Source organism: Megalops cyprinoides, chromosome 20 (assembly GCF_013368585.1).
Source record: "Megalops cyprinoides isolate fMegCyp1 chromosome 20, fMegCyp1.pri, whole genome shotgun sequence".
NCBI lineage: Eukaryota > Metazoa > Chordata > Actinopteri > Elopiformes > Megalopidae > Megalops > Megalops cyprinoides.
In genome coordinates, this window is record NC_050602.1 from 24,436,451 (window position 1) to 24,500,000 (window position 63,550).

The 63,550-nt window shown below is 44.3% G+C and overlaps 5 protein-coding genes across 12 annotated transcripts in view; 3 read left to right on the forward strand and 2 right to left on the reverse strand.

Moving 5' to 3' along the window:
* Nucleotides 1-5,281, forward strand: part of evi5a (ecotropic viral integration site 5a) — a 62,581-nt gene extending 57,300 nt beyond the window's left edge. For 6 of the 7 annotated variants that reach the window (XM_036553794.1, XM_036553795.1, XM_036553788.1 and 3 more), the window contains one exon: nucleotides 2,804-5,281. In XM_036553794.1, coding sequence (XP_036409687.1) covers nucleotides 2,804-3,100 — 297 coding nt within the window. In that variant the 3' untranslated portion in view covers nucleotides 3,101-5,281. Of the gene's footprint in view, nucleotides 1-2,275; nucleotides 2,286-2,803 lie in introns of all 7 variants that reach the window. The other variant, XM_036553793.1, reaches the window with a different exon arrangement.
* A 5,665-nt stretch (nucleotides 5,282-10,946) lies between these two features.
* Nucleotides 10,947-14,645, forward strand: gfi1aa (growth factor independent 1A transcription repressor a). The gene is made up of 6 exons (XM_036553796.1): nucleotides 10,947-11,058; nucleotides 11,526-11,726; nucleotides 12,175-12,569; nucleotides 13,200-13,337; nucleotides 13,493-13,658; nucleotides 14,364-14,645. The coding sequence occupies exons 1-6, from the start codon at nucleotides 10,947-10,949 to the stop codon at nucleotides 14,540-14,542; spliced, it is 1,191 nt and encodes a 396-aa protein (XP_036409689.1). The 3' UTR covers nucleotides 14,543-14,645.
* Nucleotides 14,646-18,871: 4,226 nt separating this feature from the next.
* On the reverse strand, nucleotides 18,872-36,027 carry rpap2 (RNA polymerase II associated protein 2). The gene is made up of 12 exons (XM_036554268.1): nucleotides 35,956-36,027; nucleotides 35,661-35,706; nucleotides 34,874-34,988; nucleotides 34,532-34,630; nucleotides 33,984-34,049; nucleotides 33,768-33,856; nucleotides 33,567-33,602; nucleotides 31,172-32,282; nucleotides 28,135-28,229; nucleotides 27,638-27,718; nucleotides 26,140-26,208; nucleotides 18,872-19,141 (listed from the first exon to the last, which is right to left on the reverse strand). The coding sequence occupies exons 1-12, from the start codon at nucleotides 36,005-36,007 to the stop codon at nucleotides 18,997-18,999; spliced, it is 2,004 nt and encodes a 667-aa protein (XP_036410161.1). The 5' UTR covers nucleotides 36,008-36,027; the 3' UTR covers nucleotides 18,872-18,996.
* A 92-nt stretch (nucleotides 36,028-36,119) lies between these two features.
* Nucleotides 36,120-45,486, forward strand: glmna (glomulin, FKBP associated protein a). Its single transcript, XM_036554530.1, has 19 exons — nucleotides 36,120-36,169; nucleotides 37,056-37,137; nucleotides 37,227-37,355; nucleotides 38,073-38,186; nucleotides 38,817-38,925; nucleotides 39,612-39,855; nucleotides 40,386-40,488; nucleotides 40,849-41,030; nucleotides 41,244-41,297; nucleotides 41,832-41,862; nucleotides 42,390-42,479; nucleotides 42,704-42,745; nucleotides 42,861-42,934; nucleotides 43,350-43,434; nucleotides 43,854-43,963; nucleotides 44,185-44,248; nucleotides 44,570-44,705; nucleotides 45,087-45,169; nucleotides 45,348-45,486. Exons 2-19 carry the CDS (start codon nucleotides 37,099-37,101, stop codon nucleotides 45,429-45,431), a joined length of 1,773 nt encoding a protein of 590 aa, XP_036410423.1. The 5' UTR covers nucleotides 36,120-36,169; nucleotides 37,056-37,098; the 3' UTR covers nucleotides 45,432-45,486.
* Nucleotides 45,487-49,333: 3,847 nt separating this feature from the next.
* Nucleotides 49,334-60,722, reverse strand: LOC118795881 (AP2-interacting clathrin-endocytosis protein-like). 2 transcript variants are annotated; one of them, XM_036554650.1, is made up of 7 exons: nucleotides 60,557-60,722; nucleotides 59,222-59,284; nucleotides 57,643-58,211; nucleotides 55,805-55,892; nucleotides 55,229-55,368; nucleotides 52,611-54,533; nucleotides 49,334-50,231 (listed from the first exon to the last, which is right to left on the reverse strand). In XM_036554650.1, exons 3-7 carry the CDS (start codon nucleotides 58,115-58,117, stop codon nucleotides 49,699-49,701), a joined length of 3,159 nt encoding a protein of 1,052 aa, XP_036410543.1. In that variant the 5' UTR covers nucleotides 58,118-58,211; nucleotides 59,222-59,284; nucleotides 60,557-60,722; the 3' UTR covers nucleotides 49,334-49,698. The 2 variants fall into 2 exon arrangements, with proteins under 2 accessions (XP_036410543.1, XP_036410544.1); XM_036554651.1 differs by having other exon boundaries at nucleotides 59,222-59,305.
* Between the last annotated feature and the right edge of the window lie 2,828 nt (nucleotides 60,723-63,550).

The following is a 63,550-nucleotide window of genomic DNA, read 5'->3' on the forward strand; positions in this document are numbered from 1 at the left end:
CTTGGTCCCCCCCACCCCATCCCACACTAGGAGTCCTTCACCCCATATGTTCCCCTCACTGGAGTATGTTTGACCCAGCCCCAAATTGGTACAGCACACCATGTCTCTCCTTTGAGGTCATCTTACTACACACTGACTCACAAAGTCTGCAATTACGCATTTTTTTTTTTTTTTTTTTGTGGAGGTTCCTTCAAAGCCAGCAGCTGTAGCCGGTAGCTCTGAAGGGAATTCTGTGACAGTTGGAGAAACTTTGAAACATGAATGTAAAAAAGAAAAACGGTTAAATAAGCCATGCAGAGCCATTTGTGCCGTCACTGAGTTGCTAGATTTTATAACCCTGCGTTTCTTTAAAGGCACATGTATGCGGTAATGAATTGAGAACACATGAAGCTGCTAACGTGAGTCCCTCCATTTACAATCTTAAGGAGATGCAGTCACACACTTGCTATCTGGTCAGTAGGATGCATCTTCTACAGACAGAAGAGTGTCGGTTTGAACTACAGAAATAGATTGGATGTCGAGAGGTGCAAGACTCAAGCGCGTACATTTATTTCTAAACTACCACAGCGCAGTGCAACAGGGCTCAAAATGTCAGAGGAAGAACGCGAAGAACCATCACTGCGTCTCTCTGCTGCTATTTCAATCACGTATTCTCTAAAGAGCAGCACCACTACCACCAGCCACAGGGACTGTGAGCAAAACCAGACTTTGACTAATCTCACAAAGATCAAGAAGTGATGACCTGTTATGTCCGTGAAGGCTCCTATACTTGGTTTCCTGTTCTGACTCACCAAAACCGGTGAGTTACAATTTGTCACGTTTACACTAGATTCGAGACTCTGTGCTCTTGACTTCTCTACTCAATACAACAGGCATACGTGTTGTTTACTTTACTCTGTGAAAAACTTCCTATCAACCTTGCAAATATCTGAAGCTGATTTTTTTTTTTGCAAATGCATCCTTTGATCTGGTTTTTGCATGCGTGATGGGGGGGTTGAGAGGTTGGATGCTTGCCCAAGGGGGGAGAGATTGAGAGGTTGGATGCTTGCCCAAGTCAAACTCAAACACTTAATGGTAAGTGTGTAAAGCAAACCAGTTGGACTGTTATGTTATTAGTTAAAACAAAACAATCACAAATATGACAAGTTCTTCCCACCTACTGTACATCCCTACAACAGGATCTCCCAGGGACTTTTCAGGGACTATTCAGGGCTAGATGCTCTCCAAACAAGCCAAAAAGTCTTGGCAATTAAGACTGATTTACAAAGCCCAAATTATGTCGTTATTTTGTGTGCCCTTGCGTCTACTGAGAACCATGTGCTAAGCTTCCTGCAGTGTGTATCTTTCTAGAGGGTGTAAACAAAAATAGAGACACGTGCTGTAATATTTGAGGTTTATTATTGTAACACAACAGAAGTTAAAAGGATGTATTCAGCCCAGCTTCAGTGCATTCAGTTAACGAGCGGAGCAGTTAAGAGCAGAAAGCCATCTGTCAGGAATCACAGGCTAAAGCTGTATGCACTCACATGCCCTTTGCTGTACCTGTTCTGCCACTCTGATAGTCATAATGCCGCTGCTTCCTTTTTGAATGAAACCAAATTTGACAGTGGTGCTTATAGCACATCTTCAGTGAACATTGAAAATATTTGAGAAAACTAAATGCATTTTGTATGATTACCTGAATTTAAAAAAAAAAATGTACATGTCTGCTATGGTTTTGATTTTGATGATCGTGCTCCTCTAGGCGAGAAGCCTTCATACATGCAGGATTTGAATGTGTTCTACTGCTGCACTAGATACTGCGTAACCTTTCGTTAAAACTAAAGGAGAAGAGTTTCTGGTGCGTTTCAGCGATCAGAGCAGGTGCTAATGTCTAGAACATCACATTTACATTACATTGTCATTTAGCAGACGTTTTTATCCAGGGCGACTTGCATAAGTTAGTTTTTAAATGTTATCCCTTTATATAGCTCGATATTTACTGAGACAATTGTGGGTTACGTACCTTGCCAAAGAGTACAACGGCAGTGCCCCAGCGTGGAATTGAACCAGCAACCTTACAGTTACAAGCCCCACTCCTTACCACTATGCTACACTGCTGCCAATAGCTGAGAATGACTTTGCATGAACATGGCAGGCCAGACTGTGATGCAGGACAGACAACCTCACAGCCTTCCCCATTTTGTTTAATGGGACGCGGTATGATATATCACCATTTCTCTAAACTGCCATTGTCACTGCCTCTCTCCCCCACATGTCTGTCCTGGTGACACAGTCTGTACCAGGTAAGAACTGGTACCAGGTAAAAGCTGGCCATGACTGGATGAATATTGCTTTTTCTGCCCATGTCCAGTCTGAGCTCTCTTTACTCTCACATCATTGAACACTGCACCAGGTTTTTATGGTCTTTGTGTTTGAGTTTTGGAGTTTACGAGTTTGAATGCGACGTTGACGTGCTACAGAATTTTAGCTTGCCTCTGCATTTGTTTGCTTGAATGAAGTCCATCGCATGCGTTTTCTGTTTTGAGGGAATGACCTGGAATTTTATCCTCCAATCTCAGTGTTTTTTGGTTTATTTATTTATATCGTTTGAAAACATTTAAGTTATTTCATTCTTTTGTCGTGATTCGATCTTGCTGTTGCGTGAACAAGCTGGAAGTACGGCCGCGCTGCATGCTGACGGTGACGCTGTGAAGACGTGTCGTTTACATGCCATGTCACTTGTGCGTCTTCATATTCCATTCCTTGGGGGACCGTGTGTCTGTTCTTCCTCTAAGGTTCGCCGATTCTCTCTTCTCCCCAGATCCGATGCCTGCGGGGCCAGAGAGCGGTGTCCAGCCAGCCCACTTTTGACGGCATCCACATCGTGAGTCACTACATGGGGGACGAGGAGCTGTACCAATCCTCGGATGAGGACACGAGCAAGGGTGACCCCTGCGACCTCCCGTCCCCCTACGAGCCACAGAGGAACTCCAGCCGAATCGTACTCCACTCTAACATGGTCGACACGGACAGCGATCCCGAGGAGGACGGCCTCCACCTCTCCGTTTCTACCGCCGACAGCCAGGCCCAGAAAAGCCGCAAGACCACCACTGTGTGACCGCCAGCAGGGCGGTGCTCTCACGCTTGAGAGCTAGAGGAGGATTTTTTATTCTCTATTCATCAGTGGGACTTTGGGGGGAGGGGGGGCACTTCTACTACAACAACAACAACAACATTTCCCTCCTCCAGATATGTGTACAACGTCATGGTGTGTACAACTTAATGGTGTGAGGAACTGTTCTTAAAACCGTGGAGAGTAGCTTGAGAGACGGCGTCGCACCTGTTTTTTTTTGTTTGTTTGTTTTATATTTGTGATTGCGTCTGCCTTACTTTTGCCAAAATCAGTCCGACGTACATATCATCACCAGTCCATGGACTCTGATGGAATTGGTGGGATAGAGAGACATGGGGGCTGGCAGTATTAATGTACAGGCCTCTTCTTTTCAAGACAGCAAGAGCCTCTACAGGCCCCATATGAACACTAAGGAAGACCGGGGTGAAGTCTAGGCTCCAGGGAACACATGCACACACCCTGTTCCAGGTACAACACCAAGAGAGAGACCTTGTGCAATAGCTTTTTGTTTTTTTGTTTTTGCTTGATGATGACAAAGTTTTACTGTGTGTATTTTTAAAAATATTTTACGTTCGCCTTTTTTTTTGGGCGATGCATAATTGTGTACAACAACAGTCCACCGCAAGCTAATTCACACAGCATGATAAATGTGTGAATTAAACAACGATCTAAAATGCTTTTAGGTAAAAGAAATCCTAAAAAAAAAAAAGGGACTGCGTGTAGTGGTCTTAGTGGAGTCATCCATATCATGCATTAAACTCAACATGAATTTGAGAAGTGTACGTCTTTTAGACACTTATTTGGCGCTTTGGTGTCAGCAGCCGAAACGGTCAATAGGGATCTGTATCTTTGTATATATTTAGTGTTCATTCATATTTTGTTCTGTATCAATATCATCACATATACTTGAAACCTTTTATATAATATTACAGATATTCTGCTTTTTATCATCTATTGTACAATTGAGTTTTAAAGGGACATTTCACTCCTTAATGCATTGTGATCTCATGCAAAAAGAGGTTAAAGCTTAGAGAAAAACGTTTTTTTTGTAAACAAATGTTATTTATGGAAATTTTCAACATTGTTGAATGGGGAGGCTAACAAGAAATTGTATGTAATGTATGTATGCAAACAAGTGTACATACAGCTCTGGAGATGACTGATGTACAGGCAAACACAGGCAAACTTATGAAATTATGATCAGTTTCATAGTTGCATATCATAGCACACTCAATTAGCTATGATCCCTTCTGAATCACAACAGCAGTCAGCTGGTGCCAGTTAATAAAAAAAGTACATGATCAAGTTTAAACACTCCTTCACTCTTAAGTGGCATTTTTGTGTGTTATTTTAATGCCCTTTTTTTCTCAATTCCACATTCTCAGCTCTTTGCAAATAGGACCTTCTTGCTACAGTCATACAGACATTTTAACAGTAAACCACATTCTGGTACACAGAGATATCCAGCAGGTAAAATGAGCACTGTGTGTGTTTCTGAAAAGTCTGCTTTTACGGATCCAATGATGACTTGTTATATGTACATATGATGCCTATTTGCACGTTACCTGTGACAGTCAAGGGAATATTTACTGTGATACAGTAGAAAGGGAGGTACAGTCAAATCATAAAATATATATATATAAAAATCCCAGATTAATACTATGTAGCCAGGATGGCCTGTTTTATTCCTTTATACATGTACATAATGTTTTTTTGTTTGTTTTTAAATGAAATGCAGGTATACATCGCTGATAACTGAAATGGCGTCTTCAGCTTCTCATTTGGGGAGGGTTTTCCATTTCCATGTTTTGACAGCTATAAAATGTGTTGATTTGAATTGTGCATGTGTCAGTACTCCTGACTTTCTCCCCCCAGTGCTTGACTGGCATTGCGTGAGACCCTGCCATAATGTACTTGGTGTACATTAAGAAATATCCTGTCCGTTGTAATGTATATAACATGCCTCCTGCCCAATTACACACAGCACCCCAATCTGGGCTCCTTGGGTTTGATTAAGCCTCACTGAATGAGTCTGAATGAAAACCTTAAGGGCAGCAGATCACGATGACTGAGCCACCGCTCGTAATTAGATCCTGAATCCATTCCGCAGATTCACTGTAACGGCTCTAGCACACCTGAATGTGGTTTGTAGTAACAACAGCGATGGAAGAATGGGGGGGGGGGGGGGGGGGGGGTGTGATGTGGAGGGTGTGGCCTGGACAGGCTGTGGCTCCTGACAGAAAACTCACCAGCAGCTGGAGAGAGAGAAACTTCTCTTTGATGCATTACCTGCCTGGTAACACTGGTAACACTACCAAATTGGACACATTTCAGAACTCATACTTAAAAGACACTATGTGTGTGTTGTTTAAAAATAAAATGTTCCTTATTTAATAAAACTGTTTTAGTGTCTGTATCTCTGTGATGTCTGGAATGATGCATGCCATCTATTATTAAGAGTAGAGTCTGTAGGGTGGACAGAGAAGGCCTAACGCACGGTGACGATTAGCACAGAATGCTACAGGATGAATCTGTCAAGCTGTGGGGGAATTTTCAAGACGTTTATAGGTTTCTAAATAACGAGCCATCAGTTTCCTTTCAGATAAATTTATGCCATTCATCAAGGTTATAATTATGCTACGTCAGATGAAAAAGATGTGTGAAAAAGGATTACAGAAATCCCCTACTTAAAAAAACCGTCCATAATTAAATGACCAAACCACTGTTTTCTGTCTGTGTATCTCCAACCGGACGCAAACAGCTTCCCTGACAGTAGCTCTTCCGATCAGCGTGAAGACCTATGGCAGCTGAGAGCAAATTTTGCCAGGACATATAACAATAAAAGTGCTGTTCATTTGCCTGATAGAATTTCATTCAGACATATTGTATTGTAATAGTATATGAAGCGGCGTACGAATCACCCCCCCTCCCCCAAACCCCAAAACCCGAACCAACTGGCGCTGTAAAGTTGCGCATCCCAAGACACATAATTTGTTCTTTTTTTTGTTGCGTCTTTGCTGCAGGCGCATAGGTTAAAAAGTGTCGTTGAGACACACGAAACTGCCCAAGAGGCTGCACCTAACTGTGTTACCTGGAGGCCTGGTGGCACAACATGATATTAAAGACAAATATAAAATCTTTACACATGCACGGGATCGGTTTAGCAATATGCTGGGAAGTGGTGTGTAGGTAAAGTCTTGGCTAAGAATAAATCTGGAATAATGTTTTAATTTTGGGAATATCGTTTAAAAAACACACAACCCCGCCTACTGGTCCAAATATAAAACCACCTGCGCCGAGAAGGAAATGAGAAAATAACCAAATCGAGCCCTTGAAGTTACGCCAGAGCTGTTAGTGGGAGTCTGACTGAGTAACAGATTCTTCCGGTATAGAATAATAGCCACAGTCTTTGCACACCTAAAATGAGCTGGTTGCGTTGGGCCACCAGGGATATTGATATTGTAAGCTAATGGTTTCAATATTAGCGGTAATTAAGATGTAAGTGAAGCACTGTATTCTTATGAAAACAAATATGAACGCAGATCACAATGCATGAGTGCTATTATATCGTCAGGTACATATATGAATTTACAATTTACATTTGACCGAATTTTCCCCACAATTAACCAACTCTGCATTTTTTGTTACTCTGAAGCCAATGGAGATATGAAGCAATAATTTTACCGTGCAAAATTAAATTACTCAGAAGCACTTTCTGGTGAGCACAGAATAACGGTAATGCATAACTCAGCCGTGTTCTAGCTCTTTTTATTAATTATACAACACGCCTGTAGAGTGCAGGGAAGAAGAAAACTGAGCAGGGATATGTAGCAGTTAGGCGTTAAAAAATGGAGATCGGATGATAAATCTGTGCGTTAAACACCGGGTGCTTTCTCTTTGAAATTTAAGAGATGACGTCTAAAAAAATTTCCACTGTTCATGATAGTATAATAAATCCACAGTCAAAGCAGCGGAAATTTGTTTTGATTTCGGAGACTTAAAAAAAAAAAACGACACAACCCTGGCGTCTCTCACGTTTGCTTATGAAACGTATTGCAGAAATTTAACGTTCAGGAAGTTCTCTAGCGGTGCTCTCATATTTAGGGGCCGAACTTGAGGAGCTACATACTCAGACAGGACAACGCAACACTAGGGAACACTTCATCCTACCTGTGCAGAAAAACTGAGATTAGAGTGGGCACTTGGCTCCACAGGTAAGCCTTAATTCCTTTGGAAGCTTTATATTCTGACAGCGTGTTACAATGTAATACGCTGTGGGTGTTCACTTGATGCCACGAATAAAGTAAAGCTATTTACGGTTACTAGCGCATTCCTCCACAGTTTTTAGAACACAAATTCGTGCCCAAAATACATTCCGCGGGTTTTTCCAACGGTTATAATTCAGTATCTTGATTTAATTCCATTTGAAGTCGTATCATCTGCACTAATTCTCCATTTTCGAGGTGTGCATAACTTTTGTGAACTCCGATAGTAATTCTGCGCTCAAAGCTCGAATTTGCAAAAACACTTCAGCTCTGACATTGATGCGTTCAGCTGCCAGCTTTTGGTCTAGTATTTGTCAGAGATGGGCCAAAGATTGTGATGATGTGAAACAGCTTACAATTAAAATACACGTGAGGGAAACGTTTAAATAGCCAAGCTACCTTGCAGTATACCTAGTCAGTACTGAAAACTGAATTTGACGAAATTGTTTCAATTATTTTCTAAATTGTGCATAACTCGAACATGCGATACAGGTGACTGCTAATTAATAAAATTTCCCTGTGTTCATCAGTTTTTAAAATTCTGAAAATATTTTAGAGGGAGGGAAAGAGCATGATGAAGTATCGTTGAGTCGCTGTGAGTATCCTGCATGTGTTTTGAGTGCGTTATCAAAAAGCCGTGTACTCGCAGGTGGTGTATCTCAGTGTTTTCCCATATTTATTGTAGCTGATTCTATGTTGCCTCCGGGCGACCTTGGATACAGGGCTTAACACTTCAGCAATGATTTCATTTGACATCAAGCACTGCTTTCAGATTTTGGGACGGGTAGGTCTGTCTGAGGATAAATTATAGAATAGTCTAAATTCTGGATAAAGGATAATACCCAATGGACTGGTCATGCGACGACTGTCAATTTTCATAATCTTATGTGATTGTATGATTCTTACCGCTGACGCGAAGTGGCTCAGTGCATCGTGCACGTGCACGGAAAAAGAGGTGATGTACATTCCCTTTAAAAAGAGCTTTGGGGTGCTTCCAGGACAGGACGCTTGCAATCGGACTGTCTTGTTCTTTGCGTTGCGTTTCCATGTGCACAGCCATATCTTCTCAACAAATCAACAGAGGGCACACGTTGCTGCCTCGAGTCTCGTCAGATATTAATTTCAAGAAACGTATCAAATGGCTTTGATATCCAGCGGAGCATTGGTGATTGACGGAGTGCCGTGTAAAAGGTTGTACTAAACCAAGTGAAAGTTCCATGTTTCATGAACATTTTTGACGATGTATGACAGTGGGTCATCAATTATCTCAGCATGTTACGACAAACATATGGCATAGCCTTAACTTCACTGAGAGATGTATTTTGAAGGAAATACTTAAAATTGTTTCAGCATTTAACGAAAAATGGGGAAACATATAAATGATTTTCCAGGCATGGTTTATAGTATGGTGTGTCCATGCCTTATACTATCGCTCCTTAGAAGAGAACAGAAGTTAATATTTTTTCCGGTTTAGGTCGAACAGGTATACTGAAAGGAACTCCGGTTCAGCGACTGCAGGATGAAAAGAGCGGCACGCGCCATCACCGGCCGTGTAAAGGAATAGCTCTGGTCCCCACTTGCAGTCTGTCGTGTCATGTGAATGCAAGCCTCTGTGTGCATAATTTGAGTGGATATTATCGGCGGCCAGTCTGCGTGAGCTGCGAACAAGGCAGCTCTGTTTACTTAGAGCGCATACGTAATCCAGGACGAAACTCGAGACTGCAGAGGTGGGACTATCGCATGTGGGCGCATGCGAGCGTCTCGTGTCCAATTTAGTTTACCTGAAATTATGTGCTTCTTCATGGAAACTCGTGAAGCCCACGCGATAAGCGCATCATAACGAAAAACTATATGTGAGACGTGACTGTATATGTTTTGTTTGCTAAATTCCCCTCACCTTTTTTGGGCGAGCCATCCTGAGTTTTATTGCAAATCCCAGAAGGACCGAAACATACTTACATCTGAGGTTATACGATTTTTACCATAAGACCATCTCATGTCATGAGCGAATATAAACGGTTCGTTTGTAAAACATAGCTATTCAGTTTTAATTATATGCAGGGTTTGGTTGTCGCAGTCTGCGTTACTGTTGCATAGCCGAGAGATTATGGCCTGCCATACGGAGTTCTTTGCATTGTTTTGCAGGTCGCTCAGGATAAGGACGCCTGTCACATGAACAAACATAGATGTTTCAGGCAAATGGTGCCTACATTTAAAAATACATTATGTTGAAACTGAACTGTAGCACAAGTGACACTTGTAAGTAGCACAAGTACATCCCTATAGAAGCATTTAGACATACTTCGACTAACGTGCTTTAGGCGCGTTTCGCTGAGCTGCCATCAATTCTTAGAAATTTATTGGTTCCTTACACTTACACTGTAGGACTGCCGACATACAAGTCACACATGCACAAAATGTTCTGATATTCAGAGGACGTTTTGAGCCGGTCGCTCAAAACAGTTTCTCTCAGCCTTGGCATTACCCCTGTGAAAAACGAAGATGTAACTGCCAAAAGCCTAGTAGTAATGAGAACGTTGTGGACAGAAATTAACAACTAATTGTACACATGATAATTAATTCTTAACTATTACCATGACGGTTTTAAATAAGAAAACAGAAATATCGAAGAAGCGAACTGATTATTCTGGTAGCCGTTGTTGTAACAAAGCCCTTGGAGACAGAGCTTCCATTTGTATATCATTTTACAAATTATAGTTAAAGCATAAAATTGTGTTAAGACTTTATATTCTGCATTACTTTCAGCTAATTTATTATTTATACCAACTAGCTACATATCAGCTAACCCTTAAATTAAATGAGCCCACTTTTATTTCACTCATTTAAAATTTGTGATTTAAATTCAGTAAATGAAGAACAGAAACTTTCATAATAGGATGAGGTCGAAAAACCTAACACTCATTAAAAAAAAAAATAAAAAGGGCCACAGCCACATTTAAGGGAGGGAAACATGAGTAAATGCCTGTAGATGCTACAGAGTTGTTGCCTAATTGGTGCGTGTGACCCCATCCCTACCACAATTATGATTATTATTAGTATTATTGTTTTTATACAGAGTAAGCATACCGCGCTGTAAGAGCCAATTGCGGTGATCACAATCACTCTTAGCAACAGCCCACCCCCCGCCACGCACACACACTCTTCTCTGCGAGTTTCCTCTCTTTACTGGTGCTGCCGGATTGAGTAACAAAGTGATAAAGCACTGTGTCACTTATCCAGATTGCCATCAGTGTAAATTCCCCCCTGGTAATACAGTCGGATCTCACGAACTGTCTCGCGTTTGTTTTTGGGAGGGACCAATCACAAGCCCCGAGGGCCTGTGGGATAGTTGCCTCTTCAGGCACCTGTCCTCATAACACCTGGTAAACGAAGAGAAGCTTTGCGCACGCCCAGTCTCCTGCCAGAAAATCCCTTATATTGGAGGTGCTATCAACCAATCTTCTTCAGATTTTTTTTTTCAGAGATAAAAACAGCGCTGCCGAGCTCCGTGGGACCAGCAGTCTCGAGTCCCCAGTGATTTTGGAAGTCGAGTGCAAGGAGTGAAAATGCCGAGGTCGTTCTTGGTGAAGAGCAAGCGCGCTCACAGCTATCACCAGCCCAGGTCCTTGGAGGATGACTACAGTGGACTCGATGCTGTTTTAACTCATATGTGTGCAGGTATGCAGTTTTTTTTATCATTATAAACTAAGACTGCCTATGTAGAGGTATATTTTGTTGAATTTTCCAAAGGCAACAGTGGGTACAATTTAATACAACTATGAAATACAACACTCATGTTTGGATTTAAATGTATGATGTTTTTTGGTTGGTAACGTATGTATCCTAGATGTGCACATTTCAAACGTTTTTTTTTTTTTCAACCAAAACTGTCTTCTGTAGGAAAACATTACAAATATTTAGATTGTAATGCATATTTACATGCCATGTGTTATATTTAAGATTAAACAGATACAATTAAAATTAAACGAAAATAATAGTGAATATGTACCGGTTCGCATAGATCAAATACTTTATTAAACTACTCATTTAGTATGTCTTCTGAATGCAATGATGTAGACAGGGCGATAGCAAATAAGCATTGAAATGGATCCCTTTCAACTTTGGTCCTCCATCCTTATAATCAGAAAGCCAAGCTCCAGAGGATTTGAGATGCCGCTCGGGGGCCCTGGCCGCCAATGCTCGCGGCAGGATTTCCCCGGAGTCCCCTATGGGAGACACCGCTGACCTCTCCTCCAAGTCACCACCCAGCTGCGAGGGCAGCGTATGCGGCCGGTCCTCGGACTATGAAGACTTCTGGAGGCCTCCGTCACCCTCTGCGTCACCAGGTAATCTTGTTTTTGCTTTTCATAAAAATAATATTTTTAATCTTAATAATCAGCAAAAATGTCGCTGACCCTAGGCGTTTGATGTAGCATACGAAATCATCGTTTATAGCGCACACGACTGTATGACACTGAGAGCCGCTTGTTTTCTGAACTTAAATTATTAAATATTATTAGGGGACAATGATATTTTCCATTAGTGTTGTACATGAGCACAGGTAAGACAACTTTCTTACTCCAACGAGGTTTACTTTCGTGGAGACTGCATTCCATAGGAAGACGTCTTGCATGGTAACTGGGGCAACAAAAACGCTAATGATAATTTAGCCTACAACTATTATTAATTGTAGTAAACAGCAGTAAGTTGTTAGAAGAATCGAAGTCCTTGTAGCTGATCTTCCATACTTATTTCCTTGGGAGAGCTCACATGATGTTTGTATTTTTCCAGCAGATTCGGAAAAGTCTTTCACACCCTCCGTGGATGAAACCCACCACCCCGCCATCCCCTTCCGACCGTATGCGTGGAGTAATTATTCGGGATCCGAGCTCAGGAATCTCGTCCAGCAGCAGTATCACCACCACCCGATAACCCTGGATCGCAGTCCATCGCTGGGCATCTACGGGGACAGAGGTACCGACGCTTCTCTCTTGACCGAGCGGGGCTCGGTGGCGGGACTTTACAGCGATTACTGTTCGGCAAGCGGTCTCTTCGAGAGGAGCAACGCCTCCGGGCTGTACTCGGACCACAGCCTGCACAGCAAGGTCCCAGAAATCAAGGCTGAGTCAGACCTGCTCTGCACCCGCCTCTTGCTGAACGGATCCTACAAGTGCATCAAGTGCAGTAAGGTACAGATAACACCGCCTATCAGCTTTAATGACCGCAATTAACTGTGCATTAACGATTTAATTCCAGTATAATTACGGGCTGGGAGACCCGTTCCACATTTTATCATATGTAAATGTCAGGGTTTCAGTCCATTTTGTCATAAAACATAAACTTAAACTAATAAACGTAAAATAAACCATTTTTTCGTTCATAAAATGACAATGCATAACATTTTTTGCTTAGCAGGCGGTCTCATGCTAAGTGACGCACATAGCAATTTTGTACGTTTTATCCGTTTATACACATGGATATTTACTGTAGCAGTGTCCAAGGATTACAGAAACAGTGCTTTGCTGGGGAAACTAGCCAGCAACATTTTGGGCCCAAGCCCTGCTTCTAAAACATCTCTACACTACACTGCTGCGCATGCAAATGGCACCAAAATAATAATAATAATAATAATAATAATAATAATAATAATACATAAAAAAGACACCAGCTCCTTTGTCGATGTGGCTAACGTGATTTCATCAGATGCCAGTCTTCATTGGATTGAGAATCAGTTAAATTGTTGGAAAGGCGGTATGCAATTTCCTGGCGACATCTATTCGGTCATTATGTTATTAAAAGCCACCTCTCTTTCCCTGTAGGTGTTCTCCACGCCGCACGGTCTGGAGGTGCACGTTCGCAGGTCTCACAGCGGGACCAGACCCTTCGCGTGCGAAATGTGTGGGAAAACCTTCGGGCACGCGGTCAGCCTGGAGCAGCATAAAGCCGTTCACTCTCAGGTAACCAGTGGGGGATGCTTTCCCACGAGAAGCCTTGCCTACAGATGCTTGCTTTCACAGAAATGTGTAATACATCCACACATCTGATAGTATTCCTGAGTTATTAATCACTACTGTATTATATTAACGCACTTTATCCCCCCCCCCCATTTTAGGAAAGGAGCTTTGACTGCAAAATCTGTGGTAAAACATTTAAAAGGTCGTCCACCCTGTCCACCCATCTGCTGATCCACTCTGACACCCGTCCTTACCCCTGTCAGTACTGCGGTAAAAGGTTTCACCAGAAGTCCGACATGAAGAAACACACCTTCATTCATACAGGTAAAGGTCGGCACGAGACAACAAGGACTACATACCCAGAAATCACGGGCTCATCATATAATGTATGTGGTGAAACGAAACGTAGTGTGAGAACCTTATGCATTCAGAGTGAAGGAGGCCCAAAAGGAACGGGGGATTTATATTGCGTATTTACGCAGTGACTGGGAGTAGGGGCATCACCGCGCTTTGGAGAATTTAAAGTAGATTAGTCCGATGTGCTTTAATACAGTTTCGATAGCTTTTTCCAAAGCATCTTATATTAAGTGTCAAAGTATATGCTACTTGGCAATGACATCGTCAGCTGTCTCTGTTGTCTAAAAGACTGAAATCCAATCCGCCTGGCTCTGCGTTTTATCCGGCCTCTGTTTATTAGTCTGGCTCTCCCGGAGATGATTTGATGGTGTGATCTTTAAGTAGCCTTGGTTTAAAACGTCGCCGAAATCAAAGTGACATCTTACTAATAGACAAAGCCTATAATTCCCAAGTACAATGCCCTCGAGAAAAGCCGACGCGAGATCCGAAAAAAGCCCTGCGATGATTTCTGAATGTGTCAAGCCCCAGTCAAACACAGATAGGAATATGATTAGCTATATAAGCAATCTTTAGATCTGGATTTAATAAGTGTGAAAATAATTTATGAAATTGTGAGATAATGTTATGACATTGGAACTGGTTGTAATTTGATGGTTCATATCTTTTTTTCAGGCGAGAAGCCGCATAAATGCCAGGTGTGCGGGAAAGCCTTCAGTCAGAGCTCCAATCTCATAACTCACAGCCGGAAGCACACGGGCTTCAAACCGTTCGGATGCGACCTCTGCGGCAAGGGGTTCCAGCGGAAAGTGGACTTAAGGAGACACAAAGAAACACAGCACGGACTGAAATGAAGAAACAATGCCAAGCGCGTGCGCGTGAAACAGTGGCGATAACGCATGACTTGTAGTCACACCAAACAATTAAAAAAAACTGTGCAGGTCTCACGGGCCAGATGCGGAGACGCAAAAAAGGGACAAACATTTAAATTCGGATAATTCAAAAAGATTCAATAAATTACTTGTCACTAGTGGACGTTCGTTGCTTTAATAATCAAGAGTTGTTTTTGGCTCGATTGGCAATGGGGGATTTGCTCCAGATTGCAGGCGTTAGAATCTCAAGAGAGCGTGTCGGGACCCAAAATATTGTTATATAAATATTCAGACAGGCAATATAACCATTGCGAAGAGGGACGCTGTATATCCAAAAACAGCAGCCCCCGGGAGGCGATGGCTTGGAAATAAAAATCACCGCTTTTTAAAAGAATGTCATTTTGTTTTCAGCTAAGAGCTACAGATGCTAGCAAAACAGACACTACAAAAGTAGCGGGCAGGATTATTGTTTATGTGAAAATACTGGAAGATGGTCAACAGCGATGGAGTACTTTTCAACGGTCTCTGTTATCTGTTGTTATTTTGTGTGACTGTCAATGCTTCATATTATATCCCACTAAAGGGATGTTTTCAGTTCCAAATTGTTCGTTTTTTAATTTAAGAATAGGTGTATTTATGACGTTTGCACTTTTGTATTCTAATGGATTTAATGGAGTTAGGCTACTTAAGAGACTATCAAGTGATATGTATGAGAAACGTTTTCACTATGAATAGGTGTGTAAAAATGATCAACATAATGTGTATAAAATATTCAAAATTACCTTCATTTTCTTACTATTATATTCTCCATGCCCTATTTGTTTACAAAAAGTACTTTATATATGTAAATTAATACATATTTATAATTCAGTATTTATACGTAAATTAATCACAATAGAAAAAAAAACACTGGTTATAATTTTTTTCAGATTACCAGTTGTAATGGTTGAGATAAAACTGAATTAATTGTGCATATAGAATATAATGTATTACAAAACTTGCATTTTAAACGTATATACTGTGTGGTTGTTAATCGAATGCCCTATACCAATTAATCACGACCTTCTATTTCAATATCTCAGTCTCTCATTTTCATCTTTTTAGTTTTTTTTTTTAATGAATGCAATTATGTTATGGATCTGGATTGTGGTACACTCAGGCAGCACACCCAATATGATGTAAACTGTAAGCACATAATCACTAGTCAATGTTTTTAAAGAGCTGATTAGCAATAAAACTTCGCTTTTCCGTTTTGCATCAGCCACAATTGCCGTCTTCCCATTACTGCCTATCTGCGTTTTGTAGAACTATAAAATTGTTCCGTATAAGACAAAACCCAATTTGTCTACCTGCAGTAAATGTTTTTTAAAAAATCCTTAAATCATTGTTAAATTGTCTTAAGCCTGTTCGCTATATTCCGAATCTCCTCTTCTCCAGCGTGGTTTTAGATTTGCACGGAGGGTAAGCTATTAAAAATGAATGTCAATTCCACCTCTAATTATTCATTAAGGTCATTTCTATTATAGCTATTGTTGATCGGGGTAATATACACCAAGGGAAGAGGAACTATGACCGCACACCTTTGTTTCGTATATCAATTTTTAATGTCACCCCTAGCAAGCCATTTGGTGCACCTCTCAAAGTACGGAACAGCACAAGGCCGCGGCTCTCTCATCTGGAAACGGAACCATGTAAAAGACAGCGAATTTTCCATCACGGATGTTTACTTTCTAAACGTACAGAGATATCAGTATAAACACACACGCAGCAGGCGATCAAAACGCACAAACTCCGTTTTCCGCAAAACGGAGAGCATTTGATAAAGTACCTGTAAGCGGAAACCCTCCCACAGTAAAACCAAAAACGGTTTAACTGATAATTACTCCAGTTGTTGCCTAAACGGGACAAAAAATGGCAACTGAAAAATATTTGACAAATATGGATGTGCAGAGACTGTAAATCAACTCGCCCATTTTAATAGGAGGTAAACCGAATGGTGCCATCATTTGCTAAAATCACTCACAAGGTGTAGGTTTTTCCGCCCACTCGCGCGTAGCATCTGGTCTAAACCAAACACTTCCAGACACCACGCTTTGTTAACCACAATTCCGCTCGAATTCCAGTCCTTCTGACAGCATGTAAAGGAAGTTCTGAGAAATAACGTCACTTTTATTACACCATATCCTAAACATTATTTATTGCACAGCGGTCTGTGATGTTTTTATTCTTGGTGGCAAACGAAAATGAGATGGATGGTTGTTTTAAGGAGGGGCAATGTTTGACTTCAGGAGCTTTTAACTTCTACGTACTGATTTACTGAGACCTATAGTTGGATTAGTTAGTGTTAGTAATATAAAGGGCCAAACATCAGTCGTTATCAAATGTGTTTATTGCCAATATCCACTTATATAGAAGTACATTAAACCCTGTATCGCTGTTTTGCTTCCTCAACAGAGGAGATAAAAAAGGCAATCATTGGCCATATTAAATGTTTATCTGTTTACTCCCAGTATCCACTTTTTACGTGAATTAAATCGTGTCTAAATGCATTTGCTTCAACAGAGGAGATGGCACTCGACGTGGAAAAGCGCCATGATGATAAATCGTTCATCCAATCGTTCTCTAGAGGGTAAAGTTTCTGGTGTTACATTGGTTCATCATTTTCGGCGTGCAGGCGGTAGCTTCAGCCGGAGAATCGAATTGTAACTCAGAACAAATCATTTAAAGCCGAGCGTTAAATTCATAATCCTCACCTGAGTTTCCACTGTCTCCTCCCCCCTGGGATGGCGAAGCACCTGCGGGGACAGCGTTTGGCTTCCGCCCCTCTCCGTCTGCGAGGTGTCACCCGTTCGCCGCCCTCCGCGCGCTGCCATCCCAGCAGCATTGAAACGGCTCGTGCTTGTACTTTCAACATGCGCGTGGCATCCTATTTTAAAGCAAACGCAGGGCTTACGGCGACAATGCCGTTGTGGATAGGTTTTCTTTCATGGCACATTCGAGAACATTAATCCTGTTATCACAAATCTTGAGTCAGCCCCCAGGGTAGGGGGCTGACTCAAAAAAAACTTAACATCGCTTCTTAATTCCATCCTAAATTCAGCCGAGAGGGAAATCAGAGCTCCTGTCTGTCCAAACAAAATCCTCTCCCTGATCACTGTTCACCTGTGCAGTTTTTCGTTAAAGACTGGCCGCAGTGCACGCCGGGTGGAGCGGTTGTAAGATTCGTTCTACACTGTCAAAGTGTAACTACGTATTCCTTCTTGTCATTTAAATTTATCTGTCTCTAACGACTTTCACATGAATTCACTTTAAAGTCTGATTAAAAGGAAACAGAAAGTTTGTCTAGCCCAAGACTCTCTACCTTCTAATTCAAAAATAAAAGACAACGACCCTTGGAAGCGTGATGTCATCAATGATGGGTGTGGTATCATCATTGAATCCTGGTATGGTCCAAAGTGAGGATTCTAGTAGGGCCTGTAGGCCCACACGTATTCCAGTACATTATAAAGAAAAAAATAAAGGAAGTACATTGGCCCAAGTTATGATAAAATGCCCTTTTCACTCATGTAGAAAACAAATAACTTTTATGTTTGTTTGGTTTGCCCACATAAAACATTTTCCTGTAAAAGGGCCTATTCCCCTAGGAACACAGACAAGTTTCTGTGTGCAAGAGTTTACCTGTGTTCAAATGCATGAGACTCAATCCCTTAGCCGTTACACCAACAACAAATGCTCAATGGGTAGGGCTAGATTATATGAAACATTCATCAGCAAACAAAAATGCATCAAGACGATTTGGGATGGAAGGGGTGGGAGGGTCATCATTGCCTTTTATGACTCCTCTTGGTTCATGAAACAACATACCTGAACAACTGTGAATACAGGTCTGATAAAGGGACCACAAATGCCTGGTTACAAAGACTAAGATTAGTAGTACTATTTAAGGTATATGAGAGAAAATAATTGAAGCTGCAGGAGGTTAACTTTTAGTTAATCCAGCCTTAGTGAGACTTCATGCCCCATCTGTCAAAACTGAAAAAATGACGAAATGTTTCTTTTAAAGAAAGATGACAAATGCTATTTTATTAAACTAAATTATTTATTTACATGCAGTTCCCATTTTTATACTTTCACTGATCAAGAAATTACACAGTCCTCATGCTCACCAGCACAAGTGCTAAAATTGTCCAGAGTAAGTAGTTCCAGACAGCTGAAAAATATGTCAAACAGTGTCTAACCATAGTTTCAAAAAAGACAAATATATTGCTATAAATTGGTAGTATAAATTGATTTATTCGGACATTGTGTGGGAGGTGAACGGGTCTGATTGCAACGACCCCCCACCCCCCCCAGGGATCCTGCCCCAGGTCAGGCTGGGGGGGCAGGTCTGTAAGAGCAGCATTTGGGGGGCGGGGTGTCTTCAGGAGGGCGGAGCCTCAGCTGGCCTGGCGTCTGAAGAGCTGTACGAGGCTCTGGAGGTCCTGGTCTTTCAGGCTCAGCTCTCTCATGAGTGTGGAGATGTACTCTGCCGAGCAGGGTCTCTCCAACGACTCCTGCAGCACCGGGGACACCTCCGACAACCTGGAACACGGATAGACGGACGGCTGCCGTGACAACAGACAACACAGAACTGTGGGTGTATTCAGTTTCAATTCAGTCAATTCAGAGAATGAACTGAAACTCAATTTATGAACCTACAATCGTCCATCATATCCTTTTGAGTTTTTCAACTAATTAACTGAATTTCAGTTCATGTACTGAATTGACTGAACTCAAATGGATCTGACCCCAAATCTACTTCCTAATCAGGTGCTTCACTGTGACTTCTGAATGAAGCTATACATATAGTGTCCCCCAGCTTATTCATAACTGTAACCAAAACATGATTTGACAGAAAAAAAAATGCAAATGTCTTATCATTTTACCACAAATATATGGAAAAGATACCACCAAAAATAGAGATTAAAAAAAAAAAAAAGCTGTTACACAAATTGTGACCCTTTGGCTGTGATTTTGGCGGCATCCAAAGTTAACATACACAACAGCAAAAAAACAAAAAAAAAAGAAAAGAAAAAACCCCAAAACGAAACTCGCTGCGCATTTGTATGACAGCCATCTGTTCCTTTTGTGCAACAAAACGGCTCCAAACTGTTCTGACCTATCAATCTGTTACTACTGTATGAAAAATCACAAACACACAGCTTTGACTGCGCATTCAAAGATAAGACAAACTCCACAGGCTACAATCCAGGATCCGTAACATCTGGCAAACAGTGCGATAAATGTGGGACCATTGTAGTAAGACCCTGAAGCGGTCAGCACACTGCACGCATGTCAGCCAGAGCACACTGCTTGTTTTTAATACACTAATGGTTGGATCTGACACAAAGAAAAGCTCGGCATTGTAAAGAGAGGATTTATTTGCGCAGGGAAGCAACAGGCAGCGACACTTTCAACACCGGACCACACAGCCCCACCTGCGATGCACGGATTACCGCTGCACACAGACAGGGCCGAGGCTACGGAGCGCTCAGCGGGACAAAAAGGATCACCACGGCCAGCTGTGCTTAAGGAGTCTGTTTTTGTTGTGTGTCTGCCTGTGGTTGCACTGTGCTGTTTTTTCAATGAGACTCCCTCCCCACTTCACAAAGCTTTCTAAGGCCTGGACTGCACCTTGTCTGATGGCAGCAGGGAAACTCCCGGAGCCAAGTTCTAAGAAAATGCTTATCGTGTGAAGAATAAGATACTATTTTAACAGCAAGGCACTGAGGCTGAGGTTTGATGTGCTGTCAGAGTATGCTCCTGACATGCCTCCTACTCTCAACTCTGAGCGATTTGACTGGTCCTGACAGTGACAGGTGCACCTAGTGACATGAGAAAAGCAAGTGAATGACCAGCGTAAAGAAATTACAGAAAGGTCGTACAGAAAAAATCTTTTAAAAGTAAAATTTTACTTGGGCAAAATTGTCAAAAGCACAACTGTGTTACATGCATGGGCCTACAAACTATTTAGCTGATTGATGAAACCGTGAATCCTCACCCAGTCGCCGGAGTAAGAACTGATTCACAACTGAAGTGAAATGAACTTGTAAGCTGGGAAAACGAAAGCTTTCTATCTGACAAATCTATCTATCTGCGACTGCTGTTCAACTGAGGGACGAGTGCTCTCGTGGACAAGGTCATCTGTGTACGGCGTATGTGGTGATCTGTAAAATTGGCTAAATACGATACTGTGAAGCTATTTGACAAAAGTCTACCACAAAAAACTTACATGTTGTGCATTTTTTACAATTATGATGGGGATGTATGCATTATAGAGAATGTCTAGGTCAGTGTGCAGGTTATATGCATAACTTAAGATGCATAGCATGCTCAAGAACAGCAGAATGTAGGAACTGGAAGGTCACCACACAGCTAGACAGTGACACAGAGCAGGAAATGGTGATTTCAATGGTGAGTCAGAGAGTCAATACTGCAGTAGCTCTCAGAACAAGGACTATGAATAAGATGAAGTTGCTAACACGCTGAGCTGCATTTAATTTTAGACTTTTTTTTTTTTTACAATTCGATTTCATTATCATTTTTACGTACAGTTTACATAAGATTTTAACTCAAGCATAACAAAGGTAACAGGGGTAAAAGGACAGGCTACAAAAATTCAAAGCGAAAACCTAAAAAAAGAATTTAAAGCCATTTTGTTTTTGTCCCAAAGAGTACATTTCAGCTGACTGATAAGAGAATAAAAGGCTCAGAGGGAAAAAGCAGCCAGTGTGTCAAATTCACCTAAATTCCCCAAATTCTCATCAACTCCCATAAATTCCCACGGAAAATTTCCCATTTTGAAAATTACCAGAATTTTGCAACCCTACAGGAAAAAAAAAATCATTAAACTGCTTAGATTTAGCTTCAGGTAAGACTGGAAGACATATAACGCCATTTATATGCACTGGTTCATGACCTAAGTATCACAACTGAGGCTCATATTTCATTTAATAAACAATAAAATAGTATGTGAAGATGATTCAAGTACATTTCTGTAAAAACTAACAATGCAAAAATGTCCCATAGGACCCATTAACCCATCCCCGTAAACACAAGTGACAATGTTCACACCTCTTTTGAAACAAAAGCAATGGAAAATATTGCTAGAGTAGTTATTAAGGTCTCCTTTAAGGCATTTCTCCCCCAGAGTGGCTGCCCTGTGAGAGCTTTCTGCTGCCTTAAAGAGCCAATCTGTGGGAGGAGAGAGGGGGTCACAAATAAGTACTGACCTGGTTTCTCCTAACTGCACATGATCTGAGAAATAAGAACAGTAATAACAATACTAACACCTCTTTAAACTTCCCTTTCGCTGAATAAACCAAGCATTTATAAGCAGCAAATGCAATGCAAGCCATATGAATAAATTTAAATTCGTATGTTTACTGGTAAATATTAATTAAAAATGAATGCAAGCACCTCTGCTTGCTGTACTGCACAAAGTGAGCAGGTGAGTGCACCAATCACAGAGTTGTTTAGACCTTGTCTTTGGGAAGCGGTGCATGTGAAACAAAACCTTAGGGGGGAGCCCTTTCGTAAAAATGCGTCTGTACCTGCCATTAAAGCCCCGGGTTTAATCATTTCTCATCATGCGGCCCTGTGTCTCCATGTCTTTTTCCACCCACCCCCCCATTAGAACCTGCTCTTCTGTTTCAGGCCTTAATTCATTATTCACCTGATCCGAACAAAAGACTGCAAAAAAGCCAACTGCACATCTGCCATCACACACAAGCAGACTGAGTCACAAATTATTCATGACTCCGGGAAGGAAAAAGAAAGAGGAACAATGATGATAATAATAATGGCAATAATAACAAGAGAAAGTCGGGGCTGAAAGAGTCAGGGGAAAGCTTCACACTCACAAAAGCGCGGGCCACTTTTCATCTTTGCGATGAGCTGTGAAATACGGCCTTTACAACCGCGTGAGCGCTTGAGGCTAAGATCTGGTCTGGCTCTGTGGGAACACGGCCAAGGAAGGAGCTGATCACTAAAACACGCGTGTGAGGAGAGCGTTTTCACACCAGCGGTAGAAAAATGGCCAAAGCGCAAAGCGCAGGATTACACCCTCTGCTACACCGACTTCTGGAGTCACAAGATCAGCAGTTTCCACGACTCCTTGCTGACACACACCACCACTGCATTACATTACATTCAGTTGTCCAGAGGAACTTCCAGCTTCCAACATGAAGTTGCGCGAACCTGACTACATAGCTTGGAAACTAAAGGAGATACCAAATACACACGCTACCATACTTCATAGTCACTAGATCATAGAAGCCATGACACATTGCAATACTTGCTATTTATGTGTAGTGATACAAGTAGCAGGTATATAATGTGTGCATCCAATGCAACAGGACAGATCCGGGGATTGATAAGTATGCTGACCAGGACAGGCTCAGTGGAAGTCATTAGTATCGGTAGAATCAGTCCTTCATCTAACTGCGAACAAGAACAGTCTGCAACTTAAAATCAGATTCCAGCAACAACTACTGCATACTCAAGTTCAACATAAACGACTGTCAGGATGTCATAAGGAAGACAAACCCAGCAAGCATGTAATATTCACACAATGCAAACTTTGTGAAACTTTGTGAATTCCCTGGGAGAACTCACTAGAAGACCTAGGAGGGAAACCTTCATAAAACGTACTCCAGTTGGTCTGGAACACTGGTGGGCAGGCGAGGGAGCCAAGCTATCTAACCGCCTACTTGCTATGGCAATTTGTACATAGCCTTGAGTGATAAATTTCAATAAAGATGAACCTGAGCATTACATTTTTCTATTCTTGCACATCACTAGTTTGTAAATGATTGAAATTAAGTGTTCAAAGCTGGGCACCCTGAGTTAAACACCAGTTGAGAATGAATTTGCACTGTGGTTAGATAGAACGGCTCCCTCATCAGTGAGAGTTTATGAAAGGCCCTTTCTCTGGGCAGAGAGAGCCGCTGTGAAGGCCTTCAGGTGGAGGTTTTCCCATGGATCACAGCAGCGGCAGCAGCGGCATCAGGAGCGCAGGGCAATCAGCGCCTGATAAGAGCCAGGGCTTTATTGACACAGACAGGAGCAGCTAGGGAACCGGGGGCTCGGCCTGCACCTCCATAAACCCAGGAGCCACACCTGCCGTCTGCTGCAGCTCAAACAGTGCGTCCCGACCCCTGACCCCCCCCCCCCCCCCCAGGGCCGTTAACACCCCCCCCCCCCCCCCCCCACACACACACACCCCGATGGGCTGGTCCCCGCACCGCCCGGGTCTCGCTGCTGTGCTTTACTCGGGTGCTGACGTGTTGTGATTAGAAACTTCCTGTACAGCCCCTCCCCCCATCTCACCCCCCCCCCCCCACCAACACTTTCTGTCAGTCATCTGCGCGCCATCGCTGGGTTTCTGTCGGCTTGCAGAAAACGAGGTGCGATGGTGATGCTTTTTTTTTTTTTTTTTTAATCTCAGAGAACAGACTTTCACACATAGACACAGCCACACAAGCAAACAGCTTTTTTGTGTGAAAATGAACGGTGCAGAAAATCTAGTGTGCACAAGTGAAAATAATACAAGCCCATTAATACGGCACTGTTGTGCAAACCTAAGCAAAACCCCCGTGAAAAATAAACAAAACTTAGAAATACTAAAGAAGAACACCGATGTTTACCCCAGGCTTCCTCTGACCTGTGATAAATCTTCTGTGGTGAATAAGTTTGCTCAGTGGGTGTACCCAGCCTTGAAAGCAATGGTTCCAGATTTCCTCAATCCGGCTCCCTAACAACTTTACACAGGACACGCGTCTCAGCTGTTCTGGAACCCATCTGTCCCACTCATGTGCACTGGGCACTGTTGTTGTCACACATGGAGACACTGCCCAGCCCTAAATTGTTGGTTTTGGGTGTATCCTCCTTCTTGGGAGACTATGAAGAGAGAAGGGCAAGTTCTGATTGTGCTTCAGTTGGGCCTGAACACAAGGAAGTGTTGGTAATTCTAATATTAGAAGGTTTGGACTCTCTTGTGCACAAACGCACCTTCAACAGTGCGGACCCGCACATCAAGAGCGTGTGGATCTCCTAGCAGTGCGTGATCCTACAGAACAGCATCATCTTCTGTGCAATGCTAGGACAACCTGTTTCAAAAAAGCAGGAACATATCTGCATGTCCTCTTTTTAACATGTCCAAAGATGTCTCCTTCTCCGGGTCCTGTAGTCGTCTGTATACAAAGACTTGGCTGATAGATCATACTGGATTCAGGTAGTTAAAATGCTTGATGAAATGTTTCACATTTTGGTGGTGGTGGAGGTGTCAAGCAACATGTAAAAAATGAACAGGTCAGGAGCATGAGATTCCACCGCACTTGTACATGATTCACAGGACGAAACTAATTTTTTACATGTATGACTAAGTCTGCCGAGCATTAAATACTTGCTTCACAACCCTCCAACATCAGCATCCTCCACCACAGTCTTACCGCTGCAAACAGTGTGAGACACGTGGGACAGATTTTAGCCGGCCGCTGAGATGTCGCGCTGCGATAGGCCGCTAGGCTCCCTACTGAACCAGGTCTGACAGCAGCTCCGTAACGTGTCGGAAAATTCATGAGATCCATTTCACAAAATCAACCAGCCCAGCAAACAGGCAAAACCAGGTGGGATGTTGCATTAGGCTAAAGGACAAAAGTGTGTCAAAAATACAAAATGTATTTGCGCTAACGATAAAGTGTAAAGTTGCTTTTTGCATACCAAATTAACTAAGGATCTCAGTAGCGTTCAGCAGGAAGAAACGGATGTGGTGCTAACCAGAGTTTGAGCCACACGCTGCTCAGACTATCTCTCAGTAGGGTGGACTGTTCCATGTTAGACTGTAATGGGGGGGAAGCACTTTGTAGGCTGGACCCCCAGCAGGTCAGTATGTCCTCCTCTGGTTCTAGAGGCTCAGCAGACCCATGCAACAGCAGGATCATGCAAGCCCCTGAAATCTGGGAGAACTCCAGATAATGTGGCCTAGACTGCCACTGGTGATTTCAGCCCTTCCCACTGTATGCGGGTTACAGGAATACAAACTGTTTGTGCTGTTGTGATTATTGTTATTGCTGGAGCTGATAAACATCACCCAGCGTGCTTGAAAGAGTCAGTCTGTGGCAGCAGGCGGTTCTGCAGCATGTTATTGCAGCTAAAAAATTTACCCTGAAATGCAGACATGGGTCAAAAATGCTCAAGCTGTGCAGACATTTTTCAGGGGCTTCAAACATGCAAAGATAGAGTAACCGATGACCAATACAGCTGAACAAAAAATACTTTCTCCTACTTACTACATTTTCATTGTTAACATTATTAATGTTACATCAGGTATGGAAGCTCAGACATGACTTATATATTATAATATTATACCATCTTCACAATGCAACTGATACCATTCTGATACAAAAGTAAACACCATATTTGAATTACTAATGGAAAAGAAAATTTATTGTATAATGTATACGTGTATGGTGATTGCATGATCTCTACGCGACCTCTGGAGATCTTTGCTTTGTGAATGAAAGAGAAGAGGTACTCACACTGACAGAAGAACCACGGCAATGAGAGTCCACTCTGGACCTTTGTGAATGATGTTAGAATTTGTGAACCTGTAAAAGTCAACAAGGGGAATTTCAGCACTGTAGAATTGACAGTCATCTCCAGAACATAATGTTACTGACTAATGATGACTAACCTCTTCATGATCGATGAGAACAGTATTTTTTCACAACTGTACAACCCTAATGTCATATAAAAGACCCTTAATACGGGAGCTGAATTTTTGGAATGAAAAAACATTGAGCACAGGCAATAAGCAGAATATAACCAATATATGATTACAAATGACACAAGGTTGAGGGTCAACAGTCTTTAAATTCCCAGTGCAGGTAAGTAATTACACATACTCAGATGGAGCTCACTCAACAAAATAACTGTGTCCTGATATATACAACAGCATTTGTTTTCAAGAGCAAAGCACAGATTGAGTGGGTCTGCAGAGTGTAGGAATAATTCCAGGAAACAGGTTCAATCTGAGTGCTTGAATGGTAAGGGGTGCTCTGCATTCAACCCGCAATATAACAACGGCACAGCATGCTGCTTCCTGTCTGTTAGGCCCAGCCAATCACAGACCGGCACTCTCTTCAGCTAGAACAGAGCCCGTCTCCGGCTGTCACACCTTAAACTCAAGTAAGAGCCACTGCTACAATAAATCTGTATTTATTACACTGCACTACTGCCTGCTGAAACATCAGCAGTTTATATTACACTTATCATTTAACAAGCTTGTTGGAACCTTTTTTCTATTGGTTACAAAGTATTTTAAAATTATTTAAAAGAAATGTGTTTAACCGGCCAAACCAAGCGCAAACCAACTTTTGTTCAGATGGATTCACTGTCCAGTATAATATTTTACCTTTCAATTTTATTTTCTCATATAAGCCTCTTAACCTGTTCGTTGAAAGCAATAACTTAGAACACCTAAAATGCCCACTAGCACAGAATGTCCTTACTTCTGATATGAACAATTCCGCTGAGCAGATATCATCTGAGAACAGAACTAATCTCATATGCCATGCCATGTATTTTACGGTGGCCAAATGAACACGTTGGCATGGTCCTGGCATGGACGGGGGGGGGGGGGGGGGGGGGGTGCCAGGGAGAACACTCAGTGGGTACTGTGAGCCCTTTAGTGGAAAAAAGTCATGGTTTACACCCTCTATGTTGAATAAGACACTGAAACACAATACGTAAGATTATATAGGCACTGACCTTGTTAACTGTCAAAACCTCCACTACACAGATTGTAGTCAAAATAAAAAAATATCCACATTTCAAAATGAAGCCTGAGGCCTTACTTCAAGGGAGTTTTTGGCCTGATGACTGCACGTGGTATAATTCACGTGAGCTATTGAGGGAATGATAACTTGCATGAGTAAAAGAAGTCTGAATCCTCCTTTTGTGTGCCTGTTTTTGCTGGGGGATTATGGGACTATCAGATCTGCACAGGAAGTGATGTAACAGTGACCCTGGACTTACCTGAATGTCCTGACCAGATTATTGAGGTCGGTGGAGATGTCACTCATGGTCAGCTTCAAGGGTCCTATGATATCTCTAAGGCTTGGAGTCCCAAAAAAAATCAAGACAACATTAGTCATTTCCACAACACCCGGCTTTCAATTTCAACAGCTCCAAAGAGTAGTACCTCTATCAGGTAGTCAGATTACAGATATAGACTTGTTTGCCTGCTGCCAGTCTCTATTAAAAATACATGGCAATGTGATACCAGTGACCTAAGACTTTAAACCATTATGAGGTAAGTAGTATGTTCTGTGGGATTTGCATAGAGTGATCCTATATAATACACCATCCTAAACAGGTCTAAACACAAGGTCCTCAAGATGCTAAAATCACAGCTCATTACGAGGGTGAGAACTACACTACTTGGTCTACTAGCTCTTGCACTGCATATAACTGGGTAAATTCTCTCTAGTTTTTCTATTTCTATGCCTGTAGTGCTGATTCTGCACATGTACCTTCTGTTGAGCTTATCCACAACAATGCGCTTCTGGATCAAGTGCTGGGCGTGTGAATCCACCAATGGGAGAGCAGCATCCTTGCCACCACAGCTCTGTGGGGAAAAAGCAGAGACCATGGTCTTAATGCAAAAAAAAGTAAAGAATGGCAGTGATTTGCACAGAGGTTTCACAAGACACGTGCTCAAAGCCTGGTAAAGGAGAGCTTTATGAGGGTACGCAGACATGCCCTTCTGACAAACGGGACACAACTTTGCGTACAGATTGCTTGTTCATTGAGGGAGAGGTAACATGATACGTGGCACAATTGGTAGTGAAGACCACCTGTTCAGAAGTCCTCTCCCACTATGGTCAAATGACCAGGTTCTTAAAAAGTGCGTGACCTCTCTGGTAGAGACCAGTACAGACGCCTTGAATCTCACACCCGGAGTGAGTCTCATACACATGAAGTAGAGTCTTACACACACACACACACACACAGAGGGAGTCACACACACTCAGAGAAGATTCTCATACACACCAAGCAGAGTCACACACACTCAGAGGGAATCTCATGCACTCAGAACGAGTCTCAAATGCTCCAAGCAGAGTCACACAAGCTCAGAGCGAGTCACACACACTCTGCGAAAGCCCCCTGCTATGGGACACTGTCTCACACCGCGATTTTCACACCGTATAATCTCACACTTCACCGTGGATATTTTCATTTCCAAATTTATGTTTATCACAATGCCACAGCGTCACTTCTTTGATGTTTTGTTAGCGGTGGCATCAGGATCTCAACTGATGACTCAATACGCAAGAAGCGTGCTCTCATACCTCTACCCCCAAGGCCTCAGACACAGAGAATCTTCCCATCACACCCCCCAAATCTAATAAATATATATACATGACTACAGATTTCAGCTGAAATAACCCGTCCAGCCAGAACCTACCAATGTTCTTGAGAGTAGCACTGACAGGTACCTAAAAATATATAAGCCACTCTAAGCATTTGATTATGCACATAAAGCTTTTATTAAACAGGGCCAGTGACTTAAAAAGTACTGTACTTCAGAGCAAGCTAAAATCTCTTTTTTCAATTGCTTTTTGCCCACTAAGCCCTACATTCATTTCACATGACATTTCTAAATTCTGCTGCTGATTTTTCAGAGGCGAGCCCTAGGCAGCCTTTAGGAAGGCCCTCCCAGCCTGCAGAGGTGTGTTAACTCAGGGTGGAGGGGGTGGTTAGGGGTTAGGTGCTCTGGGGCAGGTGCGGTCCCGTCACGGTTTGGGGGCAGAGAGGACAGGGCTTCAGGTTACCGTCGGTGTGACGTACGTCCCAGTGACCACAGCTCGATGACACTGTCACTGATCTCAGTCTACTCAGGTGTCTGTCTGGGGACAGCCGGTGAGCTGTCGCACTGGCAAGGAGCAATGAGGCATTGCCTAGTACCGCAGCAACTAATTTTTTTCTCATTTTCTACCATATAAAAAAGCACGTTATTCCAATCCTATCATAGCAACGACAGAGTGGCTCCCAAATGGCTCAGACAGCAAAAGCTCTCGTTTCAAGCAGAGCCCTAGAGCCCCAGCTTGAAACCGGCTGTTTCATTTACCTATAATAACCGGAGACCACGTCAGTGGAACAAACTGGCTTCGTTTCAAAAGTAAGGGTGGGGAGGTCAGCCAAGACTGCCTCACCACTCTGCTCTCTACACCCTTGGACTTACATGGCCACCTGTGTGTTATCCCAATAGCATTAGGACAATGCACCTATCCTGAGATGTTGTTTTCCCCCGTTGCATTATGGGACTTGCACAGTGAAAAATATTCATGGTGGGCGTGCGTGTGTGTCAGAAGATTGCATTTGCCTCATTCCAAGGTCCTGCATCAGTTCCGCAGTAATTGCTGCAACAGTGATGAGCTTAAATGCATATGAGTTACCCAGGACAATGCGCTTATCATCTGATAGCATTCACCTCCAGGTGCATTGTGGGACTTGCAGTGTGAAAAATATTTGTGGTGTGCATGCATGTGTGTCAGAGGACTACATGGGGCTCATCCTCATCCTCAGTATTTGGTGCAGAGTGACGATGAGCTTACATGCATAGCTGACAACTACTTAAGCTGGGTGAAAAAGGAAAAATGAAAAAAAATATAAATAACAAAAAACACTGACAATCTATCTTTCTACTGGATAAACATCATTTTAAAGAAAAAAAACCTGCTTTTGATTAGCTGAACACTAACTGCACTGACCTTTTAAGGAGTCCACTCAGGGTGGAGCGATTACAGCGTGCAGATTTGAGTATAATGTACTAACACAATGACAGCCTTATTGAATTATTTCAATGAAATGTGAAAACATCTTCACCTCTGTCCATGTGATACCATCCCCAAAAACCACAAGCACCTTCCTTCTCATATTGTGAAAAACAACGCCCCCTTGAGGGACTTCAGAACACGCTCAGAGTTTTCAAAAAGGTTAGACGGCTCAAAACATTATCTCCACTTAGAGAGAAAACATGTACAGTGTGAGCTTAAACACGTGCTGATAAATAAGATTTCGCACTTCCTGAGCTGATCTGAAGGATATGCTTCTCTGTCATTTTGACATCTGTGTGGGAGTGAAGGACGAGATCCGAATCTCACCAGTGAACAGTACCCTGTGATGTTTTATGGCAAGAGGAGGAAATCAGTTTGTCAGTACTCTCTGATCCTACTCCCAAAGTGTCTTTTCAGGATCAGAGCGCAGTACTTCACACCAGTATCTGTCCTAAATGAGTGTCAGCATTCCCCCATCATCTATGCTTTAAATGAGTGTCAGTGTTGATCCAGCATCTGTGCTCTAAATGAGTGTCGGTGTTCATCCAGCATCTGTGTTCTAAATGAGTGTCGGTGTTCCTCCAGCATCTGAAAGTTACGAGCCCTGCTCCTTACCAGTATGCTACATTGCCTCATATGACTGTCAGTGTTCCCCCAGTATCTGTGTTCTCGATGAACAGTCAGTGTTTCCCGAGTATCTGTGCTCTAGATGAATTTGAGTGTCACTCACCCCTGTGTCTCCGCCCTCCTCCTGGCCTGTCTCTGCCTCCTCGGGCAGCACGTATCGCCCCCTGTAGAACTCCTGCACCCTCAGTTTCAGCATCTCTGTCTCCTTGTGCAGGGTTTCGTAGTCTGGAACAGGGGCCGAGGGCCTCTCCTTCTCTCCTCCTGCCTGGACCGGGATCGCAGGCCTCTCCATGCTCTCCTCCAGGTCGTCCTCGTCCAGCTCCTCCTCCACCTCCTCCTCCTCTTCCTCACGGTGTCTGTAGCCGGGCCCGTACAGGAAGCGGAAAGTGTCCTCCGTCCTCCACTCCCTCAGGGTGTGGCTCAGAACCTCCAGCAGGGTGGTTTGGACCGTGGAGCCCGGCGCCTTTGGGCCCAGTTTTCCCAGCAGACTCCTCAGACCCGCTGCCCCCCTCTTGCTCATTCCGACCTGGGTGACGTCCAGACCCCCGTCCGGTGCGCTGGGGGTGGATGTGCTGTTAGCACTCGGCTGCCCTGTGCTCTTACCTGCAAGCGGAAGAACCACAGGGGTGTCTCTGCCCTCTATACTGCACCTGCTCAGAAGGTCTGTAGCTGCTTCAACAGCGCGTTGATCGGGTGTCTTGTCTCTAGCGGCTGCAGTTGGTCTGTTGCCGTCTTTGTCTCCCGGTGTGTTGTGCTCTTGTGGTCTGCCTTTGTCTTCATTTCCCTGCGCTTCGCGCTCTCGTAGTTTGTCTCCGTCTTCACCTCTCTCTGGTTTTCGCTGTTTTAGTCTGTCACTATCTTCATCTCTCAGTGCTTTGGACTCTTGTAGTCTGACTCCGTCTTCGCCTGCCTGTGCGTTTCGCTGTTGCGGTCTGTCTCTGCCTTCATGCCTGTCCCTCTCTGCTTTTATCTGTTGAGGCGTGTCTCCGCCCCTCTCCCTCTCTCCCCTGAGTTCCACGAACCCCACCCTGCGCCTGGGCCCCGCCCGCCCTCCTGACACCACGCTGGACACAAAGTCCTGCTCCAGGTCGCTGCTCTCGCTCCCGCTGTCAGATGAGCCCCTGGACCGCACCGGCTCCTCGCATCCGGGGTTCTCGATCTCCGACTTGCTGACTGGCCGGTCTGAGATCTTCACCTCCTCTCCTGAACTGCCGCTGGACACAAGCATGAGAGATGTGGTTAGACAAGTGTGAGGATGCACAATCACAGACCATCACAACTCAGCGCAGTGTCTAAAACCTTCAACCCTAAGATGAAAACTTACCTAAAGTGGACTGAACCTGAAACGTGCATTACCTACACAGAGTGTGACTTATTGACTTCCTACTTATACTCTAATTTCTCAAATTCCACGCGACCAGACAATTATAATTACAACCTATCTATGGCTCTCAAGTACAGTAGCTCCTCCAGGTTTTACGATGACCAGTGTTATTACACAGTAACAACATCTGTATTGTTATAAAAAAAAATGAATGATCTCTAAAACATACTGGTTGACAACAAAAATCAATGGTGAAAAATGACTTAAATCACTTTCTGCAGCAGGTCTGGGACAGGAACATAATGATTGCACTGATATAGTGCAACACTGCTGGCTGGCAGTGAGGGACTCTATCGGCAGTGTTGTGACATGGCAGTTGGACTGAAATTAACACTGTGCAATCAAAGCACCTGACAAATGGTTTTGCTCAGGAAGGGGAGCCAAAACAGAGGAAGTGGTTCTGCTGGGAACCGTTTCTGCCGGGAGGTTGTGGTCAGACAGTTAGCTGACGGGTTCAGAGTGTGCTGACGTTCCTGTAATCAAGGTGTAGTCCTGTAGTCATGCATCTGAGCCTCACCATTAACCAACCAGGCCATTCATTCTCTCTGTGGCCCCATCCGTACTGTATCCTGCTCTAAGATTTACGTTTTTCAAGGCAATGTGTGTTGTTAGAATGTTATCAATTCTAACTTCGCTTGAAAATTCGCATGAAAATGCCTGCCTAAACTGCAGATAGTGTTGTTCTTGTTATCTTCTGATCTACTGGTAATGAAGACAACACTGAGAAATATAAGCAGACATAAGCATACTGCTATTATATTTTATATGGGGCTACTGATCTTTAAAACAGTTTGCGTTTCATGGCTTGAATCCATCCCTGAACAGAAAACGCATGCAGAAAACGTATCCAGGCATTTTCAACTAATAAATTTTAATAATTTGAGCACCCACATAGAATTAGTATGACTGGAATTCATGAGACTCCAGCTCTCCAATTATGTAAACTTAAAACTTGAAAAAGAAATGTAACATGTGACAGAATACATTGCAAAAAACTGTATATGACCATTACACCTGAAACTTAATATGGCATTCACCTGTGATCGGAAACATTAATGTCACTACTATATCACAATTACTGCTCAACAAATAAAACAATGAAGTACACACATACCTCTCCCCCTCCTTCATCAGCTTAATATCAGGCGGCCTACATTTAAAATAAAGACGAACACATAAACAGGTGTTTAAACCAATATACAGATGCAGGTAACGCATAAAAATAATGTTTGAGAAGAGAATGAGGATTAAGCAGAAATGCATCTCTTTTGGTACATGATAAATCCTCATTATTTAAGGAAGCAGCTCACATTACCTCTCCTCCTCTCTTAGCCATAAGGGTGTTTTGGAAATCTGGACCTCGAAATATTTTGACGCTTTGTAGCAGAAATTACTGCAGAAGCACTGAAAAAGAATGAGATATTTATTCAGCATAAAAGAATAAACCACACTATAACATCATCACAATTACTCAGCATTATTGCATATAGAGATATAATTAATAAGGCTACAAAGTTTTCAAAAATCTTACCTTTCGTTCAGTGATATCATATACTTTATTGGTCTTGGTTGAAATTTTATACTGTTGCTTTGGTACCTATGAAAATAAGTGTTCAATGAAAGCAAATGTTCAGTATCAAAATTTGAAGAATAAAAGTAAATGAAGGATATTTTAACCATGTATAAGGTGGCAAATCCTTCAGAACAAATAATGAGTAACTCAATCCCTTCCTCAACATATTTCATGTCATTAAACAGTTTGCAATGAGAAAAGGAAACTGATTCAGGGAAGGAAACAGCACTCCCAATGCAGAGCAGTTTAAGCCATTCCAGTCTTTACAAGAAGCAGGTCAGTACGCTGAAAGAAAGTACCCTGTTGGTGGCTTCCCCTCAAAACACCCACTTCTAGTAAGACCTGGAGTGTCTCCAACTGTTAAACATTTAAAATGCCTTTTCCATTTCCACTGCCTATGAATTTGCAATATATTTTAAGCCTTCTCTTCAGACCTAGGTAGGTCTACAAATCAATAGGTGTGAATGTAATTTTTAAGTGAATATTTTGTTGTAATGAGGACTTACATTGGCCAGTTTGTTTCGACAAACAGGATAGCCACACAGTTTTACGATGGATCTTTCCTCTACTGTGTCTTTGTAGTTGGCAGGGGTAATGAACCGTGCCTACAAGGATTAGTTGGAAATATCGGTTAGTGATTATATTTAAAAAGAGATAAAAACATAACCATAGACTTTATCGATTTATTATCAACAGTAGTGATATTGTTCATCCACACTGTCAGTTTTTTTTTTCCATCGAAACATATCCCACTGAGAACTTTTGCTTCCAGCTTCCTCTATACATGACAACATTAGAAAAGGCATATTTCTGGCGATGCACTGCTACAGCTCACGCTCCAAACCTACACAGTCGATGAGGAAGTCATCAGCCACTTTATCCTCCAGGAGACGCTCCACAATGCGCAGGGCCCTCTGCTCCAGCTCAAGCTTCTGCCTCAGAGTCTCCTTCAAGGCCTCCCTTCTGTCAGTGTTAACGGGGAGAGACGACTTAGCGAAACGGAATAAGGCTCAGCTGATCAGAGTGCTGCTCTGTATGTACTACACACTCATGCAGAGTGTACCTGCCAAAAACAGTATCATTGGGTCTCTGTTGTACCAGTGTTTAAAGATCACCAGAACACCATGGCATAGCTAATGTGTTACCTCAGCAGGCAGATGTATGACAGTGTCAGGATGGTCATTATTACATACAATCATGTTAAAGGCAATATGATCTGTGTTTATAACATGATGCAATAAAGAATGGCAAATCTTCGTGTCTTCTGGGATCTGTCATCAAAACAAACAACCATGTAGGACTTTGTAGGACCATAGGGTAGCATGTATCAATTTACTCAATTCAATCAATAATCAGTAAAAATCAATAATCAATTTAAAACAGAATGTGGTTGCGACAGAGGTTTATTCTCGTTTGAGAGCAGGGATTTTAAAGATACTGACATCAGCAGCTGAAAGCTCCTGTCACACTGCAATCCATGACAGATTATCTGTACCTATGTAGCTCCCTCTGAGGGTTTATGATTACAGTGATGTTCGCCTATTTTGAGAGGGGTGACCAGCTAAGTAGATGAGCTGAGTAGACTCATTTCAAGAATAAAAACAGGTTCCACGGCAATACTAGGGATGTAAGTACCTTTTAGCTGTCTCGATGGCTGTCTGCTCTTTGACTGCCTTTCCACCTGTGAAAACCCAAAATCACAGCTATAACAATGAATCTTACAACTACTCTGCACAGAGTAGACAACAGTATCTCAAAAGGAACTTGGACAGTTCAGCTGACAGGCAAATTTCTTCATGACACTACACGACACCCAGCTAATACCAGCAGCTGTTTTACTTCATGCTTTCACTTTTCTCATGCTGAGATATATAAATATAGTCCAGACTTGTTGACTGTCATGGCCTAATAAAACTCTGACCGAACGGACCTTTTTTTCCACCTCTAGCGGAGCGGCTGCGTCGCTTCTGCCCGTCTTCCATGCTTGTTTCTCTAATGCTATAGCAAGATTCCAGAAGCTTTGGCACACTAGCAGTTTCCGCTAATTTCACCTTTAACCCCTGACGTAATAAGTCTACGGTAGAAAACGAGGGACAATTCAAGGAAACGCTGATGAACACGAGCTGCTGCTGTCACAGAAAGATGTAAGTAGCTGGCAGTCAAGCTGTCTAATTAGATACCCTCTAAGAATTCCTGCAATTTTAGTAGTAGACACATCTGCATGAGTGTTAGTTAGTTAGATAAGGAGAGATTTGGTTTTGCTAAAGGTCATTTTATTTAAATCACAACTGTTAACTAGCTGTTCCTCTGCAAACTAGCTAGCCTACGGTAGCTGGTCACTGTTATTTCAGGCTCAATGGGTTTGGGCGAGTTCACACCCTAGCAAATAATACAGCGACGTGTTCTTTCTGGACTTGAGCCCTCAGTCGTAGTTTTACTGCTAGTTAAACAGTAGGTCTGGGACAAATCCATATGTTCCTAGCTCCGAAAACAGTCCGCAAACGGTGTGTAGCTACAGAATATGTGCAATTTCAGACAGCTAGTCCAGTGAGCTGTTTTACACTGAACAGAAAGTAAATATTACCAGCTAATGTCACATAGGGTTACTTGCAGTACTGCTCTGTATTTTAGTTACTGATTACGATAATCAGCCATCACAACGATGGTTTATAATTATAGATATATTAATAATGTATTCCAGAAATTTCGTCCGAACGGTTTGGTATTGTTAGGACGAGTCAGTCCAGGGCAGTGCTCCGGTTAAATCCTATTATTCCAGTACATTAGCTGACAAGCAAGCTAAGAGGTTTACAGAAGACTGTGTAGCAACCTCTCATATAGGAGTCTAAGATATTGTATCAGCAGTTTGATTTGAACAGGTATAATCATTTCCTGACTCTAAAATTTAACAGTTTGAAATTATAATTGTTTATGTGCATATATGCACATGTACTGTATATGTGAATTATATGTCTTTATATGATTTAAAAATATATATCACATTAAATATTACCTACTCCACCCCCACAGGTATCGTTTGTGATTAGAGGACCTGAAGTGGAATAGACTAAGGATGGCTCTTGAGCAGCTGAATGAATTGGTCCAGAGATGTGTAAGTAACAAGAAAAAAAATACTGCCAGACTCTGTACCTGATCAAGAGTCTGGGAGAAATAAAGACTCTCTGTTGGTCTCCTCTTCAGCGGGATGTTGTCCAGGACGATGGTTTCAAACCAGAGGACTACGAGCTGTTCCTGAGTGCCGGACAGGCCTGCATTGAGCAGGGAGAAGGAGGGAAGCTGCTGGACATCGTCAAAGATGAGAAGAACATGGTAAATTGCTCTGCCAGTTCGGGAATGAACACAATGTCATTCCTTTTTCATTTTCCTTTAGCAGGTGACCCAATGAGTCAGCCCCTGCACACAAAATGAGCAAAGCAATATTATTCGTTATTAACAAAATTATCAGTTATCGAATTGCCCTGGATCTGTGAAGAGGGGATCAGTCTTTTTCTTCAAGAAGACGTGCTTCTTAAAATTCTAGGATTTTTAATATTGGAAAAGCAATATGATATTCTGTGAAAAATAAGCATTTGATCATTCACTGCACCCATACAAAAGTAATGTATTGATTTTAGCACAATCAAAATAGTGAAAATATGTAAATTATTATGAAACTGCTATATATTTTTTCTTTACATTAATATATTTTACATGCACTTGCAATATATTCTTGGGCTGAACAACGTATTTCCCTCAGTGTATTGTAGTATATTTCATTTTCATAGGGGTGAAAACTCATGACTAAAAAATTGGGGAAAGGCTGTTTAATGCTGACTCGTTTAAAATAGCTGATGTTATTGTGTTTAAGTAACAGGGATGGAAACAGCAGTTTGAGCCGGTCTAGGTTTGACTGGAAGCAGAGCAGGGTTGGTGTTACACCACCCTGCTTCTGGTGAGATCTGAAATGGCTCAGACTGCTGTGCACTGGGAATGGAACTTCCTTCCCTGAAGCCTTGCAGTATTCTGATGCAGTCTGTGTCCATGCAGGCTATTGTGAGGAGTATGGGCTGGAATCTGCTGGGACCTCTGGTGCAGGTTCTCCTGAAGAAGGAGGAGAAGAGTCTTCCTCACTGCCTGGCCATCCTCACACACATACTGGAGGTCAGTTTCCGTTAATGACAGATCTCCACCATGTTAGGGACAATGTGAATACCAATGTATCCATATTACAAGGTCATTACTGTATGGATTCATTACATGGGTATCCGCATGTTAGGAAAAATTCACAAGAAATTATTGCGGCAATGGCAAATAATTGACTTTGTTCTGCTGGAGATTGGAGTGGGAGAATCCCCTCTTCGCTCCTCTCTTGACATCCTGAGACTTGCATGGACGCCCGCGAGTTACTCAGCTAGCAGCAGTAAGATGTGTGTATCCTCCGGCAGTGTTTGCCTTCGGGTGCACTGTGAGAATTGTAGTGTGTAATGTAGGCTCACAGTGACGAGTGTGTTAGAGGATTGTATTAGTTTCACTTCAGTGCACCTGCACTAGTGCAGAGGTTGTGGCGGTGGAATGAGCCACGTATACGATTCGGCGATTCCAAAACAGAGTTACATAAAGGGGACGAAAATTAAAAAGGCAGGGGAAATTATGAATATTAACATCTGATAGTGGTGTCTCATTTTTGAACCAAGGACTACAAATTGTAAGCTAAACTGAAATGAGAGATGCCAAAGTACCAGGTCACTGGATTTTTATTAATGTTTTTAGTGGCTCTTTGTTTTTGGTCAGGTGTGCAGTGCCAAGGAGCTGCTGGTTGGCTTGTTGGAGCAGGTGGAGGAGGCCCGCATAGATGCCATTGCAGACACAATCTGTCTCCTTCTTACACCCCTACAGACAGGCAAGTGTTGTGACTGGATGTCACATGTGACAATCACAGAGAGGTCACGTGGTTCATTAGGCACCTCCATGTGATTGCCTTGTGATCCAACTTCTAGAGTGGTTTGTTGATCATTTTCAAATGTTTAATTTGTTCAGCTGATGGAAATATTAAATGGAAGTATATATTTAATGCTGGTCTATATGTTTGACAGTTACCTAGGTTAACAAAACTATAGCTTGATTGCAACTACCTATGTCCTCCTAGGTTGTTTTTTTAGATTGATAATGTTTCGCCAATCTTCAGAAACATTTAAAAGACCTGTAAGAGAGAATAGATCAGGAGTGCAGTTTTTTGCCACAGTCTCAGCGTGTACAGAAAGAGGAGGGGCCCAAAAATGTGACCTCACCTGTAACATACAACTCCTGTACCCAGAAGGCCTTGTAGCTTGTTTGCAGGCTTCAGTTTACAACATGCAGGTCCATTAAGCGTTATGGATACACTAATCTAATTACCTGTGTCCTCTATTAGGAAATCCAGATGATATAAAGAGCCGTGATTCTGCGCTGCACCTGCTCTGAAGTGGTGCTTATGATTGAGTAGTTAGTGCAGGGCTGGACCTACTTGTGACTTTGGCTCCCCCTGCTGTAGATAAATGGAACTTCACCCCACTGACAGCGCTGCCTCTGTTCCCTCTCACCTACCAGTGCTGCTGAAGTTGGGGGGGAAGAAGGCCTCGTCGGTGGGCATGGCGCTGTCCACCCTGCTGACCCAGATGTCCCGGCTGCCGGTGCCGTACACTGAGGAGCAGGAGGAGGAGGACGCCCATGGGCTGTGCCGCTGCTGCACGGCCCTGCTGGGGTTCGTGGGCCCCTTCGTGGAGGAGGTGGAGCGTGACCTGGCGAGCGCCTCCGCCCCGGACGACGAGCTGAGGGCGGAGCTCCTCAAGTTGTAGGTGACAGTGTGCCTGTGTGTTCCGTGTACCCTGATGCACGTGGTGTCACTCATTGTTTAGCTTTGTGTGTTTATTGCGCTGGTCTTTTGGAACGGATTGGAGGTTAGGACACTTTAACTGGAGTCTGCTGATGAAAAGGGCACATTTAAACTGTGGTGCCCAGAGCTCTGACCTGTTAGAAAAAATCGCAGTTTATTGATAAACAGTATGGGAGATGAGCCTCAGGATTGGAGATTTGAAGCTTAAGAAATTGTAAGATAATGAACTACTGTGGCTGCTGAACTGGCAATAAATAAACCTATAGAAATCCAGCCGCAGCACTGCGGTGACATGCATGATGTGAAATGTGAGCCAGCTTTGATTTTAGGGTAAATCAGAGGACGTAGTGCTTATAACACATGAGTCTCTGCCCAGGCTGTAGAATGGTGTTAGCAGTGGGATCGTGTTAGCAGGGCGTGTTAGCAGGGCGTGTTAGCAGTGCGTGTTAGCAATGGGATAGTGAGAGGAGTGTGTGCGCTTTTTGCAGCTGTATGAAGAGCCTGGGTGAGCCACTCCTGCAGGCACAGCTGAAGAACGTTCTGGAGACACACGAAAACTCCCCCCTCAGACACTTTGCCATGGAGGTCATGGTAAGGGTATGCCCTGCTGCGTCTGAACCCCATGCCAAGAGCATTAACACTGTACATTTTTAACTGTGCAAATCAAAACATTACTCGCATTACAACATGTTAGATTTTTATTTGTTGTTATCCCCTTTTTTGCCCATTTGTAATGCTCATGTCATGACTTTTTTCTTGTAGTTGTATCATAGAGGTGTTTCTGTTATTTACCTTGTTGTTTGTTTTACTTCAGTTTGTGGAAACCTTGGTTGAGCACATTCCCCTCATTACCAGACTTGAAGTTTAGGATTTTCCATGTTGGTGTTGTTCTGCCCAGTATAGATATCAATGTCCTGCACTGAGCTCCTGTATGTGTTTTCCTGACTTGAGGGCATCTTGTCACGGATCGGGGAGTCCCTCCCTGACCTCGTCTTCCGTCACCTGCTGAAAAAGAAGGAGGAACCGGGCTTCCTGGAGGAGGATGCCAGGTACCCCAAAGAGTCCCTGGCCTGCCTGGCTTACCTGCTTTTCGTCCAGCACATCTCCATGGAGAAGTTTCCTGCCACCTTCAGGTACAGAGAGGGGCCTTAAAGGTCATTAGGCTAATTTTTTAATACGTATTAACAATTTGTTAGTACATATGTATGTATATCTGTCACAGATTATATACATAGTTTTTAATGTTGAAATAAAGTACAGTCTGAGGATGTATTTGGTGGAGAACTTTTTTTTTCTCTGAGTAGCATTGGCTGGATTAAATATGTATGTTTTTTTGTTTGTTTCAGTCCTGTGTTTGTCCTTCATTGCAATATGGAGCACATCAACCTTTTCTTGAGCAAGTATGTAGCCCGTTTCCTTCCACACCATTTCCGTATGCACGTGTTTGTTCACGCTTTTGACTCTGAAAGTCAATTTTCAATCATACGTGATTCACCTGTTGCCGGGCAGAGGGTGTCCCATAAGTCTGTTTCTCCAGACGTGTTAAAACTGATTACTAAAGATAAACCGCACCTGTTACATTTGCTTTATTCCTATGTTACTTCATTACTCTTCAGTTTAAGATTCAGGAACATCTGAGTGGGTGCCGTTGCTTTCTGCACAGTCGGAGACACGGTGCCAGGTCCGATGATTCATGCTTTGTAGCGTGGGATTAGCGAGGCTGTAGGAGGCGTTCTTCCCGATCCTGTGTGGCTTTGCGCCTTGGTTTGGAGACCCTCTCTTTAATGAGCATCAGAGAGCCCGGTCTCATCCCACTGCACTCTGGGTGGAGGAACTGAAGGGGCTTCCTCTGAACCTGCTCACAGACGTATTCTTTTTCCCTAATAACTGTGAGAGTGAGACTGAAGTGATTTCTCTCGTGTTCCCATTGACAGGACAGAGGAGTCACGCCTGCTTAAGGGACTGGTAAGCCCATCCCACACAGCACGGAAAATGTGCCTATTTTAATTGCTTAAAATGCATATTTTTCATGCTTCGATTAGTTGCAGTGAGTGGGCTGGTATAATAGTTGACATACATGCCATTCGGCGTTACGGACGCACCCAGGACTGGGATTTGGAATGAACAAGCTGTAGTTTGCCTTATAATTGCCATTTAACGTGTGTCTGATTGGAGCTTGAAATTTATTTGATGCACATTTATTTTGAAAAATGTATTTATTTTGAACAATTTAATGATATGGAAATGAGTGTGATTTTTTTTTTTTTTTTTTGGACACACCAAAAGCGTACTAGGTGGATTGCCCTTACAAGACCAATTTATAAATGTTTATTAGGTCTAACAAAACACTTTCCTTGGCTTTCATTTTCTCATAACCCACCCACAGTACCTTGTGAAGACTCACCCAGTACAGTCAGGATGTATCAGCGTTTGTCTCGTGTTGTGCTGCTATAAGCTTATTGTGCTGTCTCTCCCCCTCTTCCCCTGGCTAGGACTTGTATGAGAAGAGTCTCGTGAGAGTGGAGGATAACAGCCTCCCAGTGGACCTGCTGGAACTGAAGGTTTTTTTCAGTGTCCCACAGGTGAGAAATGTGTAAAAATGACTGTTTCCTCATCTCATATTCTCATAATTTTGTAAAGTATTTGTAAATCATTTGTATGTCTATCGCTGAATATGCAGATAAAATATATACAGAGTTTAATACACGGATCTGTGCTATCCCCCAACATTATAAAGCAACATTCATCTTAAAATATCATGTAATCAGGGTTGTGATGAGATGTCTTTTTGTGTATTTAATTCCAGAACTTGGTGAAAGTAATGACTTTGTGTCCAATACAGCATTTGGTATGTACATCTTTTTTGGCTGAAATGGCTCTAACATTATCACATGGCTCACATTAAAGGTTTATTCAGGTCTGTTGTTGTTGTTGTTGTAATAACTGCTGTCTTCTTTTGGCAGAGAACAAAAGGGCTTGCCGTGTTCCAGCTGAGCATAGATAAATTTGACATGGAGGCCAAGTACAAATTTTTCAAGTGAGTGATTGTCTGGAGCCTGAATGGTTTTGTGCTTGCACTCCCTTGTCTGGGAGCGTTGTTAGCTTGGTCTGACAGTGTTGCGCATTTGACTTGGATGGGTACACTTCTGCTCTCTTGTGCCAGAAGTCGCTCAGAATAAGAGCATCTGCTAAATGTAATGTAATGTAATATAATTAGATGGCTAACACTGAACTTTGAGGTTGCCAGCTTCCATATATGACATCATTACTTACTTATATTAAATCAAATTGTACATATGAAATGTTATTTTTATTTATGTTATTTTTAATATTTTTGTGACAATTCCAGACCGGATGAAAAGGAGAAATGACTGATTAATTAGAGAATGTCATTGTCATGTAATTCAGGTCTTTTTGCTAATGCTGTAGATGTTGGATTTCTGTCATTGCAGGTGCATGTTGAAGACCAGTAACCACGCTGGAGTGGAAGGCTACATAATTAAGAACATCAGAAATCAAATCGATTTTGCACTGAAGGTGGGATACAATACTTTAAACACTGCCAGTGTTCATATTAGCAAGAGCAGATATATATTTTTAATAACTCTTGACACAACAGCACTCTGTTACCAACTAATTAATTTCCTTGGGTCTAAAATGAGTTATACAATACTAAAAAAAGAGAGAGTCTTCTGTAACTTCCTGAGATGTCAGAGCTGTTGGACTTATTTAAGGTTCTCTAAAGCCTTATACACATTGTTCACCGAGTGGAGTCTACGTGAAATTAAACCTTTTTCTATGAGAGAACCATTTTTTCACTGTCAATTCAGATTTTCCAAATTGCCAATGGACAGAGGTTATTTTCTTTATTAAACAATTGCATGTTTTTCAAAGATAATGTTGACGTGTTATAATTGATATAATTGAGCTTCTCAGTCTTTGTCCTCTCCCCCCAGCCAGGGAATGGGAACCCCTGGTTTTTGGGGACCCACCTGCTGCCCCTGCTGCGCCTGGTGCTTTGCCTGCCCCAGGGGCCTGAGACAGATCTCCTGCAGGGCCTGGACAGGTAAGCTTCCGCAGCTTCCAAATCTAATGTGATAGTATTATAATCCTGATTTTTTTTTGGCAGCTACCAACCTTGCAGTTGATTTTTAGTGTACTGCTTATCACTTTGGGCTACCATCTCTGTCAGTAGGGGGCAATGAAGTAGAGCACAGCTGTGTTGAGGTATTGTAGGTGAGCTAAAACTTACTCCTGCATGTTGGTGCTTCTTACTCTTTTCTCCAGAGTCATGGAGTCTCTCAACCTGCTGCGGTACCTGCTGATCAGGGACAAAGAGTGGGAGAACGAGGTGAGTGGCTTTGCACACCGGCTCACGCTGGCAGCCACAATTGTGAGCAGTGAAAGAGGATTGTGGGATTGTACCGGTGTTAGATCCTTCTGTAAACGCTGAATGTTACAGAGTTCAAACAACTTTAGGAAGAAATGTGGCATATAGCCTTCTATAACTTCCTGATGTGTCACCTCTGCTGGGCTGATTTAAGTCTGTTCTTGCAGTCTCATATACATTGTTCACTGCATGGCATCTACATGGGATTGAACCTTTTTGTGTGACTTTGAGAGGTGTAATTTTTCAGTCAGTTTTTCCAACTTGCCCATGGGGTTTCTCCAGACAGGGATATGGACCGAGCTCTACAAGATCGAGGACTACTACCTGAAGCCTCTGCGCGTAGGCCTCAACATGTCCAAGGCACACTACGAAGCTGAGCTGAAGAGCACCAAGGAGAACAGAAGGGTCAAAGCAAAGGGTGAGGTCATGCGTTCCATCCAATCACAAGCTGATTCACAGCTTCAGGATGTCAGCTGATCCAGAATGGAGTCTACACAGTCTTACTCCCTTTTCTCCTGCTGGATCCAGCTTCAGACACTGCCAGTGCTGTCCATCAGTTGATGACAGTCAGACATTATTGAGAAACGCTGTTTCTGTCTGGGTTACATCAGTGGTCAGAGTATTTCTCCAACATGGCACACAGTCATCTAATTGGTCATAACGAGTCAAAATTAAATTAAGCCTTTTGGCTTTTCTGCTGTGGCACTTCCTTTTTTCGCTGTCAAAACCAGCCTAGAGCACCCAGAAAACACTTTATATTTTGCTTTCTGGCCTGTTAATGAGTTTGTCACTCTCGCAGAATCCAAAGCAACCTCTCCTGTCTGCAACGTGACAGTAGGGACCGAGACGTTGCCCAACATGACACCTGAAATGCAGATTCAGGTGAGTCCCGCCTCGTCTCATCCTCTTACTTTTCGGCTGTTTCCTATTACGCTTGTCATTTACTGAATCTGCGTGAGCGTGCCCGGCGGGCGGAGACAGGCGGAAGGCTTTGGCAGCCTCCGGCTCGCGTGGTGCAGGGCTCTGACACCGATAACCCGAATTCAATCTGACGTCCCAGGTGCTGAACTCTGCGCTGTGCACGTTTGACCTGATCGAGAGCGTCCTGGTCCGCATCGAGGAAATCGTCGAGGTGAAGGCATGAGCCTGCAACCTGGAGGAAAACTGGGTCAATCATTGCATTAGTGTCACCCCCCCCCACCCCCCCCCCACCCCCGATCACCAGCGCTGTTTTACACCTTTTTTGTCATTCCACAACCCCTCCCACCCCCTCCTTCGGCTCTGTAGGATTATGTGTGAATGATAGAACGACAGTATTTATGAATAGAACTTAAAGCGGAGAACAGCCAGTGGCCCCCATACCTGCTGTCTTTCTCTAATGAAAGAGATGTTGTAACCTCAATCACTGCTTCGAGCAGCTGCTAAACTTGTTTTAAAACAAGGAGAACTGGTAATTGTTATATGTTATGCTCACACACATATGCATCTTGTAGGGTGAAACTGTAAAAAGATTTTATATTTTGTCCAGTTTTTAAATAAAAAAACTGCCTTTCTACCCATACTGTGCAAGTTTCTTTAGTGTTTCCTCAAGCTTTGGGCACCATATCTCGTATCACGATGACAAACACATACTCATTTTTTTAAATAAAATTAATGTAATGCATTATATTTACTTCCGTTTTGATATTAACAAGCCATATTAGTTCAGAGATCTGAATCAACAACATATTTGTTTATGTGGGTAATTACAAATGAAGTGGTAGCATGCTTACTAATTATGCTATGCACTAAACACATTATAGCTGATTTGCTTGTAAGTGCTGGGCTGGGTAATAACCAGCCATTTTACCAGGGTAAGAGTGGGAACCGCCCAGGCAGTGATGTGGGTCCTCCCTCCTGCATGCTGTCCATGCTGGGCTTGCTGGTGGCCTGTAGACAACGCCTGCCACCCAGTCACATACGCATCGCTACTGTTGCAGAGCATCATGGGAAAGGGGCTAGATCAGACGTGAAACCCCAACGATCTGTGAAGCATACAGTTAATGTGAAATCTGTATCTTGACCAAAAAAAAAAAAACAGTTTAACAAGTTAATGCTGTCAAAAAAATATTTCCTGCGAAAAATGCTAAGCAATGGAATCTGACAGCCAATTTATTCAACAAAGATATTCCAGATCAAATTCATCTGAGGCCAGCATTGAACCCAGCATGATTTTGCTTTATCATTCAGCAGTCATCCAATTACTATGCAGCATTTAGGGGAAATGTAGAATAAAGCCCAGAGATTTTCATCAGTTTACTGACAAAATCTGCTGGATTAATGCGACCTGAACAAATTTATGCATGTTCTTTTCAACATTTACAATGACAAAACACTGTACAATTTCCAATGACCAATCTTTTAAATTTATGTTTATTTTTATAGCCAAATTATGACAATGGGATCCTTTTGGCAGTCCCTCCAAGAAGTCCACTGTTTGCTGGGTGGGTGCATTGCCAAGACAAATGGCAATAAAAATACAATATGTTATTACATGGTTTTACCCAGTATCTTTGCTAAATTATGAACACAAGGACTCCTTGTTTCTGTGGAGTGTAACTAGCGGTGGAGAGAAACTTTCTGTGAACCTGCTTAAACCTTGAACACAGTTCTTTTCTGGAATGTGTATGATCAAATAAGGTGCCAGGATAAATGTATACATCAATAAGATTATTTCATAAAGATGACATGCGTGTAATTATGGAACAGGATCTATGATATCTGTTGAGATTATTTTAAGTCACACGGTTTTAAAGGAAGGCATCTTGATTCAGACCTAATCTGACAATCAGGATAAAAAGGCGTCTGAAAGTACACAGGTACCTGTGGAGCGACAGAGACGGTCACACACAGGGTAGTAAATATTTACAGGATGGATTATACTGATGTGGGTGTCATCTCTGGCCACATAAACCCTGAAAAAAAGAATCCCCTGAAAAGAAACTCCAAAGCAGAAGAAATCTGCCGCCATGCCTGTTAGAGGAGTGCAGTGACGCCCTGTTCCCTCGGCAGCTGGGAGGCTGATGGGATTGTTTTGGTAATATGGCACGGCAGCTCCTCATTTCCTGCCTGAAAAGCACCCAAAATAAACCTGGTCATGTGACACCCCCCCACCCCCCCACCCTTTCTCTTCCCCTGATGAGCCTCTGTTGGAGATGTTAGTGCCTGTAATTAAATACTCACTGGTAATACGAGAGAGAGGGTGGCAACGCACAGTGGTGCATCGGTTTGTGATGGGCCAGGATTTTGTGTTTAATGTTTTCTCGGCTTTTGCTTGTTCACCATTTGGGATCTACTTCCATGCTTTTATCTTTACCTGACTGGGGGGAAAGTGAGAACAAATACAGAGTCTGCAGAAGGGCTGAGGCAAGGGTGACATAAATCTATTTACATGCTGCTATTGATCTCCTGTTTTTAATTTTCTGATCAAGTGTGGATTTATTTCTCTCTTATTTTTTAATGACCCTTTCAATGAAAGAGGCTGTGTGTCTGTGTGTGTATATGTGAGTGAGGACATTGTGGTTATGGCACTGGAATGGAATATAAGAAAAACATAACATGCGCTACTTACAGTTGTGTTGCATCCTTAAAATATTTCCTATAATATTTTCTACAACTGATGAAGTCTCACCTTTTCCTGTAATTTACCTTGGAGATATTTCCTCATGATTGATTATGTGAAAACTAAGCAGGTCGCCAGCATTTTTTCTATTTTACACCACAATTTCCATTTATTTCAGGCAGCTTGAGGATTGAATTCCATCCTCTTCCCAGGTCTCTGAAAAATTGATATGAGATGGGGATTGGAACACTAGCACTGGCCACTGCGGCAGATGCTACACCCAGAAACATTAAATATCATAATCATAAAACATTTGAGTACATGTCTTGGAAATCCTGCAGTAACTATTGATCTTTTTTCTTGGTCGATTGCGCCAGCCAGTCCTGGGGACAACAGCCTAACAATAGTCTAGTCTGAGATTTAACTGAATGATTTTCTAATATGACAAAGTAGTAAGCCGACTCAAACATTTTTGAATATTAGTGATGTTATGCAATGATCAGTACCAATAACATTATTGTCTGGGTCCCAAATTATGCAAGTAAAATAACTCTGGGATTAAATTTAGTCAAGTTGTCAATTAGACATACTTAAATTAGACATACTTAAATTAATTCACAATGGGCAACATGCCTCTGTTCATCAAATAAATAAATAAACAAAGCTCCCAAGCAAATATCCCTAGATGATCACAGAAATTGAAAAAGTGAGGAGGATTTGAACACAGTCCTTTTTGTACTATTTCCCATTTTTTCTTCCATAATTAGAGTTACAATTCAGACCATTTAAAGTGGTATTGTTACTACAGGGTAGTGCTGGTCAATGTGAAGTCTTTTTTCCTTCAAATTCTGACCAGCCCTCGCAACCTAAATCTGTCAGTGTACCACTGAGGCACTGAACTGACTGGTGACAATGACAAGACCAGAGCCCATTTGGAACTGTTATTTTGTGCTTCCAGTTCTGGGGAACACATTGTATGGTGACTTTCATTCGGCAGAGCAATCCATTCATTTGAGTTTGAGTTTTTAATTGAATACTTAACTGGTTTATGCAGCTCATCAGTTATCTACTTATTAGTTGTCCTGTTAGTTATCTAATCTATTTAGTAATCTAATTTGAGAAGGAAATGATGTATAAGTGAGTTGACATGATACCTGACAAATTACACATAATATCATACATATATTTTAAATATATTGGACTGGCCTGCTGGAGCCAAGCAATGAGATCATGAATCGGCAGCCTGCATCATTTATTTGAGGTTGTCAGATTGAGACCGCTTCCTGGACTCTGCAGTCCACAGAAATGTACTACAAATGGCCCACATCCTCTCTCCCAGCTCTGACCTCATTGTGTCAGCTCCTATGAGCGCTGACCCCCGGGCTACATCGAGGTTTACCACGTGCAAGAATTCAACCGGAGTTTGGCTTGCAGAACCACAAATTTTATTTAGTCATAAATAGGACAATGAATGCAAACCAAACAGCTTGAACGGCATGTTTTCTATTTTCGCAGCAAAACACCATTGTCAAAGCTTCGTTATGGAGGGGACGGAGGGCAACATGAGAAAGAAACACGCCTGCCATTTTCTATGAAAGTCAAAGCAGCCACATCAAGTAAACCAGTAAACATACAAAAAATATTCACATGCGAAAACAGCCTAATCTGCAGTCCATCAAAAAAGCCTAGAATGTTCCTTGTACGGTAGGTAGTTAAACCGAGATGGTAGAAAAAAAGAGAAATGACTGTTTGCAATCGGAAGAGCTTTAGAGTTCAAAGGGATGGCCTCAGAGCCCCACCTACGCTCTCCTCAGTGGTGCGTTTCCAGTTCCACGATGGTCCACTCGCCCTGGGGCGAGGCGGCGTCCTCAGGGGAGTAGCTGGTGACGGTGATGCTGGGGGTGGAGTCCTCCAGCGGGGAGATCAGCTCAGCCCACCGCTTGAAGGGCTCCTGCTCGTGGGGCAGCCTCGCTTGCGCCTTGAGACAGTCGCGGGACAGCACCAGCGTCTGCTTGATGAGGTACTGCGCCAGGTTCAGGTCCTCAGGCACGCAGTTTATGATGCCGAGGCTGCTCTCCTGGTCCGAGAGCAGCTGCCGCAGCAGAATCCAGTCCCGCTCCGCGAACCGGCTGTTGTCATCGTAGCCGTCGTCCTCCCCGGCCTCGATTTCCATCTCCCCCGGCGGCTGCTCCCGGTGCACCGAAACGCACGTGTCTGCATCCGCGGCCCGCTCAAAGGCTGCTCCCGTGTCCTTCTCGTAAATGGGAGAGAGGGTTTTGGACGGGCGACGGTCATATGTGCAGGTTTGATCCAATCTGTCACAATCATCAGTTCCCAAGTCCCCTGGAAGCAATTGACAATACTGCACAATGTCAAAATGATTCAGATCCAGACAGCTGTAATTCCTTTTTCCCCCTTATTTTATACACAGTCAATTCTGTAGATGCAGTGGCCGTTTTGTCATGATTCACACAATAAAAGCGTCACCCTTAGTTCAGCTGTGTTCCCTTTTTTCTGTTTTTTGATTTCGATATGTAGGGCCAATGTCACGGTTCTGGTTCAAGTCTGCCGTCACTATCTGTGCAACTTGCTTGGCACCTGTTGTTTTAGCTTTGAGTAATTCGGTAGACTTTATCGTAACACTGTTTTCCCTCAAACCTCAGTTCCTAGAATGCATAGCTTCTGTTTTCTCAATTTGGCAAAAGTTTCTTGGTAATGAGCACACCCGCATATTGCAGCGTAAGAGAATGGACAGCTGCCCTAAAGGTCGTGAACACAGAGATGCTTTTCTGAGCTGGACTCTTTCAGCAAACGCTTTCATTCCGTCACCGAAAATCATGATGTTGTTACGCTCAGGCACTGATGATATGTTTTTGAGAAATCATTTACATTTTTTCTTTAAATGCATAAGTGTTAGTAAGTCCCATAGTCATTTTTTGATGTTTTTTTTTTTTTTTGAACATGCCCTGAAATAAAACTGTATTACAGTTTTAGTATATTTATAGCACAGGTGGGAGCACAGAGATAGTACAGTAGTTTAGACATTAATTCTCTTACATCAGTTAAACATCAGTTATGCATACATGTAGGTTTTTTGATAACTTTTACATCGATTTGATTGGGAAGAAGGGATTGAGGCTCATGCTGGCAAAAGGTTATATAGCAGGAGGTTTCACGTAATGCACTGTAAGCTGATGCAGGACTTAGTTATTGCAGAAGAATAAAAAAAAAAAAAACAAGCAAACCTTAACAGTGCTGCTATTTGTGACTACCAAATGAGCTTGACCAAAACAGAGACATAACAGAACAATGGAGGGTCTGTCTAAAAACACACCAAATACAGAAAGCTCTAAGTGCTACCAAAGCATATCGAAAGAACAAAAACAAAACCAAACCAAAAGAACTACAGCGTAACACAGCGAGATCTGATTTTGTATTGAGAGACGGGCGTCTCCTGGCTTGGGTTAACATGTCCTTGCAGAAACGAAATCAAGGGAAAATGATCAATAAAGGAAAGAACAGCAAGCACACGATAAACTATTTCGGCCAGCACATCAATGTTCTCAGGATCTGAAATAGGACAGGTGACAGAAAAGATAAAGAAGGCATGCAAGAGTCCCCTCTTCAGCAGATTGGGAAAAGAAGGGAACAGACTAAGCAAATCAGACAGACAAGTGAAACTGCTCTTAGGTCCTGCACACACATACTGTACGCACACAGACATACACTGTTCTCAGAGGCAAGGTAGTCCTAACTGCAGCTGTTGAAGAGTGGCCCATATGGTATAGAATGGTCAGCTAAGATTTTCAAGAAAAACCCAATAAAATCGGTTTGGTATATAGTGCCGCTGTACCCATAATGCACCGGGGCTGGTTCAGCAAAGTCACAGAGGATTTTGTCATTTGCAGAAACATGACAAAGTTGTGAGGAACAGCAAATAAAACTAAAACTGCAGCCAAAAAAGACTTCATTTCTATGGTCAGCTAATTTAATTAAAAGAGGCGAGCAAGCGTCATGGCGTCTGTGAAAGGAAAATATACGTAATTCCATAAATACTTCCTTTTCTATGTACATCAAAGTGCATTGGTAAGCCTTTTAAAACACTACCTCCCCACAAGGCAGATGGATTAAACTGGCCCATTGTGTAACACACAGATGAATTCCACATCATACAAGTAAACTTCACATGGAAATAAACATGGCATTCACCCTTTTCTTTGTAAACTACGATTTCGAGGGCATAGTGTGCCTACAAACAAAGGTAGTTTAGTTGTTCAAGATGATTATAGCTTTGTTTACTCTCTTTGCTTTTCTTAACCCACAAACATCAATTTTAGATAGGACATTAGAGGTACAAGTTCTCAGTAAAGTCCATACAACACAGCAGTCAAAAAATATCTGCCAGGTTGTGATGCATTTAAAATGATTTGGTTATCGTTCTCCATGAGATTTGACTGCATAACCAGTGGAAGAATTAGCTACTGATATTGAGGGTTTTTAGCATATTTCAAGAAAGGCAGGCATTTTTCAGTCCGTTTGGAGAAAATAGGGTATGATCTCAATACTGTGAGTGTGGACTGGAGTGGTCTCTTGACATGACAGGGTGTGTCTGAATGGCAAGACTAAGGATCATGCTGGAGATATATTGTGTGTGGATGAGTGTCACAAAAAAGTGCCCTGTTTTTGGATTTCACAGGGTCCAACTGTAAGATTATACGTTACCTGCAGGGGAAGGTGCGAGGTGGGCAGTGGGTACAGGAGAGCTCCCTGCCTGCTGACGCTCATGCAAGTCCAGGTGAAAGTCCTTCCTGTCGTCCACGGGTTCGGCCAGGGGCTTCCTCAGAGGCCCGCCTTCGGAGTATTGCTCGGTGTGCTGGAGGTCCAGGTGGCAGGGCCTCTCCTGAGGTCGTAGGTCACTAGTGTCGTGGTCGGGGAGCAGGTCGCCGGCCGTGACTGCGCTCGGCTCCTCCTGGATGCCCCTCCGGGTCAGGCCGTCCTTGGATTCCCCCTCCTCCCCCCACCCATCCATGTAGACGTCCTCCCTGCCCCCAGACACGGTTCCTTTGATTGGTGGGGCGTCGTTGAGCCAGTCTTGCTTTGCCTGGAGGTCATTGGGGGCACCGTCGAAGACCTCACTGGGCGTGGGGTGGTCGCTGGGTTGTTGCGGGGGGGTCTGCCCCCCCGCCTCCTCGGACGCCAGCTCCTCGCACTCGTCCACCGAAAGCAGGATGGAGCGGCGGAAGTTGGAGGCGGACTTGTAGCCCGGCAGCTCGTTCTCCTGCTCGCCGATGTCCTCGAAGGCCAGGTTGACGATGCCCTGGAACTGGTGGGGGGAGGGGTCAGCCGGCGGGAGCGGGGCATCCCCGGGGATCTCTGCCTCTGACCTCTCGTCCTCCGTCTCCTCTTCCTCCTCCTCCTCTTCCTCATCAGAAGAGAAGAGCTGGTGGTTGGGGACGTTCTTGACCGCGGAGGTGGTCTCCTCCTCTCCCGGCTCCTCCTCCACGGGGGCGTCGTCATGGCGCAGCCAGGACCGCGGCCGCTGGCGGCGGCCGGCCTCCTCCTCGCTGGTGGAGTGTCCGTGGAAAGGGTCGGCCATGTCCCGCGCCCTCAGACGCAGTTCCGCCCGCAGCCCCGCGTCGTACATCTTCAGCTCCTCCGGGGTGCTGGTGTCGCTGCTGCTGCGGCCCAGGAAGTCATGGCAGAGCACGGTGCCGCACTTGGAGATGCCGCGGTCGTTGGAGCCGTCGTCATCCTGCGAGCCACCTGCGTCGTAGTCCTCCGAGCGGGGCTTGATGTCATCCGAGGAGGTGGTGGCGGCGCTGCCTGTCTCTGACTCGGGGCTGCCCTGCTGGTGGGGTACGCTCCATGAGTCCTCCAGGGGCGTCTCTGAGCCCTCCTGGCTGCCCGCCGTCCCCAGCAGGTCCACGTCTTTGGGCGAATTCGGTGATCCAAGCCCACGGCCACTGCAGATGCGGGACGGGATGGTGCCACCTGGTGTCTGTCTCCCAGTGGCTCCCTCTGTTGGCCCGGGTGAGTCACTGCGGGCTGGGCTCTCTGAAATGCCGTTGCTCTGTGCTGGTGCTGGACTGTGGGCCTGAGGCTGGCCCTGCTGCTCCTCTGGCCCAGCTAAAACGCTTCCATTGTCATGAGGGTCCTGCTGTGCTGTGCTGAGGTCAGGGATGTGGGGTGAAGGCTTTTCAGCTCTACTCCCACCATGCTCTGCTCCATCCTTCCGGTCTTTTGACATCTCCTCTGAGACACGTCCAGAAACACCATGTTCAGGTCCACTACTCTTAACTGCTTGGCTCTTCTGATTGGACTTTATTTTAGCTGCTGGCTTCTTTGATCCACTGGGAGGTTGTTTCTCCGTTCCTGCTGATTTAGGGGAACCCTTCGCCGTGGGTGACTCGGGGGTACTTTTCTGTTTCAGAACGCTTTTGGCTCCAGAGAGGGGTGCTGGCTTGGAGGGTCCCGAGACAGACTTTGTTGATTTGGTACTGGTTTTGGCATCTGTTCCTGTGGTGGGCGTGGCCTTGGTGACCTTCTTCTTGGCAGCATCGCCAGCTGGTCTGTCCCCCAATGTGGCCTTAGGGCTGTCCTTGCTGTCCTCTTTCCTGGGGGAAGCTGGTTTCCGTGCACTCCCAGCTGTTGCGGTTGAACCCAGAAAAAAAGGAAACGTGTCACAATTCTGTAATAACTAAAATGTTGATCAGTTCTCTTTAAAAATCTTTAAAATTACATTTTGGTAGCTATTGCACTGGTAGCTATTTTTTCTCGTAAAAATGTTTCCCCCCTTTTCTACCCAAATACACATACATGCTAGCTGAATAAGAGACTCGTCCCATCACAACAACCTCCAAGCAACTTCCAAGCAGGAACCGAGGACAAGGGACATGCAGTCCTCTCAGTCAAGTCCTCCAATGCAAGTAACACTGCAGTTCGAACATTGCACCAAGAGGTACGAACTGAAAAGTGGATATGTGCACCCCTCTGAAGCTGTCTGGGTAGCTCACAGGCTCATTGCGAGGCACTGGCGGTGTGGCAAGTGAACGCTGGCAGACCTGCCCGCCCTTATCCCCGGCGGAACAAAGCCGATTTGTTCTGCCGCTGCGGGCTCCCGGTCACTGTCAGCAGGGCTCAGCCTGCACTAGGAACAGTGTTGCTGCCATCTGAGCCCACACCAATAACTTCACAGCAAGCGTAACGCGCTTAAGAGGTGGAATAATGGTTTCTGCTTTGGATGGGAGTGCTGGAAATATACAAGGGCCTGTTGAGGCTCAAGAGGAAGGATCCAAAATGGAAGAATGTTCCCTGCATCAGTGCAGTGCTGGATTGCCCACCGTGATTATCTCCCAGGGCGGTGACGGGTGTGCTTCTCCCTTTTGGGTCGGCCCTGGACCCAGGCGTCCCCGTTGCTGACCTGCCTGCCGCTGGGGGCTTGGCCTTGCTGGGCTCCTTCGCGTTTGTTTTGTTTGTGGTGCTATAGAAGAAGAACATCTTTGGTGAATCACACAGACAAAGGGGGGGGGGAGTAATGGAAGACAGACATGGAGATGGAGTTCCTGCCATCCATCGGGTGCTCTCTGACACAGCTGAAACTGAAAAATAAAAACTGCCTCGACACAAAAAAACACAAAACCCCAACACGCTTCTCTCCTTTCTGACAACGAAATGACATTTTAAAATCAGAAAGAAAAGCAAACAAACACAAAAGAAAGGATAAATCTGCAGTGAGACAGTGTTTCAGAACATTTGTACGAAAATGCAATCCCACCTACACAGTCCTGCATGTTTAAATACACACCATGGAGGAGCAACAGAACCAGCTGTAGCCTCTCTCCACACATTCTCTCACATTCTCTCAGAGCAAAACATACTGTGTGGGTGGAAGCGGGTTAACCATTATTGCATTATACCTGTTAGTCTTGGTAGGATCGGGTTTCTGAGGGTTCTTGGTCACAGGAGATCTGGTCACTGCCTTGGCTGCAGTCTTTGGCCTGTGGCCTGCAATAAATCATAGAGGAGCACTCACGTAAAGACAAGGCGTGGGCATTATTGAGGCTTGTCCTTCAGAGCAATAACGTCTTTCTTCTCTGCTTCTGGTTATACAGAACGGCTCTCCTATTCTCAGGGACTGGGAGCAGGGAATCTTCAAGCCAATGCGCAACATGGATGTCCTGAAAAGACCTACAACATGTGAGAGTCATGGCAGTGCTATGATTGAAGTACAGAATAACTGAAGCCAGATTAGTCAATTAAATGCATTTCAAATTGTGTGTTTTTACTCTTCAGTTACACTGCATTCATAATGGTGCAAAGGATCCGTCTGACTTTTTTGTTAAGATAATTCCTACACTTCATTTGGGAAAAGGAAACGTGTTAAACTGGAATTAGACAAAATGCTAATTTTAGAAGTCTGGCTATGGTGAACAATGGTGAAGCCATTGTACAGAATATGATATTATGACAGAATAACCGATGCTGGCTTTTCAAAACCCGTGCTTCAAACACTACTTATCCCCACTCCAGAGAGAGCTGTAATAAGAAATCTGAACCTCACAGACTGGTTGCCATTTAACTCAAGTATCTCTGTGTCTGGAAGGAGCTCACAAATCCAGCTATTTAAAACAACACCAATGTAATTTTTGTTCCCAGTGGATCGTCAGTGCATTCAATAGCCCAATCGTTTGTCAGTTGGGGCTTGCAGTGAATTATGTGAATGGTGAGTGCTGTGTCACATTGACCATAATTACGAGGCTGGCTCATTCTGACAGATATGGATGCCAGTGATGTTGCAAGAGCAGAGCATTGCTGGGGGAAGAGGGAGGGAGAGCACCCAAATAGTGAGGTGCAAACTACCCCTCATATCTCTGGTGTGTGGTAATACAGAGTTGTCAGGTGGAGGTGTTGGGGATGTATAAAGGTATTGTATGGTAATATGAAGTGCTCAGGTGGAGCTGTTGGGAGAGATAGAGACATAAGGGTTGATATGGGGATCTCTGCTCATGCTGTGGTGAGTATATCGAGGTGATGTGTGGTAATGTGGAGATATCATCTTAAACTGTTGTTGGTATTTGAAAAAAAGTCAATCTGTGGAGAAGGGGGTGTGGAAGCACCACAGGCGCCCTCTAGAGGCAGGCACTGAGCACTTCACCGGATAAGACTCGTGTCACCTGACCAGCTGACCGCCTGACCAGTCACGTGACCACCACCACGGGGTCACAGGGCAGAGGAGGCACCGGTAAACAACAAGAGGGACCTAACGAAGGCGTATGGCCAGGAGAGCGGAAACGAGGCGATTCGTCTCGCTTTAACGTGGATGGCTGGCGCCTGACCTTCAACGTCACAGTGAATACCGCTTTAGTTCACGTCCTGTCGGCGCCAAAGCCACTGCCGCCACTGACTCAGACAACACGAAAACAAGAAAGAGAGCAACGAGGAGGGCTGAGCCGAGCTTAAACAATATCCACGCATGCAGCTGCTCTTGTATAATCCTACTTAATTCTATTCCCTCGCTACCCAAGGCACCCTGGGGTGAGAATGCTGTCTCCTGCATTATAATCAGGCTCCTCAGCCATGCACACTCCCTTTTCAATATATTTTTTTTTAAGTTCCTATGTATAGATGCACCATCTTCTGCCTGTACAGTCAGGATTGCAGATGGAAAATAGAGAGAAAAGTGACCTAACATCAGCTATTTGGGCCAGTTAGATTGGAATGGGTGGGTGGTGCTTTGGGTGGGGCGTGCGCAGACCTGGGGTGGAGTTGCGGGGGCTGCTGGTGCTGTTTTCGGGGGAGGCGCTGCCGGAGGTGGAGGCGCTGAGAGAGGGCTGGGGGGCGGGGCCGTCGGGGCCCTGCGAGGGGTCCTTCCCCGAGGTGCTCTTCTGAGGTTTAGCAGGCTTGGGCTGGGCCGTGGGGGTGGCGTGGGCCTTGGGCCGGGTGCCTGAGTTGGGCTTCCTGTCTTTGCCAGTGGGGGAGCCCCGGATTCCATTCACAGTGGCGCCGCCGGCGGCTGGATTCTCCCGCCTCACCCCCGGGACCTCGGCTTTCGCCACGCCATTCAGCTCCGGCTTGTCCCTGGCTGCCATCCTGGTCTTGGCTGGGGTGCTCTTCTCCCCGGGCTTGGCTACCTTGCTCTTGTCTTTGCCGTTTTTGGCCCCGCCCGCTTCGCCGTCCCCGGGCGTAGTGCTGGCGGTTTGCGTGGGTCCCCCCAGCCCGTCGGACTTCATCTTCGGCGGTGCTGTGGAGGAGGGGCTCCTGGCTGGGTGAAGTGCAGCGTTCTGTGGGCCTCCTGGGTCCTGGGTGTGGAACTCTCAGAAGAAGCTACGGGAAGAGCAGGGAATCTTACACCTCTCCACTGCTGGTGGTGCACAGAGGCGCGCACACACACACACACCCACACAGCCACACACACACACACACACACACACACACACACACACACACACATGCGCACACACACACAAACACACACACACACACACACACACACACACACACACTTAGCCATAAAGCAGCGCAGCCGACGTGGGCCACCTCGTTCGCTGAACGCACGAGTGTAATTACATGCCTTAAGTCAGAGAGCAATGACACATTGCTGAGGTTTTCCACACTGCGGGTCAGGGGAAATAGCTTTCCTCTGCGTTAATTAGGAAATGACACAAATCAGCGGTCCACTACAGAGCGCAGCGGTGCAGAACCGGCACCTTCACTGTCGACATCTGCCCAGCTCTACATTCCTCAGGCCGCGGGGGGGTGGGGCTCTGGGCATGTGCAGTCTCCTGCCGATCTGCTGCACCCAGCGTTAGTCATTCAGCACTGGCCTCTGTTTTACCTATACTGCAACGCATTCTGCCCATAACTTTGTGTGGTGGTAAATATTTTCTTTGTATAACAGAGCATTCTGCAGTCACTGAAATTAACCAAAATATGTTAGGTAAGAAAGGTAAAAAAATATATATAAATAAATAACACTTGTGTAAATGTGTAGCCTGATGTTAAGGAGAGAGCACAACATGGTCAGATTGAACGGGATACAGAGAATTCACGCTGCTCATAAAAATTGTGTTTTGGTAAAAAATCTGCACGCTTGTGGTGAACATCACTGCCTCTAATACGTGGTACCTATGACTGAGCGCCGTCCGCTCCACCTCTCCCTCTGCATAGGACGGACAGTCACGACACGAGGCCTCTACCTCACACTGATCAGGACTTCTGCTACCCCGAGGAATGTGGAAATACTGCAGCTCAGGGCTGGCATACCAAAAACAAGCTGATTCGTGACATCAGAGTCACTGTGACGTATCTATAACCGTTATTTTCCTGCTGATTACCTGGCAGCTGAAGAATGTGGTCTTTTATCCAGGTCTTCTGCTGTCCCCTTTTGTCAAGAGAAGCTGTGGGAGAGAGAAGGAATACTGTGGATGAAAATGGTACAGCTGCTCCTTAGAAAAATAAAATGCCTCACTTCTTTGACTGCGTTTGGAATTTTGGGAAATTCCGGAACTGTTCTGTGTCCTTTAGAAATGCCATTCAAGTTCAGCATTCCGCAGAAGCCCGCTGGTCTTAGAGCGGAAAGGGAATTCACACGCTCTGAAGGTGACACAGCTGTCAGAAACCTCCCTTTGTTTTCTGATTCCAAACAGTAAACTCAAAGACAGGATTGTGAAGAAGGAACAGGTATCCTGCGTCCTCTCAGCGGTTCTGCCCTTGCAGCCGTTGATATTCCCATTATCGAATACGTCTCAGAACCCGCAAAAGGTTTAGCGCTTTAACATTTTCGCAAGACATCACGCAGCAGCTGTTGGCAAGCAGGTAACTCCTTTCGAAGCACCTCCTCTCCCGAGAGATATTCTACTGCAGATTCAACCAGAACTGTGAAAGAGGGCAGTCCCTGTGTGTGTGCGTGTGTGTACGCAAGCATGCATGTGTGTGTGTGTGTTGGTATGTGTTTGTGTGTGTTTGTTTGTGCGTGTGTGTGTCTGTGTGTCTGACACTGTGTGTAAACAGGAATGGTTCCACAGGAGGGCGAAATTAAAGGGATATTAACAAGCGAATATTAATAAGTGAATAACTCACGTTTCACACCCGTGAATCCACCACCTTGCAGATCAATGCAAACGCTGCGTTACTCTTTACCCTATTCCCAGTTTCTAATCACACATTAGATCACACGCGAAACGCATCATAAAACACATTTCTTCCCTTTGCGCCCCCCCCCCCCCCATTTGTCACCCAAACACGCTGAGCTTGGCACATTCAGTGCGTTTGCTGGCCCGCTACTACACTGCCGACAGCGTTTTGTGCGGCTCCTGGACCGAGTGGGCTAAAGAGGCATTCGCCAGTGACAATGGAGGGAGTGCTGTGCAGCAGTCCTGGCTCCGCGCTGGAGGGGCCATTAACCTCCCCGCGAATTAATCAGCGGCACATGCACCGCCTCGGCCCTCGGGGCTGCCTTTCGACAACGCGTGCCCCCGGGCCAGCGCTGCGCTGGCTCGGCCAGAACGACTGAATTCAGAGAGAGAGAGAGAGACCCTGACAAAGCAGCGCTGAAAGACAAACCCTCTCCGTGTCAGAGGCCGGATTACACCGATTACACCCTCCTCCTCCTCTACCCCCTCCTCCTCCTCCTTCCCCATCCCCCTCTCCAGGCTCTGGGGGTGCCCTACCTGCTGGCATTGGCTCCCTGCGTCCCGGAGGCTGGATCTCCCATCCCTGCGTGTGGAGGAACGGTGTGGAAGCAGGACGGGTCCCGGGGTTTGCGCTGCCTGCGCTCGTGCGCCTGACAGACTGCGAGGGAGGGGAGGGAGAGAGAGAGAGAGAGAGCAAGAGCAGGCGAGAGAGAGAGAGGGAGCGAGAGCAGGCGAGAGAGAGAGAGAGAGAGCGAGAGAGCAGCAAGTGAGGGAGAGAGAGAGAGAGAGAGAGAGCGAGAGAGAGAGAGAGAGAGAGAGAGAGAGAGAGAGCAGCGAGTGAGGGAGAGAGCGAGAGAGAGAGAGAGAGAGAGAGAGCGAGAGAGCAGCAAGTGAGGGAGGGAGAGAGAGAGAGAGAGAGAGCGAGAGAGCAGCAAGTGAGTGAGAGAGAGAGAGGGGAGGGACCGAGCAGGAGAGTGAGAGAAGGAGCGAGGGAGAGAGAGAGGGTAGGGAGAGGGAGAGGGAGAGGGGTGCGCACAGGAGCAAATCAGCAGCTGCTTTTAAGTCCCGTCGCCATAGCAACCAATTACTATTCCACATCGAGCCTCCTTACTCCCAAAGCTGAATCGATGATGTCATCGCGGAGATTGAGGATGGCCCCGGTCCCTCCTCACCTGCTTGTTTGTGAGAGGAGCACAGCAACTCCTGGGGAAATCGACACCGCAGCCACGGCGGTGAAATATTACGGGCTGATTTAAAGAAAATGTAGACGGGACCCTACACCTAATGCAGTCACTGCACCTCCTCTGGCGGACACTTCTGTGTTTTATCAAGGGTAGAAATATGTTATGCTGGGGAAGACCATTGACAGGAAAAAAAAAAACAACTGAGAGTGAGATCTAAATGAAGTTGTGCCAACTCTATCAACAGGACCCGTGATGTAACAACAGAAACTGCTCACTCTATAAATCTCCCAGGCAAGACTGCTAAGAGGCTTACAACAAAACATGTATGCAATATAATACTGGACAGATCAGTTCAGCCAGCAGGGAGCTGATAATGGGATTTCCCATTATTCTTATGGGCACAGAACTGGACAGAGGCGTAGAAAGCTTGTCTTCTCTCACATTCCTCAATGCAAGCAGGACTGATTCAATTTGGAGAAAAATCGGAGGCACAAAAATAGACTCGGACAGCTTTGAGATAAGTTTATGTCAGAGTGCCGCCCTCCTCAGATGCCCAAGGAGAAAGGACCGGCCTCTTGGGGTTGAAAAGCTTTTTTGAAGTGTGAAGGAATGGGAAACAGACAACAGATTTTGCAGTTAGTGTGCAATACTAAGGAAGTTTTTTTTTTTTGTGAGTAAATGAAATCCAGGAAAAGTGTTGGTTTGGACGTAACAATCATTAAAAAAATCCGTCTTACAAAAGCTATTGACTCTGTGCTTGATTGGAATGTCCAACTTAACATTTCACAAGGAGTTCATTTTCAGACAGGTATTGATCTTTCTGAGAAGACATACAGCTGGGTATAAATGAGAAATGATAAATGTAAGTTAAGCAATTGATCCTTTTCAGAGAACAGTCCCATGTGCCCTTTAAATAACGAAATAGGCTGTACAAGGGACATTGAGAATGAAGGACCATCTGCCAAAAAAGCCCCCCCACCCTTCACTTACTCTCCCTTTCCTTTGGGTACCATGAGCTGCTAGACCCCCCCCCCCCCCCCCAACCCTCATCATGAGTCAGGTTGCCTATAGCAACGAAAGGGCAGCAGCCATCATCAGCTGTGTCTGAGTCTCTGTCAGTGCGCCAGGCCTGGATCTGCGCCCCTTTGGCGGCGACGGCCTGTGGCGCATCTCAGAGCGGGTTCTGCGGGCGCAGCGAGACAGCCACGCAATCTGACAGAGGCCACACACGCTGCTGCCTGTGCCGTCCTCACGCTGTCTTTACACACGCTGCTGCCTGTGCCGTCCTCACGCTGTCTTTACACACGCTGCTATTGTGCTGACGTATTTAAAGAGGAGAGCACACAAAGACCCAAAAACAGGGACTCTAATGACAAACTTTCTGCTCAGGTCATATGACAGGAAACCAGCAGTGTCCCTTTCTGGTAAGTTACCCATCACCGCATGCTGTGAAATATGATCAATGAGTTTTAGAAAGGAAACCAGGTATCTTAAATGCACAGTACATTCATGAATATAATTACCTAAGCAGGATTTTAAACCCCACCCCCAGAACTTTTACACCAAGAAATAGTGGAATGCTATGGCAGGAGAAAATGACAATTCTACAGAACTCCCCCAAACCATGCTTTATTCTCTTAGAAAAACACAGATATTCTCGGTTTGGTCATTAGCGTCACATCACTTCCTCGCCACTGAGCCGGGGCATTTGTGTTCACAGATTGTTGGCTTTGATGCCTGTTTTACATTTACGGGCAGGGAAAGAGGGGCCAGCACATCGCCTCTCTTCTGTTTGAGATGGACAAACGTAAGGAACTCATGTGACTCTGTCAGGAAGGCTCGTCAGCGCTAATGTGTCACATTCACCCACCCTCCCTTAATGTCTTTACGTCCCAGCAAACACCCCCCACCACGGAGGGAGCAAGAGGAACAGACCCTCGGAGCCTGGTGACGGTCTGTTCCTCACAGCAAAGTGTCGCAATCTTATGTCACGATCCCGGTTTTAGGGACGGCCTGGCGAAGCCCGGCTCTGTGGTACAGGCACTGAGTCACGGGTGGAGTTCGGTGTCAGGCCTGCTAAGCGTTCTTGGTGTGCATTAGAATGCAGGGTGTCGTTCGGAGACGTTGGAGGCTTGAACAAAGTCACCGCGTTGTATTCTAACGGGGACAGAGGGAGCGAGTGGGTTTTCCTTTGCTGAACATATCACTGCATTGTTTAATCCTCTCCAATAAGCACCTCTGAGCCTCTGCAGTGTGTGTGTGTGTGTGTGTGTGTGTGTGTGTGTGTGTTCTGACTCTGGGGGAGGCTGGTGATGGCTGTTTTTAACACACCATCACAAGCTGCTAA

What these genes read in the sequence shown, in the direction of transcription:
- gfi1aa (XM_036553796.1), top strand. Translation starts at nt 10,947, where the DNA reads ATGCCGAGGTCGTTCTTGGTGAAGAGCAAGCGCGCTCACAGCTATCAC. An exon ending in TTTAACTCATATGTGTGCAG is followed by an intron (nt 11,059 to 11,525) that starts GTATGCAGTTTT and finishes CCTTATAATCAG; the next exon opens with AAAGCCAAGCTCCAGAGGAT. An exon ending in ACACACCTTCATTCATACAG is followed by an intron (nt 13,659 to 14,363) that starts GTAAAGGTCGGC and finishes TCTTTTTTTCAG; the next exon opens with GCGAGAAGCCGCATAAATGC.
- LOC118795881 (XM_036554650.1), bottom strand. Translation starts at nt 58,117, where the DNA reads ATGAAGTCCGACGGGCTGGGGGGACCCACGCAAACCGCCAGCACTACG. An exon ending in CGCCCTGGGAGATAATCACG is followed by an intron (nt 54,534 to 55,228) that starts GTGGGCAATCCA and finishes CAACCGCAACAG; the next exon opens with CTGGGAGTGCACGGAAACCA. An exon ending in CCTCGCACCTTCCCCTGCAG is followed by an intron (nt 50,232 to 52,610) that starts GTAACGTATAAT and finishes AATTGCTTCCAG; the next exon opens with GGGACTTGGGAACTGATGAT.
- rpap2 (XM_036554268.1), bottom strand. Translation starts at nt 36,007, where the DNA reads ATGGAAGACGGGCAGAAGCGACGCAGCCGCTCCGCTAGAGGTGGAAAA. An exon ending in TGGCTAAGAGAGGAGGAGAG is followed by an intron (nt 33,603 to 33,767) that starts GTAATGTGAGCT and finishes TTTTAAATGTAG; the next exon opens with GCCGCCTGATATTAAGCTGA. An exon ending in GTGGATAAGCTCAACAGAAG is followed by an intron (nt 27,719 to 28,134) that starts GTACATGTGCAG and finishes TGGGACTCCAAG; the next exon opens with CCTTAGAGATATCATAGGAC.
- glmna (XM_036554530.1), top strand. Translation starts at nt 37,099, where the DNA reads ATGGCTCTTGAGCAGCTGAATGAATTGGTCCAGAGATGT. An exon ending in GCCAAGTACAAATTTTTCAA is followed by an intron (nt 42,935 to 43,349) that starts GTGAGTGATTGT and finishes CTGTCATTGCAG; the next exon opens with GTGCATGTTGAAGACCAGTA. An exon ending in CTCCTGCAGGGCCTGGACAG is followed by an intron (nt 43,964 to 44,184) that starts GTAAGCTTCCGC and finishes TCTTTTCTCCAG; the next exon opens with AGTCATGGAGTCTCTCAACC.